The sequence below is a fragment of the Portunus trituberculatus genome, chromosome 38 (genome assembly GCF_017591435.1).
Source record: "Portunus trituberculatus isolate SZX2019 chromosome 38, ASM1759143v1, whole genome shotgun sequence".
Classification (NCBI taxonomy): Eukaryota; Metazoa; Arthropoda; class Malacostraca; order Decapoda; family Portunidae; genus Portunus; species Portunus trituberculatus.
In genome coordinates, this window is record NC_059292.1 from 7,060,402 (window position 1) to 7,120,401 (window position 60,000).

The 60,000-nt window shown below is 39.1% G+C and overlaps 2 protein-coding genes across 13 annotated transcripts in view; both read right to left on the reverse strand.

Moving 5' to 3' along the window:
* Positions 1-3,150: 3,150 nt before the first annotated feature.
* Positions 3,151-25,059, reverse strand: LOC123515018. 4 transcript variants are annotated; one of them, XM_045273375.1, is made up of 13 exons: positions 24,947-25,059; positions 22,307-22,464; positions 21,994-22,105; positions 14,882-14,940; positions 12,859-13,754; positions 12,006-12,038; positions 10,471-10,583; positions 9,411-9,563; positions 8,343-8,470; positions 5,721-7,457; positions 5,330-5,570; positions 3,715-3,810; positions 3,151-3,576 (listed from the first exon to the last, which is right to left on the reverse strand). In XM_045273375.1, the coding sequence occupies exons 1-13, from the start codon at positions 25,040-25,042 to the stop codon at positions 3,475-3,477; spliced, it is 3,924 nt and encodes a 1,307-aa protein (XP_045129310.1). In that variant the 5' UTR covers positions 25,043-25,059; the 3' UTR covers positions 3,151-3,474. The 4 variants fall into 4 exon arrangements, with proteins under 4 accessions (XP_045129310.1, XP_045129311.1, XP_045129312.1 ...); XM_045273376.1 differs by lacking the exon at positions 12,006-12,038; XM_045273377.1 differs by lacking the exons at positions 21,994-22,105; positions 22,307-22,464; positions 24,947-25,059 and adding an exon at positions 18,771-19,519.
* Positions 25,060-46,825: 21,766 nt separating this feature from the next.
* The window catches only part of LOC123515019 (importin subunit alpha-9-like), a 14,906-nt gene continuing 1,731 nt past the window's right edge, over positions 46,826-60,000 (reverse strand). Inside the window, exons 1-11 of one of the 9 annotated variants that reach the window (XM_045273381.1) lie at positions 53,972-54,258; positions 53,614-53,812; positions 52,696-52,814; positions 51,455-51,630; positions 49,733-49,898; positions 49,318-49,460; positions 48,939-49,120; positions 48,564-48,747; positions 48,343-48,423; positions 47,688-47,820; positions 46,826-47,327 (exon numbers count right to left, since the gene is read on the reverse strand). In XM_045273381.1, coding sequence (XP_045129316.1) covers positions 47,203-47,327; positions 47,688-47,820; positions 48,343-48,423; positions 48,564-48,747; positions 48,939-49,120; positions 49,318-49,460; positions 49,733-49,898; positions 51,455-51,595 — 1,155 coding nt within the window. In that variant the 5' untranslated portion in view covers positions 51,596-51,630; positions 52,696-52,814; positions 53,614-53,812; positions 53,972-54,258 and the 3' untranslated portion in view covers positions 46,826-47,202. The other 8 variants (XM_045273385.1, XM_045273382.1, XM_045273387.1 and 5 more) reach the window with 8 other exon arrangements.

Here is a 60,000-nt window from a genome sequence, read left to right on the forward strand (position 1 = left end):
TATGTAGATGACATATCAGACAAATTGAAAATAAGATAATGCATACTACACCTGACTTGTTACTTTCCAAGCAGCATTTCTATTACCTGAGGACAATGTAGAATATTGAATTTTCCAATGAAAGGGCCTAGTTTGCTCCATAGAAAAGTCAGTCAGTCAGTCAGAGTCTCTCTCTCTCTCTCTCTCTCTCTCTCTCTCTCTCTCTCTCTCTCTCTCTCTCTCTCTCTCTCTCAAAAGAAGAGGAAGAAGAAAAAAGTATGTATTATCTCTCTCTCTCTCTCTCTCTCTCTCTCTCTCTCTCTCTCTCTCTCTCTCCAACCAATTTGCCATTTCTAATTTCTTCCAGCATACCAGACGATGTCTCTTGGATTATGCTGATGAAAAGCACCAAACCTTCCTGGTTTTCCCCTTTATATGAAATATATATGTATATTATATACAAGATCTGGGGAAACGTGCAATGACATAATGTGATGAGGCTTTGTCTGGCCTCTGACATGTGTTTTTGTGTGGATTACAACTGACTTTCCCACTTCATGATGCTATTATGTAACCATGCCCATGAATTTGATCACTGATACAATTGTATAAGGTGTCTTACACTCCAAGGAATTTGTCTATTTTTTCCACATCATGTCAAAGAAGTGGAATGTAAAACCCTACCCAAAGAAAAACAGAAAAATTTCATGAGACAGAACTAGCAGCATTAGCTAATTTTCTCTAAATTAGTAGACAGTATGTAAGTCACTTGTCTTCCACTGTTTGGACTACAGGACAGACAACTTAGAGTGAGTCTTTTCACTGTGGTGCAATGGACCAGGTCCATTACTTTCCACACAGGCTGTAATGAATTCCCATCAGATATTCATTCATATTCTTACTCTATATGCAAACTTTGATAGAGATGCACTTCAATTCTGCAGCATTCATGAAACCATATCTACTCAAGCTACTCAAACATAAACACTGATTTACTGATTACATAATCAATATTTATGTTTAATTCAACATAAAAGTATGTACTTTGGCAACTGCAAGGATATCACATACAGAATATAATATATATATATATATATATATATATATATATATATATATATATATATATATATATATATATATATATATATATATATATACACACACACACACACACACACACATATATATATATATATATATATATATGTATATATATATATATATATATATATATATATATATATATATATATATATATATATATATATATATATATATATATATATATATATATATATATATATACACAGACATAAAGGAAGTAGTGAGTGAGGTGAAATGATATATAAAGAGTTCTATGCACAACTAGTACATAAGTAATATATGCTATAGCATGCCAATATTTAGTGTGCTTTCAAGTGATTTAAAATCAACTCCATGCTACCCATTCAACTTAAATTTAACAATGACTTTAGTTAAGTCTGGCACCAAGAGTAGCATGTCTTCAAGAGATACCATCACTAACACACTCAACTCTGTCAGCACAAGATGGCACCAAATAATAATGCCTTATATAAGGCCAAAGAATGGGCTACAACACTGATCCCTAAAAAAAATTAATAAATGATTAAAAAAATTATATATATATATATATATATATATATATATATATATATATATATATATATATATATATATATTATATATAATATACAAATAAATAAACAAATACAATAAATAAATAATAATGATAGATAAATAAATGAATAAATAATAATGAATTGAATAAAGAAATAAGATAAGTAAAAATTATAATATAATAATAATAATAATAATAATAATAATAATAATAATAATAATAACAATAATAACAACAATGAATATAAATAAATATATAAAATAAAAGATAAAATTAATCAATTAATGGGATCATCATATAACTGAATAAGTAAAAAAAAAAGAAATAAATAAATATAGATAAGAATGAAAAATAAACACACGAAAGTAACAAGTAAAAACTGCACATACGTATGTATACAGTACATATGAAGAGGTCTGACCATAATGAACATTCACCGATTCACAATATCAATGATGACACATTTCAGACATTTATGATCTAACCAAAATACCATTTAAACAATAAGTTCATCTCATTTACTTAATTTTCTATTTTGTTTTGATTCACATTGCCTGCACACCACCAGCCATGCCTGAAGACATTACACTGTACCAGTCTACACTTTAGCATCTCTCTCTCTCTCTCTCTCTCTCTCTCTCTCTCTCTCTCTCTCTCTTTTAATGATCACACCAAATTGAAGCAAAATCTTTCCCAACTATACATAAGTTGGGAGTTGTGAACAACCACGACTAGCAGCAGGATAACCTCAATATAACAAAAAAAATTAAGCTCAACAAACTCTTATTGATCTCTATATCATTTTGAGTGGGAAATTGAACTAATTCTAACGTACAGATGTTAAGATTCTTGTTAACTTCATAAGAAAGCACCTAATGGTTGCCACTGGTGGCACTTCAATACCAACACTTGTTTCATCCACACAAATTGTCTGTGATTAAAAATGATGAGGACTTAAGAAACATCTCCATTAGCTCAACCTATTCTATCTCTTAGTATTTAACGATACTCTTTAATGAATTACTTGCTTAACAAAGCAACCCAAATTACTTACAAAGTTTTGTTTTATGATGACTCCCATAAAGTGAATTACTTGATATAACAAACTGTCCTTCTCAGTTAGTTTGTTACATTGAGGTTGTACTGCATTTGTCTAACCTGCTGAAGAAGCTTACAAAATCTGTGGAAGGCAAGCAGTTGCTTTAATTGGTGATATGTCTGCTGGCATATTTTGAGCCTGTCAGAAAAAAATTTTAATAACAGCTGACCTTCCCACCCTCCAACTGTTCAAAGATATGTAAGACTCTGAGAAAGTTGTAATAGCACAGGATGCTACCCTTCCTTAGCTGACATATGCAGGATGATGAGAAAAAAAAAAATAGGGTTAAATCAAGTGGTTCCATATAGTATATCTATATACTATATATCTATCTATATACATCTAAATCATATATATATATATATATATATATATATATATATATATATATATATATATATATATATATATATATATATATATATATATGGCAAGGCATTATGCAGATACCTTGTCTCCAATATCACTTTTAGGAAAACTTTAATCTAATATACAGATACAATATATACATTCCTATATGTTTATTTGTGTATTTGTTCATCTATTTTCAAATTATAGAATAAAAAAATCACATAGTGAATACTGGATTCATTGCGTGAGGAGCACCAATATTGAAAATTTGCCAGATCCTGTGTCAGGTAATGTACTTAAAACATCTCTGTTAAGAACACACACTCACTCAGCCTCACAATGTTACCTATACTTGAGCATTATAGTTTAATCTTTGCATAGGGAGATTCATCATCCAAAGCAGTTAGTTGGCCCACTGGATACCAGTGAAAAAGGGATGATCCTTTACCTCCTGAACTCCTGCTCCACCTCCCCCAAGCCTCTCCGTGGGGTGAACACACAATAGCTGTGGGTGATTCAAGAGCTTATGGTAGATTTTCATATTCATCACAAAATCTTAGCAGAAATCAAGAAGTTTTTCAAAGTTTTCAATGGAAAATAAATAAATGAATTAATCAGAAATTAAAATGGCAAGTTTTCATACCTGAGAGAGGAGAAAAATTGCTTCAGGAGTGAGGTGCGGCGGCATCAGGAGCTCAGTGTGGGAGCTGATTCCAGAAGGATGTGCTTGGGAAAGGCTCTGTGAAATACAGAAGAAATATCTCAAGTATCTGCTCAATAAAATTTGTCAGATCTTAATAATAACACTCATTTCTATTTCCTCAAAATGTTTTCAGATTCTAAAGTGATAAAATAAACACGGAATACTACAATTATGTATAACATTAATAAACATTACAGTTTAGAGCAAATAAAATATTGTGCATTATCATTCATAGAATATGGATGTATAACTTTCCGAGTTTCAGTTAGTATGTACAGAACAGCCTCAGAGCCAATTACAGGACTGTTTTAAGAACATAAGAAAATAAGGAAAGCTGCAAGAAGCCATCAGGCCTACATGTGGCAATCCCTGTGAAAGCAACTGCATCATTATGTGTTATTCCTAGTATAGGCCTCTACTGGGTACATTTCATTCCTACTGATACCCTATCCATAACTTTGTAAGATAATGAAAAAAAATTATCACAGTAACTGATTAATCAATAATGTGAACCTTATCAGCAATTACCAATAATGAATAAGTATAATTGGCGGTAAATATATTGCCCAATAAATCCAAAATTCTGATACTACCAATACTGTAATGATACTGATATTTCAAATATAGAAATTGATACATCCAAATCTTTTATTTTCATACTTACCTTAGAAAGATTAGAAAAATCAGTGTTTATCTTGTTTCTTCATTAATTAAAAGTACTGCATTAAGTAAAATAACTAAATTTAATTTTGAAAGTTCATAACTTCAATCTGCTCATGTTCCCCAAAAAAAAGATGTACTTATTGAATATCAGTAGTTTGGAACCAAAAGTATCAACAATACTGATAAATTGATGACACGGGGAAAATAATTAATGATATGTAGTGTGTGCCCTAAACATTCTCTTTTTTCTCTTCACACTTAATTTTTTCTCTATAACTGTCAACTACACATTTTCTTTAATTATGTTCTCTATTTTTCAAGGACACATTTCTCTATTCTTTTGCTTCTGTAAGTTTCATTCAATTTTTACAGACTTGCATGCATATATCTCAAAAATACACATCATGCATCTTTTTTCCTTTCACTTCCTTCTTTCACTTGTCATTTTATTATTACAAAAAAAAACATAAATGCATACAATTGTGTACATTTTGAAATAATTAGTGCCACTACATGCAAATATTTAGTCAGAAATGTATAATCTCTCCTGAATTTTCTAATAAAAATAAGGTGAGCATCTTTGAGTTGGTTTCCCTTAAGAGAATTCAATATCGCCAAGTCTAACTCTAGGTTTGGGCACTGCACAGCCATGAAAAAGAGGAAGCTGACAAAAAGCTCTTAATGGACTCATATGGCAGAAAACAAATCTTGTTTGAGGATCAAGACGACCAGCTCTCCTCTGAGAAACATGGTTACAGATAACTGATAACCCAATATCATTATAGTGATAGAGCCTGACTATGGTCCTATCTGACGTTGATCTTTCTTTAACTTCTTTATTACAAACTGCAAAGAAAAGGATAGACCACGATTTGATCAAACAAAGCATTACCTGTCCAGCGAGCAAATGGTACATTAGTGCTCCTATAGACCACCAGTCAGAAGCAGGTGTTGGATGAGCCACAGGTGATATTAGCTCTGGGGCCAAATAGCCTCTCTGCATCCAGATCTTTGACGTGCTGGACACACCACGGGTTTTCCACACTCCCTGCTGCACTGAAGACCAACGACTCACATGAGTTATTAAGATGCTTCCCCCTTCATCCAATAGAATATCATCTGGATTCAGATCCCTGAGAATGAAAAGAGAAAAACATTTCAATCTTATACTATCTGTATAATCATAAATACTGTATCATTATTGCAATTAACTGGTTTACTAAGATATCCATATTCCAACATCAGCTGAAATATTTTTGTCAACAAAGACAGCTGACTCTTACCCCAAGACTATGCCCTGGTGATGTAGAGATGAGACAGCTGAGATTACTTGGGACAACCATACTTTCACGATGCCTTCTGGTAACCTTGGTTGGGAGTCCTGTCCTCTATTAGCAGAATACTTTTCAAGGAGAGCTGCCAAGGAATTTTCAGAAGGTGGATCACATTTAGCAGGAGATAGGCTTTCTTTTGATTCTGAACTCCACTTTTCTACATAGTCTTTTGACTGTGCAGAATGTTGTGACACAGCATGATCAGTGACATTCAGTGACATGTCTATAATTTTCTTTACAACTCCTGTTTCAAAATCCATTTCCTTATTTTCTGTCACAGATGTAGCATGTCTCTGTGGTGTTGACAAGTTATTTTCACTTCTAGTAAACTTCAAACTAATCTTTTTAGTTTTGTGACCCTCTTGATTTAATCCAAGTCGACGGGCCATCAATGGTGATACTTGCACTGTTGTATTACTTTTTGAGAGTTTGATGCCTAGTGATTTTTTCTCATGAAAAGTCTGGGAAGCTAAGCCTCCCTTTTCCTCAAGTTGATCCTGGTTTATACTACCATTATCATAAGGTAGTTCAGACTGGTCACATGAGCTATTTTCACCAGAAATAGGAAAAATTACACTCTGACTCCTGCTTTGTAACAGTGTGTGGTCAACATTTTGCAATAACTGACGAGAATTCCTTATAAGATCCTCGATATCAAGGGAGGCCACTTCAGACTCTTCCTGCTTAGTCCAGGAAAAAGATGGGAGAGTGATGCTGGCAAATGAGGTATCGGTTATACTATTTTCATCGTCAGGCTCAAGATGATCAGTAGCTAGGGAAACAGCAGTTGTAGGAGATACAGTCTCTTTTCCTCCATTATCAGTACGAGAACCTTTCAACTGTCTAGTAGCCTGGATTTCCTTTCCATCTTCTGGTGTCACTTCCTTTGTAACTATATTATTAGTTTTACTGTTTCTTTGTGAATCACCCTTTAAGGAACCATCAATATTATCTTCTCTACTTTTCTTACCTTCTGCTGTCTGAGGTAATTCATTACATAAGCCAATTACAGAACTATCTGCAGTGATTCTCACTTCTGGAAGTGGTACTGTATCTGGTAACAGATCAGGGACTCCAACAGGTAAAGAACAACTAAAATCTTCACTAACCCCTGACAGTGTATCACTTCCTACACTCACTTTGTCTTCCTCAACCATAATGTCACCATTTGGCGATGGAATGTGGTCTTTTGTGGCTTTATTCTCTGCCACTGACTTCCCACCACTGTTATGTGGGCCACCACAGCCAGGGTCTGGATACACTGATGTTCCTGATAAAGCACCTGTGCTGAGAGATTTTGGTACAGAATCCACTGTAGTATGATTGTTGTGTGTGTTATGAGGAAGAATCAACATGGAGGATGAAGATGGGAGGCTTGGATCATATTCTGAGTAGATCTGTAGGTATCCATCAGGAAGGCATGTAGAAGAAACATCTGAACACTCAGAATTTGCTCCTGTTGTTGTACAAGTTGGTATGTTCAACAAGCTTGTGGATGACAAATGGGACACATGAGAATTATGAGAAGGTGTTTGAGGTACAGCTGATGACCTATCATATTCCATGGACTCTTGAAGCAGGCGGCGTCCAGAGTACATGGTGGTTGTCGTACTGCCATGGAGAGTGTGATACACATTTTCTTCAACTTCAACATACTTTTTGATATGGCTCCACAACTTTCCTCCACTGAAATAAAACATTTAAATATAAATTTTCAAAAAATATATACAAAACTGAAGGAAACACTTTGGAAGATCGCACATCACAGATGGCAAATTCAGAGAGGATGGGTGTCGAGTGTATTAGCGCAATAAGAAGACAGAATGATGTGGTTTGGGCATATTGGAAGGGTGGCATAAAACAATCTGATGAAAGAAGTAAGCAATAATAAAGTAGTTAACTAAAGTTACAGAGGAAGACTAAGAAAAAACTTGAAAAGTGGTACAGATAGACTACTTTTATAGTTGAAGGGAGGATGCAAGAGTGTAGTCTGCAACACTGCTATTAAATGAACAAGGTCTACATATTGTTTTTTTCCAAATAAATGGTGGCATAGCTATCAAAACTGATAAGTTTATAGTGACAATGATGTCTATGATAATATCCATTACACTGCACTGCTACGGCCAGGGTGTCTTTTCATTACATTTTTCTGACCAATATTTGAGGTAAAATTTGTTTACAAAGTAACCACAAAGTATTCTGATCACATAAGTAATTTCTTGTATAGGGACAGCTTGTACAGCAAGATCCTCCAGTGTACAAATGGTATATTATAAGCAATCCAACAAGTTGCTTCATCTCACACTCTTCTCCAGATCAATGCCCACCATTATGCATAATTTGCTACTTTTCTTTCTTTCTTTCTTTTAAGCTTTACATCCCACTCTTACTATTATTAATTTATATCCTTGGTGTTTTATATTCTGAATTCCTCATGTACCTAATATATTTTTACTTCTGATATATTCCAACAATTTGGTAAATCTTCAAAATACATATATTTTTTAAACAAAACTAAATTACATAAAATTTGAAGCAGGCAACTCAGAAGGTTGACAGTCAATTTACCTTATATATTTGAGAATCAAGTAGATGGCAGTGTCAGTCTCATGGTATCGCATCACAGGCACCATGAATGGCACTTCTCTTGGAATCACAGTCTTTTCTCCACTCCCTATCCCACTCTTTACATGCACCTGTAACAGTGGCTTTTTAGCATCATAAGAGTTCCAGAAGAAAAAATTCACAAAGCATTTACTTAATTTCTAAAATGAAGTAAAATATTTTACAGCAAAAATAAATGTATAATTCCTGGCAACAAAAAGCAGTCATTAAATTATAGGAAACTTTGTAGGTGATACACATATCTCTAACTCTATTTATATCAGATTGACATCTTTAACAAAACTTTATAAATTGCCTAACGATCTGACTGATAATGATAAGTTTTTATGACACTTGCTTGGAGAAACATATACTCTTTTTTGTAAATGTATACTAAGGAAATATGACAGCAAACTGGAATAAATGTAATTATGATACACTGCTTGGTCTTCATGTTTGAGCCTTCTATAGAGTGAGATACCATCCCACAAACATGGTGATAAGGTTTTCCCAGACTTTTTTGGCTAACACAAGAGAGATGAAGGAACAGAATCCCATACCTCTCCAGGACATCAGTATTTGTGGTATGGTACTTCACTTTAAGCTTTAAACATAGAGACCAAGAAGCACATTATGATTACATCTACGAGTATTCCAGTTTGGTGTTACATTTTCTTAGTACTGGGCCTTAATTTGTAGCATGCTATCATGCTCATCATATTAGCCTTTGTTGTGTGTCTCAGACATCAAGGGAAACTTGCACTTGGAAATATGTGTGCATAACTCATAGCTGTGGAGGAGATGACAGCGTAGTAATTTGATAAGAAAGAACATACATGTTTCTCAAAGGAAGTGTAATTAAAACTAACTGTTGTCAATCAAAGCATTGGACATGAATTCTGAGTGTTATTGTATAGTAGTGATGTTTCCTGCACAGTATATACATGGTGGATACAGAGGCTAAATAATATGTGTCCAGTTTTGTGACATGATCAGGCCAAGTGGCACTGACTACATTACACTATAGCTCACCTTAATGGCCACAGTATCTCCATTTGAGAAGTCAGTGGCAATGATGACAGATCCAGTCCAGCCTATGACCTTGTACCTTGCGAGATCAGTGGCACTGCATTTCAAGTCTCCCTCTCCTCCACTGCACACCTCAGCTTCAGGACCATCCAAAAACTGAGCACAGTGAAACATTTAGTTTGCATGTTCAAAATTTTCTTTCATATATCTGCTAAATATTTCTGTTTCATTATTGCTATCTCAACTTAAATAAAGAGCTAATAAAAAAAAAAAAAAAAAAAAATATATATATATATATATATATATATATATATATATATATATATATATATATATATATATATAATGTTAGTGTAAAAGGAGAGATTGAGATAGTTGAGTAAGGAACAGGCTGTTTCAAGTATCTAGGATCTCAAGTTAATGAGGATGGAGAAACAGTTATAGAGATGAATGAATCAGTGTTTGGTGTAGGTCCCTTGGAATAAATACAAATAAAAGATTGCTAGAATGTAGTGATATTGACAGATCAATAAGGAAGTGAAATATGGAACATGGATGCAGAAGTGAAGACTATCCTGTCTTGGCTAACTCCCTAAGAAGGGGATCTGATTTTGAAAGATACACAGAGATGCATGTAAATTTGAAATATCTGATTAGAATATTGATTTTCTTTTTTTTTTCTCTTTTTAAATGTTGTGGCCTATAGCTCCTGTAGGCATACTTGAAGAGTATATGTGGGAAGCGCTGTTAAGCTTCCACCCATTAGTGGCGCAAGCAATTTAATTTATAGTGGTACCCATATTAGGGTCCGTATCACCACCCAACTACATCTTTAGTGTAACCACCTAAAGCCTGAGTATCATTGTGACATGTAGGTAACTTTACACCACTCAACAAATGGCATAGCTTCAAAGTGGTATGTGGTGAGATTTTAACTTATGCGTGGACGTCTGCCCAATCCAACGCTCACCACCTTATCCACTATGCCACTGTCTCCCTCAACTTTACTTGTAGTAAACAGCTTAAGGTTTCTAAAAGATAGCAAAGAATAATGTACAATTACCTGCTCTCTTTTTTTGTCCCTACGTGTAAGTCTGGCCACCAGCTGCTCTGCTCGCTGCAAATACTGGGCTGTTTTTCTCTTCACTGCATCCCTCCGATCCCCGTCATTATCACCTGTATGCATACATTGCAATCTTACTGTCTCTTATTTCTTATTGAAAATATCATTTATCATGGATCAACCACATGCCTTTTTCATTCTTCCTTTTTATCTAGCTTTTTTTTTTTTTCATTCCATTACACCCAATATACCGAATACATACATATACCATACAAGCAATATCTTACTTTTCTCCATCACAATTGAGATCATTCTTCAATTCATTCTACATGCATTCTCTATTTTCCTGGTCAGTACCCTCACTGGAAATCTTTAAAATATGAGAATTGTATCCCTTCCATTCATGAATTCTTAGAACAGCTTATACAAGAAAGAATTTGATTATCCCACTCATACAGTTTTCTTGATTAACCGAAGTGTAATACCTCTAACATATAGCAAACCTGAAGAAAGTCAAACTTAATGAGATGTATGTGGTGTCTGTAAACACCACTCAGTTGTCTGATCAAGAGGATGGAGCCATGCACATACATTGGCTATGATAGTCAGTTCACTATGTGTGAATTGAAAAGTCATGTACACTGAGCTTCCTGTTGCAGAGTTAATCTTTGGTTGTTTCATGGCATGAGTTCTTGGGTAAAATTCTTAGTACATATCAAAAACAAAATATGCTGGCTGGAGTCAATTGTATGTTCAATGTTATACATGTATCTATGAGAAAGTTTCAGTTAAATTAAACAAAATCAAAATTAATTCTATACGTATGTCACTCCATCTAATCCTTGTGGTAATTTGGATGTCTATACATACAACTGCTATTTTTGGGAAGCCAACTAAATTAATATTACTTGTCTAAGAGCCATCTCTTAACATGCCAACAGTCATGCTGGTGTGAAAATGTGGCCAATTCTTCCCCAATGGAAAACTATACTGCTCGAGTTTACTCCATCTTCATGCATCATACCACTACAATACAGCTTACAGCAACACCACTCCAATCTAGCGACACACAATGATAACATATCACTTCAAATGACCTAAACTGACAGTGTGGCACTCTATGCCACAACTATGACATTCTATCCCTGGGCAATGTGCAGTATTATCATCCCAACCATTGAGAATGTAACACCTGGATCAGTGATTGCTATAACACATTCTGACAGGTCTGCCTTATCCCACTTTGAATCACAACTCAACTATTAACCCGTTTTCTTTTTAAATATAAAGGAAATAGTTAAAGGATTGCAAAATAAAGTAAGAATAAGAAGTTATATCAAACTCTAGCTAACTATGGCACAGTCCTATTGCCACATCACCATGGTGAATGGACAAGTTGTGACCAATGCTTGGGAAACCATGGAATTTGCCACATCTACAAATTTGTCTTCGGTTCCAAACTTTCTCATTATAGTACAGTACCTGCACTGCACACAGATTACTGAGGTACAACCAAATAGAGAAAACTTTATTACCTTGTTTCCTAGAATGGTCCACAGAAGTACCAGCTGCATGCAAACGTAAAAATAATCTTAATGTTCAACTTTCCAATAATCAAGACTATGCAGCAATAAACCAAGACTGATATGATATACAGAGCATATCTATGTAAAAAAAAATTCTGATCTGGGGATATGGGAACCAAGTGATATTAACAGTGACAGCACTACAAAAAGTCAATTCAAATCTTCTCCCTTCATGCAAAATACAAACATAATAATGTGTCCCCAGATGGCAAAATACCAATTTATAACTTTGTATATGTTTTCTGCAGTGTGAATATGACAGTATCAATCATGGAAGCTCTGACCTCTCACAAGAATACATGGCATAAATAGGTAGCAAAAGCCTTTTACTTTACACCTTGCAGGTCATATACATTTTTTGCAACCCAAGCTACCCCAACCTCTTTCTGTCATACTTTGTGGAGTATTGACAAGACAGTCAAATTTGTGACCTGACTGGCACTGAGTTGTGTAGCTTGGGTGTCCTGTCAGAGGTTCAAACTTGGATGCTGCTATTACAGATGCCTCTTCTGATGTACTCGTATTTTCTAGTTTTAAAACATCAGGCATCACAGTGATACTATGAAAATGATGCTTATTATTATGTCTTCACACCACTATTCCAACTTTCTGGATTCCTTTTCATACATATTCAATACCCAATGTGTTATCCCAATACTTCTATATATACAGGAAAGGAACTAATACATACATATTATTATAAATAATATAATTGTGGTTGCAACTTCCATGACCTTTAAAGTATAACCAGAAGCCCCATTTTGATAAACATGCTTACAAATTTCAGCAAGCCTATACTAACCTTGAACACCTTGTAGTAGGGTACCCACCCCTTCCCGATACATGTTCAGTGCTTTCTTGTAATCTTTCTGCTGTTCATGCTGCTGTGCTTCACTTATCTGTTGTGCTGCGATGAATATGTACTGACTGTTGGCCACTTCCTTAGGAGTGGGGACCTTGTGTGTTGGAACGTATGGAGTGACTGTGGTTGTGAGTGGCGTCAGAGGTGTGAGAGGCACAGAACTCTTCCTTTCAGGAATGCTGACTGACTTGGTGGTATTAACAGGTGGCACTGGATGGGTGGTTGTGGGCATGATGTCTTCAGGCTGCTTTAGGTCCTTGTAGTACTCTTGATGTAAAGGAGAGTCATGCACTGGGTTTTCATAAACACAGTAAGAAAGAGATGATGTGCTGGATACTGATGAGGTAATGGTACGTTTTTCACTGAGGTCAGATGGATCTACAATATGACTATTCAGGTCCCCTTGAGGGAACTCAAACACACTGTCATCCATACTACTATTATGCGAAAGCAATGCATTCCAGTCATGAATTACTTTTTCTTTAACTGTTTGTCCTTCAGTTGTTCTCTGTAGAGCATGGTGATTTTCTTGCAAATTTTTACTTAAAATTTTTCTCTGAGATTCCTCTGAAACTCCAAGAGTTCCAACACTGCCATTCTTCATTCTGGATACTGATTGTGTAGTACTACTTCTATGGGGATCACCAGAAAAATCAAAACCTATAGAGCTACTAGCCTCAGCTAAGTCAGGGGCAGAGGGTGTTGGAATCACAGGAAAAGGGTACTCAGGAGTGGAGCACAAACTTAAGTCATCTTCCGATTCATTCAGCTGGGAATAAAGAGAGGCACTGTCCTGGATGCCCAAAGTTGTGGCCAGTTGCTCTGCCTCCTTTGATCTGCAAGCAAGACAATGACAAATTGGTCCCCTACAAGCTAAACTGTACATTTCTTTTTATGCAAGACAGCTAAAGTAAAAGTTACTCACTAATCTTCTGACAAGCAGTGTTATGTCAGTCTTATGGTGTTCCAATCCTTAGTCAAATTCTCCATATCATCACTACACTGGATGGCTGGAGAAACTTCAATAGTTCCTCCATCTGCTCATTATCTTTAAAACAATTATATTTTGTCATTTTCTATGGATTTATCAAATATACATGCTCATAAACACAGTTCCACAATATGCACACCCTTAGATAGCATAACATATGAAGCAGCAGAACATGGGCCCCACTTTTTTTTTTCCAAGAAGCATTCTGCACTGACTTGCAGTAACACTTGTGCTTGTGCTTGCTCCACTTAAACAAGTGGTAAAGGTGTCATCCAGGGAGATTTGGATGAACTGATATTGGCAACATGGCCTAGAGGGAGAGAACAGTTCCTCTGATGCTGAAGATTTTTCTCTCTTATTCTTCCATCACACCATGTGATTTATCAAGTTTTGTCTCCTTGACATTACTAAGAATCCTTAGTTTTTCTTATACCCTCATTGTTCTACTTAATCTAAAGGCACTTATGAGTTTGTGAAACTTAGGTGTGGCCAAGCCTTGTACAGGGCTGAGTGGTCAATAGTGATGGCTCAACTGTGTGGCAGACAAGTAGTGATGGAGGTGCTTAAATACTATAAGGAGTGTGCTCTGGCTAAGCAAGCTGTAGCAATTAAGTGTTTGGTCTGAACAGCTGAATAGCAGCAGCTATGTGCTTTAATTTCTTAAATTCAAATATGAGAATGCCTCAACTGCTTATTACCTGCCATCTGCATTCTCATGTCATGCTATTCATTCCTGAAACCTGTTTTTATTGTCATGGATAATTTCTGCTCTTCCAGACAGGTAATATAAGCATTACAAAAACTTGGTCAGCACCCTCTGCATTATAAGACAGTGTGATGTTATATAAACGTCTGTGGATCTTACAAAGCTGCAAAAAGTTTCATCAATCCTTAGAATGATGCCATAATGGGAAAGGATTAAATAAACTAAGACAACACTTAATCAATAAGATAACTACATTTTTGTCTTACCTTCCCTTGGTCCTTTTCTTCCTTTCCCCAAAATGTCCTGCAGTCTTCTTTTCATTACTCTGTGGAGAATATTGAAGTGAGAACATACAGCTAATTTCTTCCTAGACCACACAGAAATGCTCTTTGTGCTATCCATCTATGCATTCATAAACTGAAGAGAAAATAAATCAATATGAAATTTTGTATCAGTGTATTAAGTTATGCCAAATTACATAAAGTTTTCGTAACTCTTACGATTAATCCAGCTAAATAACTACTCTGAAAATAAAGACTTCAAAAGTGAAAAAGAAAACTACATATATCACAACAGATTCCAACACACACACACACACACACACACACTTAATGTCAAAGACCTACTAAAAAATCTAAACGACGAAGATAGGCAGAACTTAGAAGAGGAAGCAGAAGAAACAAACAGAATGGGACCATATCAAGAAGGAACAACAAGACCAATTAAGATACTACTAAAATCACAAGCAGCAATAGAAGAAATATTATATAAAACAACTAAACTCAGAGAAACAGAAGGTTGCAAGGATATATATATATATATATATATATATATATATATATATATATATATATATATATATATATATATATATATATATATATATATATATATATATATAAAGAAAAATAGAAATGAGGAGGAAAGGAAGAGATACAATGAACTGGCGGCAGCAGTAAGGGAAAAAATAATGAAAGGTCAGAAGAGGAAAAAAGGCATTTTTTTTGGAGAATTCTAGGAGACAGGATAAGGAAATGGTATATAAAAGAGAAGGAAGAGGAAAAGTGGAACAAGTTTAACTAAAAGTGATAAAGGCAAGAGACTAAAAATGATGTATACGAACATAGACGGGATTTTATCAAGTAAATTAGAATTAAGAGATTACATAAAGAAAGAAGAACCGGATATTGTATGCCTGGCTGAAATAAAACTAAATGAGGAAATCAAAATAGACTTGGATAATAGGTATAATGTATGGAAAAGAGACAGAGGGGGTAAAAGAGGAGGAGAAGTAATGATAATGTTAAGGAAGGAGATGGTGATAAACCAAGTGGAATGTGGGGAAGGAAAAGCAGAAGTACTGTATGTTAAGATGCATATTAATATAATGATAATGTTAAGGAAGGAGATGGTGATAAACCAAGTGGAAAAGCAGAAGTACTGTATGTTAATATGCATATTAATAAAAAAGAGTTAATAATCATTGTAACAAATGTGCCACCAAAAACAAATTCATCGACCAATCAAGAATATAAAGACATGATAGTTGACACAATAAGGAGTCTAACGAGAATCATTAAAGAAAGGAGAAAAGTGATAATAGTAGATTTCAACTGTAAAGAAGTGGACTGGGAAAATTATGAGAGTGGTATGGGGGAAGAAGCCTGGGGAGAAAGATTCCTGAACCTAATGATAGATAATATGATGGACCAAAGAGTAAAGGAAAACACAAGATTCAGAGGAAATGACAAACCGACGAGATTGGACCTAGTTTTTACAAGGAATATACAAATGAACGATGATATAAGATATAAGTGCCCACTGGGAAAGAATGACCATGTAATATTAGAAATGGATATAGAAGAGGGAAAGGAAGATAGAGATGATTCATACAAAGGAGACCGATTAAATTACAGAAAGGCTGATATTGAGAATCTCAAGAACTACTTCAAATACATTAACTGGGAGGAGATGGAAAACTCAGAGACAGTGCAAGAGAAGTATAACTTATTTTTGGAAATATACAAAACAGGAGTCAGGGAATATGTCCCAAAATATAGACCTAAAGAAGAAGGAAAGAAAGATTGGTTTAATGCAAGGTGTGCTAGGGCAAAGGAGAAAAGAGATGGAGCATGGAAAAGGTGGAGGAGAAATAGAAATCCAGTAAATAAGGAAAACTTCAAGGCAGTGAGAAATGAATATGTTAAGGTGAGGAAGGAAGAGGAAAGGAACTATGAAAAGGACATTGTCGAAAAATGTAAGGAGCAACCAAAATTGTTCTACAGATTCATAAATGGAAAAATTAGGCAAAAAGAAACAATAGAAAGGTTAAAAGGAGAGAACGGGATGGTGGAAGACCCAAAAGTATGGCAGAACTATTAAATAATAAATTCTAGGAGGTCTTTACTAAGGAATCCAAATTTGAAAGGCCACAGGGTAATAGAGAGACCGTCTATATGAAAGAGATTAAAGTAACCAAGCTTGAAATAAAAGAGTTAATGAAGGAATTGGATGAAGAGAAGGCAATGGGACCGGATGAAGTCTCAGGCAGAATACTGAAAGAATGTAGGGAAGAACTAGCAAGTCCTATATACAACATCATAAAATGCTCAATAGAAAATGGAACAGTACCAGTAGAATGGAAAAGAGCTGAGGTGGTTCCCATATATAAGAGCGGAAGGAAGGAAGAACCTTTAAATTACAGACCGGTATCACTAACTAGTGTAATATGCAAGATGTGTGAAAGAATAATAAAGAAACAATGGATCGAGTTCCTTGAAGACAACAAATTAATATCAAATAGCCAATTTGGTTTTAGAAAAAGACAGTCATGTGTAACTAATTTACTGAGTTTCTACTCTAGAATAGTTGATAGAGTACAAGAGAGAGAGGATGGGTTGACTGTATTTATTTGGATTTAAAAAAGGCGTTTGACAAAGTGCCACATGCAAGATTACTGTGGAAGTTAGAGGAGAAGGGTGGCTTAAAAGGAAGCACATTGAGATGGATGGAAAATTATTTGAGGGGGAGAGAAATAAGGACGGTAGTTAAAGATATGAAGTCCAAGTGGAGAGCAGTAGAAAGCGGAGTGCCGCAGGGATCAGTATTGGCACCAATACTTTTCCTCATATATATAAACGACATGCCAGAAGGAGTGAACAGCTACATAAATCTGTTTGCGGATGATACGAAACTGTGCAGAGTTATAAAGCAAAAAGAGGATTGTGAAATACTGCAGGAAGACCTAAATAAGATCTGGGAATGGAGTAAAAAGTGGGAAATGGAATTCAATGTGGACAAAAGCCATGTCATGGAAATGGGAAAGAGTGAAAGACGACCCGTGGGAATCTATAAGATGGGAGATGGAGTAGAACTGGAGAAAGTAAAAAAGGAAAAGGACTTAGGAGTGACGATGGAAGAAAACAATCAACCGGTAAGCCATATTGATAGAATTTTCAGAGACATATAATTTGCTAAGGAATATTGGAGTAGCATTTCACTACATGGACAAAGAAATGATGAAGAAATTGATAAGTACTATAATAAGACCCAGATTGGAATATGCAGGAGTAGTGTGGACCCCTCATAAAAGGAAACACATAAGGAAGTTGGAGAGACTACAAAAAATGGCTACAAGAATGGTTCCAGAATTTGAAGGGATGACATATGAGGAGAGACTAAAGGCTATGGATCTACCAACCCTGGAACAGAGAAGGGAGAGAGGGGATCTGATACAAGTTTATAAATTGATCAACGGAATGGACCAAGTGGATAATGAGAAACTGATCCTGAGAGAAGAATATGACATTCAAAGCACAAGATCGCATAGTAAAAAGCTGAGAAAGGGAAGATGTCTGAGAGATGTTAAAAAATATAGTTTCCCACAAAGATGTGTTGAGACGTGGAACAGTTTGAGTGAAGAAGTGGTGTCAGCAACGAGTGTGCATAGTTTTAAAGAAAAATTGGATAAGTGTAGATATGGAGATGGGGCCACACGAGCATAAAGCCCAAGCCCTGTAAAACTACAACTAGGTAAATACAATTAGGTAAATACACACACACACACAAACACACACACACACACACACACACACACACACACACACACACACACACACACACACACACACACACACACACTGTTATGTATTTTACATTGTATGTATTGATTTGAATCATCATTTCCTCTCTACTAGTTGAGAGGCCAACGACCGTTTGCTTAGCTTGTCTGTATGAAGCACTGATTTGTTCCCGCGACTCGTATCATTCGGCCAGGCGTCGTGGCGTCCTGCTCACTCGGGGAAAGGCAGACACTGTTGGATTCATGAGCAGAGCAGACGTTGGCCTGGTGGCTTGTTGAGGGAGTGCTTATTTGTGAAGTGTATGGTGTATATAATCCACCTGGGGTATCATATGTTGTGTTCTCTTGTATCTCCCTCATATAGACTTGCTGTATTCACTTTTCATTCATAGCTGAAGTATTTGAGTTAAGACAAAAGTACGTGGTTCGGTTCAGTTGAAACATAAGTGAGTGAGATTCTTACCTTGTAACTTGTGTGTTAATGGTGACTTATTTATTACACTATTTGCATGTGTTGTGTTTTTGTGCATTGGTATTGTCTTTGTGTAAGTGAACTAATTGAAAGGGAATCTTGGAATTATTTATCTTTCGTGTGGTCAGCACTTGCCTCATTAAACCCTTGTTTAAGTTAACATGTGTTTGGTTTACACTCTCTTTTTCAGAATCTGGAATAATATGTTCGTATGGGTGGGTTTAAGTGAATCTTTTGACTATTGGGTCACTTGTGTGTTACTTGTCCCTGAATAGGTCATCATTGTGGGTTTACCACTACCATTTTATACCACCTCATACGTAACAACACACACACACACACACACACACACACACACACACACACACACACACACATTAAGAGTGACTTATACAAACACACCACATAGTGTAGTGGTTAGCACGTTCGACTCAATCAAGAGGGCCAGGTTCGAGTCCCGGGGCAGCGAGGCAAATGAGCAAGCTTCTTAATGTGTGGCCCCTGTTCACCTAGCAGTAAATAGGTACGGGATGTAACTCGAGCGATTGTGGCCTTGCTTTCCCGGTGTGCAGAGTGTGCTGTGGTCTCAGTCCTACCCAAAGATCGGTCTATGAGCTCTGAGCTTGCTCTGTAATGGGGAAGACTGGCTGGGTGACCAGCAGGCAACTGAGGTGAATTACATTAAGAGTGACTTATACAAATATAGATGGGTTGTTATCCAGAGTGTTGGAGGTTAGGGATTATTTGAAAGAGAAAAAGCTGGATGTAATGTACATTGTGGAAACAAAATTAAAAGTAGAAATCCATGTTAACTTTAGAGAAGAGGGATATAATAGCTGGAGAAGAGACAGGAAGGGTAATACAAAGAAATATGAAATATTCATACAGAAATATAACAAAGGAGTAAAGAAATACATACCTTTTCATAGAGTTGAGAAAAAAATACACGCTTGGTACAATGCTAGATGCACAGAAGCTAAAAAAGGCAAAAGATAAAGCTTTCATAAAACAGAGAAATGACAATAACAGACAGCAGTATAAGGATGCAAGAAATTAATATATTAGAGTAAGGAGAGAGGAAGAAACTTTGAGAAAGATGTGGTGCATAAAAGTGAAGACGAACCCAAGCTTTTCTACAAATTTATAAATAGTAAGATGAAGAACAAGGAAACATTAGAAAAACTAATTAAAAGAGGGAAGACATACCAAACAGAGAAGGAAATGTGTGAAATAATGAATGAGAGCTTCAAAACTGTTCACTGTAGAAGAGGATTTTACAGAAACAAATTGGACATTGCATTGCCAAGGATTACACGAAATCACAGTGCACAAAGAGGATATTGGAAGATTATTAGATGATTTGGATGTCAGAAAAAGCAATGGGGAAAGATGGTATATCAGGCTGGGTGCTAAAAGAATGTAAAGAGCAACTGTTGGATCCAATTTTGGAAATAATTACAAGTTCACTAAATGAAGGGAAAGTTCCACTAGAATGGAAGAGAGCCAACATAATACCAATATTTAAAGGAGGAAAGGCAACTAAGCCATTAAATTACAGACCAGCGTCACTTACAAGTGTTATGGGGAAGTTGTGTGAAATAATTATTAAAGAAAAATGGGTTAAATATCTGGAAGAACAAGAAGTCATATCAAACAGACAATTTGGGTTCAGGACAGGATGGTTATGTATGTTGAACTTATCAAGCTTCTACTTGAGAGTAATAGAAAGACTGGAAAACAGAGATAGATGGGTGGACACAGTATACCTGGACATTAAAAAGGCTTTTCATAAAGTCCCTCATGGAAGACTACTTTGGAAACTAGAGAGTAGGAACCTTGTTAGAATGGACAAGGGATTATTTGAAGGACAGGGAGATGAGAACTGTGATCTGAGATACATACTTATCTTCAGATAAAATAACAAGAGGAGTGCCACAAGGGTCAGTGTTAGCCCCCATTATGTTTCAGATTTATGTAATTGATATTCACAATGGGGTAAACAGTTATATTAATCTATTTGCTGATGATGCAAAGATGCTAAGAGATATCAAAACCCAGGAGGACTGTTTGCTTTTACAGGAAGATATAAATAAAATCTATCTGTGGAGTAAGAAGTGAAAATTGGAGTTCATTGCCAAGAAATGTCACATAATGGAACTAAGAAAGAGCAAGACAAGACCGGTATGGAACTATCTGATAGGAGAGGAACAAATAATGAAGACTAAAGAGGAAAAAGATCTGGGAGTGATTATACAGGAAAATCTGCATCCTGAAAAACACATAAGCAAGATATTTGGATTAATATATAAGAGTGGCATTTCAATTCACAAAGATATGATGAAAAAAATTACCACAAGCATGATACATCCAAAACTAGGATAACCAGCTCTAAAAAAAGATGATGCCAGAACTAAAGGACATAACATATGAAGAATGGCTGAAGGAAATGGGACTGCCAACATTACAAGAAAGAAGAGAATGAGGAGACCTAATAACAATGTACAAGATAGTCATTAGCATTGAAAACATAGACAAGAAAGACCTGATGCTGGTGACAGAAGAATATAGAAGGACAAGAGGACATGTAAAGAAGATCAGGATGAGGCAGTGTGTGAAGGATATTTGAAAATACATTTTCCACATAGAACGGTGGAAAAGTGGATTGCATTGAATAAGGAAGTTGTTACAGCACATAATATGCATAACTTTAAGGAAAAATTGGATAAATGGAGACAAGGCACCATGAGCCCTGCTTGAACCCTGTACAATACAACTAGGTAAATACACACACACACATACACACACACACACACACACACACACACCTGGAAAAAACTTGTGAACGGCTCTGAGGTAAATAAGGGACTGTGTTGGCCGATGAATTTCAGGAGGTTGAGAGTTGCCTCTCGACGTGCTTCCACTACATCCGCCTCAAACCTGCCAACAACACACTGTTCATTTCCACTCACCCCACCCATCACAAACATTAAGTAAGCATTGATAAACTTAGCAACAAGTCATATTTTTTACTTCTAACTGACTGTTCACATTTCAAAGAAAAATATTAGCCAGAAGAGAAAATATGTATAAGCATTTATGGATTTAAAGAACCATTTCACTGACAAAACACTAACACACCTGTTGAGGATGGTGGCTCGAGGGAAAGGTGGCAGATTTCCGAAGAGGCCGAGCTTCTCATGTAACTCTGAAATGTCCCGGTGAAGTCTGCTGATCTCTGAATATCGCCGCCACACAACCACTGAGGTAGAGGCTTCAGGACTAGTTCTAGGAAACACCTGCAAGATTTTGGGATCTAAAGAATTGATAGACGTTACAATGGTACATATGCTATGTGAAATGTGTAATGAGAGTGGAGGGTCTGTGTAGTACTGTATATATATATATATATATATATATATATATATATATATATATATATATATATATATATATATATATATATATATACAGTCAACCCTCGGCTATCGCGACTTCAGCTATCGCGTTTTATTGCTATCACACACCCATGAAAAGCTGCAAAAATTTCATTATCGCGACCTCAGATGCCTGCTATCACACACCCACCCATGACGTCATGAGGTATCTGAGCGCTCATTGGCCAAAACCGATACCAGAATTTTGGCCGATTCCGATACCGATACCAATACCACCTAATTGGGCAGATACCGATACTACTATTGATACCGATACCACCGATAACGATACTACAACTTATAGTGATTACTGCACTGGACACCAGGATTAGTTGGTGGACGGCGATCGTTATTAGATGGGAGGCTTTGTTTTGGGGGATGCTGTAAGTCCTTCTGAGAACGTTTGTGAAATAGGAGCAATTCTAGAAGCTTTTTGAAGCCATTTGCAAAGGTAAATTACTCAGTAATCAATATCTTATATCGAATATATCACTAAGTAGTAAATTCCTTTTAGGTATCGTAAGTAACGGCATAAAATAAGCCGATACCGATACCCATAAAATGGGCCGATACCGCCGATTCCGATGCATCGGTACATCTCTAGTAAATACAATGAGCTGATGTAATTTTTTTTTTTATGTTATAACCTTGACATGTTTTAATTGGTACCAATGGATTATACAGTAATTTAAAAAGAAGTAAAAATGAGGGATATTAGGAGTAAAATTTGTGGTTGCAGTACCAATAACAATTTCTTATTGTCTCTCTCCATGAGACCCCACTGTCCCATCAAATTCCCAAGTTTTTCGTGTGTTGGGAAAGAAAACTGAAACATTTTATATGAAAGAAAAAGAAATACAAATTGAAAATTCCATTAAATAAAAAACATAAAAAACTGAAAAAAAATAATACTAATAAATAAAGAAAGAAGCATATATCAAAAATTAATAATAACCAGCAGTGAATATCAACAAGAGTGAACTATTGCCTCTACGAAAAAACCAATGATGAAATTAACAAGTTTTACAAGGGACAAAATATTACCATCACTTTGACAAACTAGGGTGTGAATCTCAGCCAATATTTGAATTCTCAACACTAAAGGGAGGATGGCATCTATAGTTGATGCTACGTAGGTGGGCAGCATCTATAGTTAATCTTGGTTTCCAAGCTTAATTTTGGATTCCCACAAGAATGTTTTGGCCTGCGGACATCCTTCCCTCATAACAATGTCTCCCTCAGCACCTCAGTGTCCTACAAACCATGGTAATGGCCACAGGGGATAATAATTATTCCTCTTCCTCTCAATCCTCAGACAAGGGGTAAGTGGCCAGTAACTTCCATTCCACATAAGGACAAATATGGTCCAAAATAGCCTCTTATTGAGAATACTACTGGGAGAAAGTTAGAAGTTAATCTCTTAATTTTCATAAGTTATTTCATTGGAGAAAAAATAAAACACTAGTGACAATTATATTTCTCTCTTGTATTATAAGTGACAGACAGCAATACCTGTGTCTGTAGGATGATAAATCTAGGCATTTATGTGAGTGAATGAATGACAGATAATGGTGAGAGATGCAGATAAAGGAGGCTTTATGTGGCATAGCATTATTCAAATAATATTGAAATAATATTAGTATTTTCATCCAAATTAGGTTAGGATTAGATTTGTGGCCATTCAATCTTAAGGTTGATTCCTTCAGTGTGTAGATTAAAACATCAAAAGACATGAACAACAGTCAGTCCTAAGATTAATAGGTCAAGGTTACTTCCACAATTCCTCATTATTCAAAGATCAGCTTTGCCGTGAGTCTGAATATAATACCTGATCTAACACCTTGAGTGTTTACTTCATCAGCAAGGAAAAGAGTGGATAGATCAGACAAAAGCATAATCATTATATACTTACAGGCACACGACCAGGATTATTTCTAGCAAAAAAACTACCACAGTATCTGGAAACACTTATTACATCATCTTAGAAATTAGTTTTGCCGCGGGATCAGGGTGTACATAACTTAATAATTTAGGCATCTATTTCGCAACTCTTGAATAAAAGAAGAAGAAAAAAAAAAGTCAGTTTTATCTTACGGAAGTATCCTTTGCATGAAGCTCTGCAGTGACTGGAGTTTGTTGTCACTCAGCCAAGGATTATTCCTAGGAAGCTTTGCCACGGCGCTCGGACGTAGGTGAATAGACAAGACTGGAGTTTGTTTCAACTCTTGGTCGGAAAAAGTGGGAGGATCAGATTGTGTCTTTCTGAAGTTGTCTATACATAAAACTGCGCGGTGGTTGGAATATGATGTTATCATTCTGAGGCAGAAGATAAGGAGATACTTACCGTTGACTTCACCTGATAAATAGTATATCCCTTGGGATGGCGTTTTGTTTCGTTGACCTCAAAAATCCGAACCCAGTGCTGTGTTTTGGCGGCCATGTTTGTTTACATTTTAGGGAGATCTATGTTATTTCTCATGGCATCCCAAAACATTAGCGGATAATAATACGTATCAATTAATAATAACAATAATAATAGTAATAATAATAATAACAATAATGGTAATAATAATACTAATAATGATAATAATAATAATAAATAATAATGATAGTAATAATAATAATAATAATAATAATAATAATAATAATAATAATAATAATAACATTAATAATAATGATAAATTAATGAATAAGTGAGGGATAAAGGCAGAGTTCCTTCCCAAGGAGGTTGAATAAAATATCCCGCATGATTTTTATATAGATTTTTTTTTTTATTTAAGCACGGTTCCCGGTATGATCGGTACATTTCCGATACTCATTTAATTCAATCAATCAATCAATCATGGGGGCATACACCAAGGGGCGCGTCGCCTCGCCTACCCCATGGCGCCACTAGTGATGGGCAAAGTACGAGTATTCAAGTAATCGCGGGTACGGGTACCAGACTTGGCCTACACGAGATACCCGGGACCACTACCCGGGTGATACCCTGTATGCAACAGACACCGCGCGGTGAACCCGGGGGCCGGGACCAAATTTGAAACGATGACCGGGAGGCGAGAGGGAGTATCGGAGTGTATGAGTACTGACCGGCCGGGACTAAAGTAAACAGAATACGTACGGTCGTACGCACTTCGCCTTGACCGTGATACTCTCTCTCTCTCTCTCTCTCTCTCTCTCTCTCTCTCTCTCTCTACTTTCTTGTTATTCATCTACTTTTCTCGTTTGCTGTTATTTCATCTCTCTCTCTCTCTCTCTCTCTCTCTCTCTCTCTCTCTCTCTCTCTCTCTCTCTCTCTCTCTCTCTCTCTCTCTCTCTCTCTCTATATATATATATATATATATATATATATATATATATATATGTGTGTGTGTGTGTGTGTGTGTGTGTGTGTGTGTGTGTGTGTGTGTGTGTTACAGTAAAATCTTCAAAACAGTAAATTTATACATGCCACTAGTGATGGGCAAAGTACGAGTATTCAAGTAATCGCGGGTACGGGTACCAGACTTGGCCTACCCGAGATACCCGGGACCACTACCCGGGTGATACCCTGTATGCAACAGACACCGCGCGGTGAACCCGGGGGCCGGGACCAAATTTGAAACGATGACCGGGAGGCGAGAGGGAGTATCGGAGTGTATGAGTACTGACCGGCCGGGACTAAAGTAAACAGAATACGTACGGTCGTACGCACTTCGCCTTGACCGTGATACTCTCTCTCTCTCTCTCTCTCTCTCTCTCTCTCTCTCTCTCTCTCTCTCTACTTTCTTGTTATTCATCTACTTTTCTCGGTTGCTGTTATTTCATCTCTCTCTCTCTCTCTCTCTCTCTCTCTCTCTCTCTCTCTCTCTCTCTCTCTCTCTCTCTCTCTCTCTCTATATATATATATATATATATATATATATATATATATATATATATATATATATATATATATATATATATATATATATATATATGTGTGTGTGTGTGTGTGTGTGTGTGTGTGTGTGTGTGTGTGTGTGTGTGTTACAGTAAAATCTTCAAAACAGTAAATTTATACATTTCCTAGAATTTTCAGGAATTTTACAGAGTTTCAATCAGTAAATTTACAAAGTTACTAAAAAAATTGTCAAATTATCTAAATTATAAAACAGGATTAAAAAAAAACCAGGATTTAAAAAAAAAAAACTTAATGATCTACTTATTTGGACATGTCAGACTGGAGTGACATCTGGAGTTACACTTGAGGTTGTCTCTGAAACAAGAACATATTATTTGTTCCGCATTTCTTGGCCCCACGCGCACAATTACATTTTGTGAAACCTTGCCCGCCTGATGCTGATTCTGCTATGATGGCGGAACGCAAAGAAATAACTTTGTCAAGACAGATATCCTCCAGTTTTGGACGCTTGCGACACAGCTGCATTTTTCACTTCTTCAAGCAGTTTTGAGTATTCCTCCTTGTTAAAAAAGCTGTAGCATTTTCCTGCATTTTTTATCTTCAGAAGTTCCTCTTTGAAACGATCTTCAATACAGCTTCCCATCTCGACTCTATCAACAGCTTTGCTCTGACTGACAGTTCCTCTTTGACACGATCTTGGTTGGTACAGGCAATGAACAAAATGGCACAGGAAACAAGTGAAATGAAACAGGAAACAAGTCAAATGAAACAGTAAATAAGTGAAATGAATCAGGAAATAAGTGAAATGAAACGGGAAACAAGTGAAATTAAACAGAAAAACAAATGCAGTGGTTGTGCAAATGGACAAAATGGCACAGGAAACAAGTGAAATTAAACAGGACATAAGTGCAGTGGTGGTGCAAATGGACCTGTTGCGAGAAAAGATACGAGCAGCAGTCGGGGAAGCAAAACAGTTCACCTAGGAACAAGACAAGAGGCTGTGGCAGGACCTGTCGGAAGAGTTTAAGGAAGAACTGGTGGCAGTGAGACAACAGTGTGAGGGACACACTAAAGTCATTGAGAGCAATTAAGGTGGACGGCTGCCCGTGTCCCCTGGTGGTGGACAGTGGTGCAGCAAAGACCGTAGTCAGGGAAGAAGTGGTGGCAGCTCAAGATCTCCCTGCCTCAGACCGGCAGCTGTGTGGCATGACTGGCCACTGTACGACGCTATGAGGCCCTGTGAAGCCTACGATCACAGTGGGTGGCATTGAGGGAGATGCTACCAGTCTTCGTGGCCAACATGGAGGAACCCTGTCTGCTGGGGCTGGATTTCCTGGTTCAGAGTGCAGCGTGTGTGAACCTCGATAGGATGCAGATGCAGGTACGTGGAGAAACCGTACCACTGATCCTTGAGGATGCTGCTGAACAGGTGAAGAGCCCCGTGACGAGTTCAGATGTCGAGGACGAGAGGCTGGAGCTGAACTGCTGAGTCGTGAGGGAAGGTGAGGTTGGCCACTGTGATAGCCCACGGATGCCAGGCAGCGGCAAGTAGCTGCGGTGGTAAGGTCGATGGAGATGCGGGTGAGATGAGCTCCACGCTACCTCCACACATGGTGGACTTGGAGGTACGTAGCTCCACCAAGCTGACTCCTGAGCAGGTGGTGAAGTTGGAGAAGCTGCTGATGGAGCACGAGGACGTCTTCAGCCGAGATGCCCAAGACCTTGGTTGCACGTCGCTGGTTCAGCACTTTATCAACACCACAGACAGTCAGCCGATAAAGCAGCCACATCGCCGTGTCCCGTTGGCCAAGAGAGAAGATATGCAGCTGCCTCTGGACCTGGCTACTGGACGACCACCTGGCGAAGAGCTACCAAAAACGGCGCCCGAGTTTGTAGTGGCGTTGCAGCAGCGAATGGAGGCCACGCCGCGACAGGTGTCGGGAAATCTTTGCCTCGAGGGGCAAGCCATGACCCACTGGTACCAGCTGCACAACAGGGACGCCCAGCATGCGGTGGGGGACCGCATCTGGCTGTACAACCCCTGCAAGAAGTGGGTCCTCACTCTGAAGCTGCAAAGCTACTGGGAACGTGGGAAGGTCCATACACCATTCTGCAACGACTCTTCTGCCGTCAACTACAAGCTGGGCGATGGCACAAGTAGGCGGCTGCACATTGTCCATGTCGACCGCCTATGGGCTGCCATGGAGGAAGGCCACTTCATGTGGGCCCAGCAGGGACCCCCTCGTCGGTATAACTACAAGCGTGGCTTCGGTTTCATCAGCGACTCCAGCACAAAAACTGATGTTTTTGTACACTACTCCGGACTAAAACGGTCCCTACAAAGACGTCTCCCTCGCGAAGGTGATAACGTACAGTTCACCGTCTGCGTGGGAGACAAAGGACCGGAGGTCCGAGAAGTCGCGAGGACCAGCCAGACACCAAAAGCGAGTAGTCCAAGCCCGAAACCGCTTCGCAGGACATGGGATATGGAAGCGAAGATAACTGCCTGCATCTGCACGGCAAAAGCCCTTGCTGGCAGCAACCCCAGACGCCTGCAAGTCCTTATCCCTGTCCTGCTTAAGCATAACGGTCTACCTGTTATACGGATCCCACAGCAAGCCTTCGGAACCGCCAACCCCCACACACCTAGACCGCGAAGAAGGCACCAGCTGCTTCGCCAAGACGACGAGCAACCTTGCAACGACGACCCGGCAGATGAGGCTCCGATCGTCGAGGAAGAGGAGGGGGAAGGAGAAGACGAGATCGTCGATGTGGAAGGCAGCGACACGGAACAGCCACCTCCAGTTGTCGAGGACCCTCCAAAAGAAGAAGAAGGCTGGACAACATCGAAGAACAAGAAGAGGAAGAAGAAACCCACCGCGCCCGAAGCTGAACCAACTCCCCGTCCAAGCCCACGGAGGGAGACAGTAGACGAGTACGGCGAAGAAGAACCACACACCACCTACTACCAGCTGAGAAGCAAAAACCCGGGCACCAGACACGAAGAGCCAGGGCAATCCCTCTCAGACTTGATAAGTGGTTTCAACAAATTCAAGCAAGACTTGCTGAGAGAGAAACACAACCAGCAGAAGTAAAACATCACCACTCCTGACGCCAACAACAACGACGCTGCGGCTCTCCTTGACAGGGCCCTGCCTCCCCGCCACCGCCCATCTACCCAAAGACGCTGCTCAACAACACTCAACATCACCTTGCACCTGGGTTAAGCCCCAGCGACTTTACTCTCCTACTAAAGCTCACTTCTTATCACCCACCTATTCTTTCTCTGTCCCCGCTTACCCCCTCCGCCTTTTCTATCTATATTCTATTCTGTTCTGTTCTTCTCCAGCCAGTTCTTCCTGAGGACAAGACGTTGCTGGGACTAGAGTACGCGAGGAGACACTGTCTTGTCTCCTGTACCTGCTAGGCTGCGAGATGAGTCCCTCCACTCGCCACTGCCCACCACTGTCATTTCACTGCACTTATATATATATCTGTGTAATGTAAGTACTCTGTGTGCCACCTTGTACTATATTGCTTTCTGTGCCAGTAAACTAAAGGAATAGTGCCAAGTGTTTCCTGTTACCCTGCCTCTCTGAGTAAGTCTGTGAGTCTGGGTGTGTGTTTGTTCCTCGCTTCCCCTTGCTATCCACGAATCCTCGCCTAGAAGTATCCCTGTGTCTGTTGCCGTCCCGTCCTGTCCTTTCCTGAGCTGCCGCTGTGGTAAGTGAGTCCTGTCGTGGCTGTGGAAGCTGTGAGGACGTAGGGGCGGCGTACAGTATTACCTTTGAAAGTGAAGTTGACTTTTCAGATGACATTTTTCTTGTAGCATCCTCAAAAATCTCCAAAACATCTATGGAACTTTGGAGAAGTGCAAGCTCTTCATCGTTGAGACACATTGCTTTTACCAAGCAAGCACAAGGTTGTGGTGACGAGTTCATTTTGCTCCAAAAATCTTTCCATCTTATAAAATGTAGAGTTCCACCTGGTCCCCCACATCTTGAATGAGTCTTTTTGATGGTTGATTTTGCTGCTCTTGCATCTGAGTAAGTTTGTCTGCAGCCTTTACACTGTAATGGGAGAAGGGTACAATCTAATTTATATTCTCTCTTACTTCTGGTGTACCGGAAGAGTCAGCAGACAAGAAAATACCTGTGGATACGTCCCTAGCTAAGTAGTAGGAAATGTCTACCACATTCTAAATTAGCCTACATTTCTTATAAGAAAACTGTTAAGGGGACCGTCCGGTGAGGTTTTTGAAAAATATAAAATAAAGAGGGACGTGAGTAATTTTTTTTTTTTTTCGCTGATAGATGTTTATTACATGATGTTAGTTTAGTAGTTGCAAGCGAATCGATCCATAAATAATTGCATGAAAAATAAAAACTCAAGTTTTTGAAAAAAAAAAAAAATTTCCTATAAACTTTGTCACCAGAGGACATATTTCAATTTTGCCAGTATGGATATGAAGTATGTAGTATACCAAAACTTTTAACCTCATAGAATTTTGATTTTTTTTTATATAAAATTATATTGCGGTACTTAAAAAAAATCCAAATTCTATGAGGAGGAAATGTAGCAGCTTCATTTAGCTTCAAAATGATATCTCAAAATTGAAAATCCGTTGAGAAATGTGGGAGAAGATACAATTTGAATGATAAAAAGTGGAAACTGAGAAAAAGGCAAAACCCCAGATGTCATTTTGGTCCTCAATGATCCTGTACATTTATTTAAGTTGGATATTTTGTGCTCATACAACACCATGTGCATCATGTATGCTTTTTAGGCATATTTAGATTATTCTGTAAGACTCATATGGCACCTGGCCGCCCCTACAATGATTGTAGTTATTAGTCGCTCGAAGGCGAGGGTAACTCCCATCCATGCATGGTCGGTACAACTTGTAATTTCCACTTGCACTGTTTGTTTAGACATTGTAAGCCAAAAAAGGCAGGTAAAATAGGCTGGATTGTGGCTTGCAAGGTGTGAAATAACGGGCGAGATACTCAATAAGTCCTCCTCCCATCACAATCACATGAACACTGAAATCAGTGCTGCCAGATGCAATGACTCACATTTCCCCAAATCCGAGTGCCAAAATTCCCCATTTTGGAGAAAATTTCCCCATTTCAAAAAGTTTGGTTTTAATTGAGTTTTATTTGAGTTATAGCTAAAAAAAAAAATACCAATTTCTTTCTACTTGTAGTATGGACAATAGGATACTGGCATAGTTAACTAAAAGATCCAATTATATTTATGCTGAACACACTTTTAATCTGAAAACTTAAGTACAATAATGAAAAACATAGGTAGTACACTTCTCAAAACTTTAAACTAAAATGTTGCATTGATTAGTTAACCTTAATCCTATATCATATACATGAATCACTCTGAATCATACATATCAGAGGTCATGCGTTGAAGAAGGGTGCTGCTTACAGGAAAACTAAAACAAAAATCCTCTTTCAAGTATCGCCTAGTATGGAGCAATCCAACCAATGTTTTAGTGGAAAGTGCATTTCTCTGCTTGGTCTTCATGTTGTTAACTAGTGAAAATATTCTCTCAGCAGCTGCACTTGAATGTGGAAGGCAATATACAGAAGAAACGAAATAAGACAACTGAGGGAACATTTGTAATCCATCTCCTTTTTTCATCTCCGCAATGGTTTGCCAGAGTCTTTCTGTGTCAATACTTGCATCTACTTCAAGATCTGTATTCCTAAGTAGTCTCCATTCATTATCTGTCTCATTCAACTTATTTTCTTCAATGATTCCTGGAAGTAAGCTGACTAGTGGGGCAATGGATGGTTCACTTTTTTTCAGCACTACTTTGGAATCAATGAGCCTCAGGTGTTTAAACGCTGCATTTCTGAAGGGAAACCTTTTAAAAATTTGACTCACACTCTCAACCAGAAAGTTTAAACAATGTTTTTGAAACTCCTCTAGATTTGGGCGAGACAAGCCATGAGTGTTTTGTGCAATAGCTGCTGTTACTTTACCTCCCAAGTAAATCTCATTTAGAGGTAGAAAGTGTGAGGGGTTTCTGTACTGAACATTTTGAACTGCAGTGTTCTGTAGATGATCCCTTTTTATGTAACAATCCATAATGGTCCTACACACAACAGACACTGAGTCATACATCAAGTGAATCTTTGGCCTCTCAGACTGCATCATCTTGTTTAGGTCAGTAAAAAAAGGCAAAATGAATTCTAGAAACTGAAGATACAACTTATTTGTAGGGTCTTTCAAGTAATGCAAGATCTTTTCTGCTGCCATAATTCTCTCTGAGAATGCAGCATCAGTGAAATAAAGTATTAATGCAGCATACTGTTCTAGAACCCGACACACTACAGCCTGAAGGGACAGCCAGCGAGTCTGACTGGGATGCAACAATTTGTGCGGCTTAACCTTCACAAAATCTTGGAATTCCTTCAGCTCTGATAACCTCTTAGGGCTTGACATAAAATAATTATATACATCTCTTGTCAGCTGCTCAATTGCCCTTGGAAGACTCATGCAAGCATATGAGGCACACAAATGGAATGAGTGACAGATGCATTTCATAATGAACAGATTAGGGACATCAGTCACAAGGCGAGAAGACAGGGAATTAATTATGAGCACCCATCATAGCGTTAGCACCATCTGATGCAAAACCTATCATATTCTCTTTGTAGGGAATCCCATTATCTACAAATACTTTAACAATGCTGTCATACAAGCTTTGAGCACTTCCTTCCTGTACAGGGACTAAATCAAGAAAAACATCATTAGCTTCACCGCCATGTATCAGACGTGCAAGTAGGCACAGATGTTTAGTGCAACCTTTGTCGGTTGACTCATCAACTATATAATTGAAAACTTTTGAGTCTTTACATTGTTGATCAGCTCTTCCTTGCTAGTTGCACCAATTACATTCTTGAGTATTGCAGTAGTCTTCGTCCTACTGCATGCAATATGTTTAGCAATCTGAGAGTCACTACATACACATTTTATTAGTTGGGGTAAATGTGTCATGATACTCATAGGTAGGTAATGTTCTGCAACAAAAGCTGCTTGTCTTATTTCACCTTCTTTACCTCCTTATCCAGTGATGAATGTCCTCTAGCAAATGACATTGACAATAGGGTAGGTTGTTTGGCAGCACTACTGGCATTAGTTTTGTGTTTTTGTCCACCTGCATGTTTCTCTAGCTCGGATTTCTTTGCATTAAGTTCACAATCACAGGCTTTGCAATAAGCTCTATTTTTACTCTTTACACTCGGTTGCAGCCATCCCTTGAACAACGGAAGTGATTCCCAGTTAGGTGGATATTTCTGAGAATATTTCACTTTCTTTACTGCCCTTGGGGAAGTGCCTGGATCATCGCATCCATCATCGCCCTCATCCGCCATGACTCGACTCGGGTAAACCTCGACTCACTCTCACACAACTGTACCAAATGGAAAAAAAAAAAAAAAAAAATGTTAGGCTGATTTTACCGAAGCTCTTTCGTAAGTTAATAATTTGTCTCAAGGAATATTTCTTCCAAATAACACTGATTTACGACACATTTCGTTAGTACTCTCTCTTCTACTCCATAGGACAATATTTTCACTTCACGACATTTAACTGACGTCACCACGGTAGCCAATGAGATGTCAGCACCAGTGACCCCCCGTCAGTCGGTTGCCAGACCTCGTCGAGTTCATCCTCTGCTCTCTCTCACTTTCTGCTCAGTCGGTTGCTGGACTGCTTCGTGTCGGCTGTTTGGCTGCTTCGTGTCTTCTTTCTTCTGTTGTGGATTATTCATTTAATTGGTGAGTTTCTTGTTTTCAGTGTTTAAATTTTCGTGTTTATGATGTTTGGAAATAGTGTGGCATAGAACAGCTAAGGCGTTCTTTTTTCTATTTTCGGCCACTTTTTGTGCAGGTCTAGCCATGGCGGACCAGGATGCACATGAAGAACAGCCACGGCGTTCTTCTAGTTTGGAAAGGAAACGGCCCAGTGTTGACGATGTCAAGAGGGATAAAAAGAGGAGCAAAGTAGTTACTGCTAACCAGGCCGGCTCTCCTCGTGACTCGCCAGCGCCGGCTGGTGGCGACGATGTGGGTTGTGCCGGCAGTGTGTACAACAACCCCGTGCCTGGACCTTCATCTTCTGATAAATTAGACACACTTACTTCGCTCTTGAGTGGCCTGATTGACAAGCTTGATAAGGGTCACGGTTCCTCTATGAATAATGATTCCCCTGTTGCTGGTGGTTTTCATGATATGTCCTCCTCTGATGAGGATTGTGTTGGGGCTGAGAATGATAACTACTGCTCAGACCCTCTCGATAGTTTGGACACTTTCGACTCTGCCGTTCCTACAGTACAGTCAGCTGTTGACGATGCTTCCTTTCTCAGAGCTCTGGATGATTTCTCTGATTGTTTTCATGGTGATGAGCCTAAAGGTGACCCTATTTCTGATCGTTTGGCCTCTATTTTAAGTGTCAGTCTCAGGCGACGTCCAAATAGTGATACTGTGAAATCTACTTGTAATCGTTTGAAAGTGCCAAGCAACGTACCGAACATGACAGTACCTGAAACAAACTCGGCTATCACTAAGGCTATGAACATTGGAGGTAAACTACTTGATACAAGACTGGCTCATACTAACAGCTTACTTTTGAGGGCTTTAGTCCCCTTAACTCACTGCATCAGTAATATTGGTGATAAAACCAGCAAACCATTAAACACCTACTTGGATGGTTTTAATGATAGTCTTAGACTTATTGTCTCGGCTTTTAATTATATCAATCAGTTAAGAAAGGAAGTGATTCGTTTCCATGTTAATGATACGGCTCTTTCAGAGTTATGTAAATGGGACTGTGAAGTAGGAAAGGATGAACTTTTTCCTTTCGATGTCGTTAAAAAATGTGATGAATTACACAGATCTAAGAAACTTGGAAGGCCGTCTTTTCGGCCATACAGATTTGATAGGACGAAGCCTGGTCATCAGTCCAGGGTAGGAACGAGGAGACCGTTCTATAACCGGTCCAGGTTTTCCTCCTTTTCTAGGCCTTTTTTAGGCCAAAGGCAGACCGGAGGGAAACGCCCTCACACCAGATATCCTCAGTAAACCAGCCTCACGTGAGTTCAGTTTTTGTTGGTCTTTTGTGTAACACGGCAGACAATTTTGTCGGGGGAAAAATTTTCCTACACAGGTCTCAGTGGCAATGTTTAACTAATGACAAGTGGATATTGGATGTAGTGTTGGGTAATTTTATTGAATTTGAGAGGTTGCCTGTGCAGAACTCCATCCCGAAACCTCTTCATTTTTCTGCTGCACACCAGTTTGCCTTAGATGTTGCTTTACAAGCTTTTCTGAAAAAGAAAATAATTGAGAGGTGTCAGGATGGGAATTCTCCAGGTTTCTTCTCTAATGTTTTTCCTACTTTTAAGAAGGATGGCTCGGCCAGGGTTATTTTGAATTTGAGAGATTTCAATATCTTTGTTAAGTATTTTCACTTCAAACTGGACTCTATTCACAATGTTATTCAGCTGGTCCATCCTAACTGTTTTTTCATGACTGTAGATCTGAAAGATGCTTATTTCTCTGTACCGGTGAGACCCAAGGATAGGAAATGGTTAAGGTTTATTTGGCAAAATGAGACCTTCCAGTTCACTTGTTTACCACAGGGACTGACTTCCGCCCCTCGTATCTTCACTAAACTCTTAAAACCAGTTTTGTCTCATTTGAGGAAGCTTGGGATTACAGTCTCCTGTTATATAGATGATTGCATTTTCATTGCCGAGTCAGAGAAAGTACTTATTGACAATGTGAGGTATGCTATACAGTTATTTGAGTCTGTGGGTTTAACAATTAACGTCAACAAGTCTGTTCTGGTTCCCTCACAGAAGGTTGATTTTCTTGGAATTACTTTAAACTCCTCTAATATGACTGCTACTTTGCCTTCATGAAGGAGAGACCGCATTAAGCAACAAGGTAGTTCTTTGCTTAAAGGAGGCACCAGTTTGCATGCCTTAGCGGTGTTTATTGGCTTTGCCGTTGCCTCTGATCCTGCAGTGACTTTAGCTCCCCTGAGATACAAATATCTAGAGATTGTCAGAAACAATGAATTGGTCAAACATAAAGGCAATTATGGTGCAATAATTACATTAGATGATCATGCCAAGGATTTGGTTCGATGGTGGGTGGACAATATAGATTCCCAATCAAAATCTTTGTTATGGTCTCCCCCTCATGTTGAATTGAAAACGGATGCTTGTTTGACTGGTTGGGGTGCAATATGTGGTAATGTGAGTACTGGAGGTCAGTGGAGCCAAGATGAATTAGACCACATTAATTCTCTGGAACTTAAGGCCATTTTACTAGGTCTGCAATCATTATGTAAGGATTATAGCCAAGTGGGAATTTCCATACGATCGGATAATACTACAGCTGTTGCTTGTCTAGATCGGGGTGGTAGTACTAAGTCCAGCCTCAATAAGCTGACAGAAGAGATCTTTGCCTGGGCTTTGGCTAGAGGTATTACTTTGTCAGCAAAGCACATCAAAGGACTTGATAATGTGGAGGCAGACAAAGAATCTAGGATTAAGAATTTGGATACCGAGTGGATGTTGACACCTCATATTTTCAGAATGCTTTGTGGGAAGTTTTTTACACCAGATACTGATCTTTTTGCATCCAGAATTAATGCTCAAGTTTCTATGTATGTTTCTTGGAAACCAGATCCCTTTGCTGCACATACAAATGCATTTACAATTTGTTGGCGTAATAGGAACTTATATGCCTTTCCGCCTTTCAGTGTAATTGGAAGGGTGTTGAGGAAAATTCGGGAGGACGAGGCAACTGTGATGTCAATCCTGCCTCTTTGGCCAACTCAGGGTTGGTTTCCGTTTGCACTGATGTTGTTGGCAGAATCACCGGTCCTGCTCCCTCGAGAGTGCCTGGTGTTGCCTCAAGATCCGAGCCTCACACACCCACAGGCACCCAAGTTGAGAATGGCTTCAATGATCCTCTCGGGCAATCCTTTGAAAACCGAGGTCTTTCGAAGGAAGTTGCCGAATTTCTCCTTAGATCATGGAGACACGGTACAAAATTGCAATATGGGTCTCATATCAAGAAGTGGGTGTCAGTTTGTGTCAGCAGGGAAATTGATCCATTTTTACCACCTTTGAAATTTCTGCTAGAGTATCTGTTAATTGAGTTTAACAAAGTCAATGGACGGAGCTATAGTACCATGAATTCCATTCGATGTGCCATTTCAGCTATTGCCACTATTGACGACAAACCTTCAGGCCAACATCCTTTAGTTAGAAGATTCATGAAAGCAGTTTTTCAGGTTAGACCTTCTTTCCCGAGGTGTACTTCTATCTGGGATCCAGAGATAGTCCTGAACCACATTCGAAGTTTAGGAATGAATGATTCTCTATCCTTACTTCATTTGTCTAAAAAAATTGATAATGTTGATGCTTTTGGTGTCTGGCCAAAGGGGCCAGACCCTTCACCTGCTTGACACCAGAAACATGACCATTTCCGCAGATAGGATTTCGTTTACTATAGGTGATCTACTCAAAACTTCCCGACCAGGTAACCATCTCTCAGAAATTGTTTTTACGGCTTTCACACCAGACAAACATTTATGTGTTTATACTGCCATGTTGTGTTATTTGAAAAGGACTGATAGTATCAGGGGTAGTTTTACTAGGTTTTTCCTTACTTCCAAACCCCCCTATTAGAGTTGCCTCTAGGGACACGTTACGTCGGTGGACGAGAGCCATTATGAAAGATGCTGGTATTGATCTTTCTGTGTTTGTTCCTCATTCCACCAGAAGTGCTTCCACAAGCAAAGCATCAATGTCTCTTCCTCTGTCTGTTATTTTGGAAACTGTGGGATGGTCTCGGGGAATCCACCTTTGCCTTACATTATAAAAAACCTCTGTGTAAGCAGGGACGGTTTGGAGAAGCAGTGTTATCTTGATTGGGCAGCATTGTACAGATGAAGCTCGTTATGTGTTTTGTTTTATGCACATTGTTTAAGTTTCTTTTTAGTATTACTTTTGTTTGAAGAAAATTTTTTCTCTGTGTACTCAGGTACATAGTTCACTTGGAAAGGATGTACAGAAATAAATTATTATATTTGGTTGCAATTCTTGAGGTTTCTATCCCTTCCTGTTGTCAATGTTTTGGTCTTGGAAAAGTTTCTAGGTTTTGAGGATTCTCTCTAAAGCTCTCATTGGCTACCGTGGTGACGTCAGTTAAATGTCGTGAAGTGAAATTATAAGATTAACCGAGTACTTACCAAGTCGAAGGTTGATCGTAGTTTCACGAACATTTAACTGCGTCACTTAGGTAGAAAATGCCCTCCCTTCCCTTCTCCCTTGGTTATCCTTTTCTGCCTAATTGCTGGTCTTATCCTCAAAACTCTAGACTCTAAAGAACTGACGGGGGGTCACTGGTGCTGACATCTCATTTTCTACCTAAGTGACGCAGTTAAATGTTCGTGAAACTACGATCAACCTTCGACTTGGTAAGTACTCGGTTAATCTTATAAATATCCAAACTCTATCGCAAATATCAGACTATTAGAAAGAAATAAACATACCACTGTAAGGAGTTAAAGTCGGTGTGTCGTGTGGCCCGTGGCGTAGATGGCAGGGAGTAACTCACAGTCACAGGCACAGCTGTCAGCCTATCACTACGTAATACGTATGTGTCGCGGACGCGAACTGGACGCGTCCACACACTTCCACTCTGTTATCACTTGTCCGTTTCCTACTAGTGACTACCTCTTCATCTTGAAATTATTATATTTCCGTAGATACATCCGTTAAAGTTATTATGTATTATATTATTTATATTGATGTTGAAGAATTACCAAATTAAGAGAAAATGCTGCTCCACAATGAAAAATCCCTATTTTTTCTAGTAAATCCGAAGTCGCATATGAAAATTCCCCAAAAATGGGCATGAATTCCCCATTTCCCCATCAACATCATGATTTCCCCAAAACTAGGGAAAATTCCCTCAATCAGGCAGCACTGACTGAAATGGAAGGGGAGAGGGTGTGTTCCTGTGTACGCCAAAGTGCTGAGTTGCCAGTGCCCACCTTTCCTTACCAAAGAAACCACTTTCCATAGCTTTTTCCGTGCTTATTATCATCATTATTATCAGATCGAGAGTGGGGAGGGGGGATGCCCCGGGCTGCGGTGGGCGTGGCAGGGGCCCCTTAAAGTTTAAATACCCCACGTATTTTAGCGTATTTCCCCAAAATACTCCATCACTATGTTGCCATACCGGGTAGTCCGGTACCGTGCTTGCGGACCTCGAAATTGCAGGTAGTTCGTACCTGTACTTCCGCACCTAAAAATTTTTCCCTCAGTCTGGTACCGTTCCTCCGCACCTCCGGTACCGTACCCAAAACTATTAACACGCACCTGAAGAATCTTGTCCGGACCTAAAAAAAAAAAAAAAAAAAAAAAAAAAAAAAAAAAAGGCAATAATACATCAGAGCTATATATATATATATATATATATATATATATATATATATATATATATATATATATATATATATATATATATATATATATATACAGTAATACTCCGCTTAACGAACGTGCATTTAACGAATTTCCGGTTTAACGTACTATATGAAGCTAGACCAAAAAGTCCGCATAACGTACAACCACATCCGTTTTAGCGAATTTTCTGGGTTTGAATTTGCCGGGTGAGGGACCGAACGCGGTAGTTTCGCTGTGATTGGCTGGCTCCCTGCCTCTGTCTCTAGCGCTCCTGGAGCTGGATCCAAGATTCTTTAACATCGTCAGAGCAACCTCTTGCAGCGCAATGGCATCCATGAACGCTTGGAGCGACGGTGACAAGGTTGCTATCAGGTTGCTCTGAGGTTGCTGGAAACACCACCTCTGGAGGTGGTGTTACTGTCTTATATATGCATTTATGTTCACAAAATAACATTTCTATTATCTTTTTACAAACCTTACCCCCAAGAAAGGATTGTTTTGTAATGCATAAAGTGAAATCTTACATGGAATACCAAAAAATAAAGCAGAGATAAGATGAGACACAGACGAAGCGGCTTCTTCTTCTTCTTGTGACCCTTATGCTTGCGTGTTACTTTCATCATGATGTTTATGTTATCACTCTTCTATTGCCTGCTATAATCGATATCATATCTTAGTATTCATATGCGCTCATGCCACGAGGATAACCTGGACTCCGTGTCACTGAGTGATAGTGAATTACTAATTAAATCATTAGTAATTCACTATCACTCAGTGCCACGGAGTCAAGGTTATCCTCATGGCATGAGCGTATATGAATACTAAGATATGATATCCATTATAGCAGGCAATAGAAGAGTGGAAACAAATATCATGGGGAAAGACAACACATAGGTTAAAAGGGTTACAAGAAGAAGCGACCGAGTCGCCGCGAGTCTCCCGCTTCGTCTGTGGCTCATCTCATCTCTGCTTTATTTATTGGTATTCCATGTAAGATTGTCACTTTATGCATTACAAAACAATCCTTTCTTTGGGGCAAGGTTTGTAAAAAGATAATAGAAATGTTGTTTTGTGAACATAAATGCGATAATGTGAGAGAATTTGTACTACGCTCCTCTAACTTCCAGTGACTCATATGACATCATAAAAGTAGTGGTACACCGGTGGCCCAATATGCTGCCAAACGTGTGTGTGTGTGTGTATATATATATATATATATATATATATATATATATATATATATATATATATATATATATATATATATATATATATATATATATATATATATATATATATATATATATATATATATATATATATATATATATATATATATATATATATATATATATATACGTTTGGCAGCATATTGGGCCACCGGTGTACCACTACTTTTATGATGTCATATGAGTCACTGGAAGTTAGAGGTGCTTAGTACAAATTCTCTCACATTATATATATATATATATATATATATATATATATATATATATATATATATATATATATATATATATATATATATATATACTGTTACGTACGCCACACGGCTGCGGTTAACTGCTACAGCTCACTAAAGTGTTATTCTAGCAAAATCACCAACTTTTGTTACGGTCAGTACAGTGGGGATTATAAAAACACTCCACAGAGTCCCAACTACTATAACTCACAGCCGCCGTAACCCTCAGGTTCTTTCAAGGTCGCCAACAGTGTATAATTTCCCCCACTGTAAGGGAATCTCCTCAGCAACTCCTTCTCCTCCTGTACCCAACCAAGTAGAATTTATAAATGGTAGATGTTATGTGTAACAGGGCGAGGCCTTAATACCCCCTAGAGAAACCGCCCACAAGGATAATTCCACCCACTTCTCTATGAAGTATTAATGCCTCTCCACCTGCCTTGTCCACAGACTGTGATAACTCAGACTGTGACAACACGCGCGGTATATTACTATACTATCCTACTACAACAAGTGCTTCCTAACACCTGTCAGACTGACATCCCTAGCCTACTACTACTGCAATATATGATGTGTACAGCACATCCGGTGATGTACACACAAGCCCAGACACCACCTACGGGTGACAACCACTATACACTGAGTCCAAATACTCGTCGCAGACAAGTCTGGCGGACGACAACTACGCACCACTGGCCGACATGAAGCCTCTCAGCATTCAATAGTGTGCATGGCTACTACCACTACAATACAGTATACTACTGAAACTATACAAAAGATGGTGGGGGCACACAGCCGCCCACCAAACCACACTGGTGACTACAACCACCAACAGCAAAAACAGGACGAAACAATAACACGTCCCTCCGCGTCGCTCCACCCCGAGTGAATGAACGCACGAGAAATGCAGCCAAACTTACTACACCTCTCCCAGAGCAACAAGCCCGTTGCTCTAACAATCACGGTCTACCCAGTAGCAAGCCAGCTACTCAAGGGAGGGCACAACTCCCAGACCAATGACTAATGAGTACTTATAAAGCACAGTCCAGCCACACGTGTCTCTTCCTGTGCCGAGATCGTACGTGTTAACTCCGCTGAAGACTGGCCGGTACTGAGTCCCGCTCGCAACGAGAAGCAAGAAGAGGGAGGTGGGTTGTCTGCTCAGCAGAACAGCCCGAGGGGCCCGCGATGGGTGGCATAGGCTACACATATAATGAAATAATAAATTAAAGGGGATTAAGATGGTGCCCATCACAATACACATACAGTAATACTCCGCTTAACGAACAGGATAGGGGGTGTCAAAGCTGTTCGTAGAGCGAAAATTCATTAAGCGGACGTAATTTTCCCATAGGATATAATGGAAATAGGGGGCTGTTACCTTCTCAGCCTTGATTATCAGCTTTGACTGGCTGCATCAGCTTTGTTGTCTGGGTCCGGAGCACACAGGAGCACATCAACACGAGGCACACAATGGCGGATAATGGCGGGCACCGCCGGACAAAGAAACACCAGCTTACTCACGTCCTTTACTGAGTCCTCAGTTCACAGTACATCACAGGGTAGCCTCCACACACACACACACACATGGCACTCAGGCACTCACAGGCGTTCCCAGGGGCGGGCACAACAGACCACAACAACAGATAGCACGTCTTAATAACAGAGCGTGCGTCTCCCCAGTCTTGCCTTGCACGTGCTCTCTTGCAGACTCTCTCCCCCGCGCCAACACTCACAAAAGCCAGCCCGCGCAAAACACACATACGCACACAGACACACATTTGTAACAATATATATATATATATATTATATATATATATATATATATATATATATATATATATGTATATATGCAATTTTTATTTGTAGTACATACCGTAAGTGAAGGCTGCTGATGGATAACTTAGAAGAGGAGGGGAAAAGGAGGGAGGTCACCAGAGGATGAGTCACCATCTATGAAAACGTCTTTTTTTTTTTATACCATGTTGGCTTTTCACAGGAATTTATGGGTTAAAGGGGATACTTTTTGGGTACCCCCTATCTCAAAGCCCACCCGCTAGGAATTGTAAAGTTTCTCCTGGTGTGAGTCCTTTGAATCCATTAATGAAGGGCTGTGGCTCACTAACACTTGCACTCTCACCAGATTCTTTATTTTCACCACTAATAAGCCTCTTTGGTGCCACCGTAAGTTCTAAATGAAAAACTACCAACAGAACGCAGAAGAATACGTTGTTCCTCTCAAGATTGCGGCTGGATTAATGATGTGCACCGGCATCGGTATATCAGTAGTATTACGGTAATACCGGTATAACCAGTAATACGGTATCAGAATGGTACAGTAGCGGCTGCGAGAATGGATATGACAGCTTTGTATACGGCCAACTGTGCAGCCATTTGATTACTAGATATTTTCACCACTAATAAGCCTTTGGTCTTATGGAGAAAACTACAGATAGAATCATTATATCATGGAAAATCCTCTCATTGCAAAATTTAGGCTGCAATGTCAACATGACTTGTATAGTCTCATTGACCATCTCCTAGACTCTTAACCACTCTCAAGGATATTCTCAAGGAATATCCTGTTTGTTCCAAGACTGTAGGATATTTATACAATAAGGTGTGCAATATCTGTATTTATTTACTTAAGTACTTGTATTCTTGTTATGTATACTATTTATATATTTTTGATAGTTTAACCTCATGTCATTGCCCAGGGGGTGGGTGGCAAGGTCCATCCTCCTCCTTTGTTGTATTTTATTATTAATGTAACAATAAATGTATCAGTCAATCAATCATTCTGATGACAGCGGCAGCACAAGCTACAACTTGTGGAGGGGGAACGGGGATGCCAGGGAGTCTTTGTTTACAACCACATGTGTGGACGTTCAGCTATAAGATATTTTTTTTTAGTATTAAATCAAACTTTTGCGTCCAATTATTGAAAAGTTTGAGTATTTAGATGTTCGAGTATTGAGTCTCCCCTATACATGCACACAAAGATAAAGGATGAATAAACTGTATATCAAGTTAAAGTTGGCCTGAGGGTTGATTTTTCTTTGTATCTTGTACTTAACCAAGGAATATACAGAGAGGAAGTTGTGGTGTGGTTTGGAGGACAGCGACAGTGCTGCCATCTGTTAGAAGCGAGTAGTAGTAGTAGTAGTAGTAGTAGTAGTAGTGGTAGTGAAAGGTTTAATGCAAGTAATAATTATGAAGTTAAACATTTAGGCAGTTTAATTTAAGTCATTATAATGTACACCAATGTATGTATGTACGTAGCTTTATAATGTTGATGATCTTAAATTTATGAAGGGAGGGAGAGTGAAACAGGAAAGACACTAACCGGCAACCTGTGGAATGTAAACAAAGGGCGCACATTTCCACAAGGCTTTCCATTTTATCCATTGTAGAGTCACGAGTTCAGGTGGTTCTTTTATCTTGCAAGGAAGATATAATCTCACCAGCCTTCTTAATAGAGTCTGCTGACTTGAAAATAATAGACAGTAGATGGAGTCAAGATGGTGGCGAGCAATGCTATAGTTTTCTCACCTCTCTCGTGTCTGTAAATAATATTCAGCTTCACTTCGAGAGTAAGAGACTTCCTGGTCTTCATAGGAAAGCTAGGCCACATTGAAGGGTGTTTTGGTGGTAAGTTGAGCGAGGGAAGACGACGCTGTTATGTTTTGAATAGGGGGAGTGAGTGGTGCGTGTGTTGTCCACGAGAGGCTTGATCTTGATCTTGATTCTACAGGTGTCCCAGGATTTTATCCTGAGGCAGGCCTTAGTATCAGCAGCTTCTGGTGTATTCAAAAGCCTGTTGGCTTGCGTGATACGGCAGGGCTTTCAAACTTGGAAAAAATTACCTGGATGAAACTTCGTAAAAGTGAGTTTGGGGTTCGTTACACGATCAGATGGCAGTAAAATGAAACTTTCGTTGTAGCCAAATTTTTTTGTGTGAACCTTCATTAAACGGGGGGTGCCTGTACATTATAATGATTTAAATTAAAATGCCTAAATGTTTAATTTCATAATTTTTACTTTCATTAAACCTTTCACTGTACTATGATGCACTCTCGCTTTGTTTACTCTCAATGGAAGTTAAGTCGGGGGTTAAACTTGTTATAATCGGTTCGCTTAACGATGTTTCACTTAACGAAGGGTATTTTAGGAACGTAACCACTACGTTAAGCGGGGATTGCCTGTATGTATATTTGTGTTTTCTGCCTGCCTCTGCCTGGGCCACACCATACTCTCACTTGCACCACCTACGTCTGTCTCGTGACCCCTTCTGCCCTTGGTGTAGGACTACCCCTGATGCCATGGAACATTTCCTGCTTCAATGCCCACGCTTCCACTCTCAACATACTGCATTACGCTCCCGGCTCTCTGCCCTGGCCATCATAACACTGGACATGCCCATCCATCCTGGCAATCTGCTGTCCTTTGCCTTACTTGTGCCTTCTTGAGGAAGACCGGCCAGCTACCACACCTGTGATACCCACACAGGACTACCCCAGGGCTCATAAGGATCCATAGATCTTCGTGGCCCCTTTTGGATCCTTATGAGCCCTGGGGTAGTTCTGTGTGGGCATCACAGGCATGGTAGCTGGCCGGTCCTTCTCAAGAAGGCACAAGTAATGTGAAGGATAGCAGGTTGCCAGGAGGGGTGGACGCCTGAGGCCGCCAGGAGGGTGAGCAGGTCGAGTGTTGTGATGGCCAGGGCGGAGAGCCGGGAGCGTAGTGCAGTATGTCGAGTGAAAGTGTGGGCATTGAAGCAGGAAATGTTCCATGGCCTCAGGGGCAGTCCTACACCAAGGGCAGAAGGGGTCACGAGACAGACGTAGGTGATGCAAGTGAGCACTGAGTGTGGTGAGGCCCATGCAGAGGCAAGCGATGGCTGATGTGCCTTGCGCTCCTTCCCGTGACTGACTGACTGTTTGAATCTTGTAATGGCGCTCATTCTCCCCCACTAATGGACCCCCCATCCATCACCCCCTTACTACTTGTGACCCGCACGCCATCTGTTCGAAGCTAAGCTCCCTAATCAATTCCTCCAGCCCACTCATTGAACCCGTATATCCTTATACTGTAGAATCCTTGCACTTAACACAGATGATCTCAAATAATCTCTTTCTCTCTCTCTCTCCAGCATCTATTTAGAATATGTGATTTCATGTCACTGTGCATTGAAAAAGCATCTTATCACTGAAAATTTTCTTCAATGTTTGTTCCTTGTTATGCAATAATCAAGAAAATGCAATCTTTTTTACCATAATTTCTCCCAGAAATGTCTGGTGTATTCCTTTCAATGTTGTGGCTATTTGGCATTAACACCATTAATATGGGTCTACATGACATATTTAGGAAACTATAATGTAGTTTACTGAAGTCAAACAATCAGTTCTTACTTAGTTTTCATCTTGTATGGAAAAAGAAAAGTGGCAAATTCCCATTGCTTAACACAGCCTCATATGCTCTGCCCAATGGCTTCACCTTTTTTTGTATGACAGGATAGGCACTTGCTGTCTCCCTCAATCTAACCTTGCTCTAACTCCTGTTCACACACTTTCATACTTCTCAACTCACTGTCTCAACTTTTTTTTAATCAGTCCTCAATGCAGTATTATAGGTAAACAGCAGTGGACTCAGATTCCACCTCTTACCATCAAAGAATATCATATAGTATTTTTTTTTCTTTTATGATAGCAACATACATATAAAAATAGACAAGTGAGCAGGTCATCACAACACTCCAGAGAAAGAGACTTGTGGCTCAGGCTGGTGGAGTGTGAAATGCGCAGCTAGGGCTCGACGCAATGCAGGCTCCAGCCGTGGCCGCAAGCTCAAGTCCTCCACAACACACTGCCCTGATCAAGTGAAGGGAACATTATCTTACTCAATGCTATAGTCAAAGTATACCTTGTCAATGTATGAAAATCAGGATGGTAAGAATTTAGAACTAAGCACAAAATTCAGGAGAATAACGTATATATCTGTTGTGTTATTTCAAATGTAATAGTGCAAATGTGCTCTTTTTGAAGAGGATTTTTTTTTTTTCTTTTTTATAATACTTACTGGTTCCCTGGAACAAATCAATATTTTACCATAGGTTCTTCAGTCACCAAGATGCACATTTATCATAATAAACGCTACTTTGGAACATATGCTTATTGTCACCATTGTACATAGATTTTCTTATTGAGGATTTACTGTATCATTTTTCTTACCTGTCAGTGATTCAGCTGATGCAGCATTCAAAACATTTGCAAGAAAGTGTACAGTTTCTGTCTGTAGGTGAGGAGTGGAAGAATAAAGCAGAGCTCTTGTCACTTGTACAAACTGTTCATTGCGATAACATATCTGAAACGAGTTGTTTCATTATAAGGAATCACTTTGCTCATGGTGATGGAAGAACGATGAAAGATAAATGGATGATAAAAGTAGAAAGCATGGTTTTGAGAAACCAAAGAAGGCTAGATTTCAAGGCAAATAAATAGTAATATGTAGGCTAGATTTCAAGACAAATAAATAATATGTACGAGCATAAAAGAGAACAAGAACGCTGAGTCAGACACTACCAAATATTGGAAGTTATAAATCAAGTTTGGAGTAGTGTCACTGGTAGATGATTGAGTGTCATATCCTTCTTGGCTAGCATAACAGCAGCCAAGCAGCAGCTCATCCTTAACATCTAGAACAGCTATAAATTTTCTACCTGTATACATGTAATTTTTTAATAAAGAAAGATGCAAAGATACATGTGGGTACACACTGGCAGACTGAATAACACTAATTCAAAACCTCCTACTAGTCTAGTGTCCCAAGGATATGTTTCTTTGGGCATACATTTCCTTCAAAGCCTTTTAAAATCTGCCGTCTTACCTCAACAGCTGTTCCATGCACAGATGCAGCACAGTTCATTAATACCCTCATGATAGGTGTAACTGCAGCAACATTGAGGTTCTGAAAATAGTACAGACACAGGTATATCATTAAGTTAAATACATAATGACAGCATAAAAAAAAACCTATGTTCTTTGAATTATGACAACCTGCTTCCTACGATTATTTCAAGAAAATACACCATATATTCAATTACTTGCCTGTTCATTGACCAGTTTCTCCAGAATATTAAAAGCTGCTCCTATTATACCTTGATCCAACAGCAAATGACATACTTCCTGATCTGTTGAAAGCATAAACAAACACCAGCCAACTTCAGGCAGTCCTCCAGTAGTACTTAAAGCATCAACAAGATGTCGCACCAATGAGGCTCCTGACATTGGTCTGATGAAGAGAGGGATTAAAATCAATGCACAGGTTATGTTCCTCTTTCCCCTCACTTGATCACACCAAATGATGGAAACTCTCCTGCAAGGGTTTTCAAGGCCCTGTCACATTTGTGCATCCACAAGTGCTTTCCATTTGGCACTAATATAGCTAAGATGAAAAAATAATCAGCACACTCTCCATCGTACCTTATTCTTTCTTGGAGTGTAGCAAGGTACTGGGTAAGGGCATAGGCTGCAGACTGAATGACATGAGGTGCATGGGATGCAAGGGTCTTCACAAGGGCTTCCTCCATCCCTTGTGATGCCAGCAGCTTGCACACTTTAGCATTACCCCCACACAGGTTACCAATGCACCAAGCACAAGGGTCCTAAAATAAAGATCAGTTATCACTACTGCTAGATCATTCCATAAGTCAATTTAAACATCTGTAAGCACAGATGCATTTCATGGGATATTAAAAAAAATATTCTACAGGTCTACCGTAGTTTGGCCCATGGAATGTACTTTCCTTATCTAGGTTACAATATATTTCATGTAGATTGATGATGATGACAATTCACTCACCTGCAAGTCTGGATTACTGTTTGCTAAATGAAGGACCAAATAGACACCCACTTGCTTGCAAACCTCAACACAATGCTTTTCATTACCTAGAGCCAAGTTAACCAGGATGCATGCAGCTTCCCTCTGGAGAACACCATCCTGTCCTGAAAATTTAGATTTGACCTCTTTTGTTGCAAAGCAGTACATACTTACAATGATTCAAGGTTACATAAGGATAGCAACACCTATGGTGGCCCTGACCTTTAAAGATTCCACTGTAATAAGAATATACTGATAAACTGTTAACACAATGCAAAAATATATTGCTATAAAAAAGGATGTCTGGAGATGCCACATTTAAAGAGCAAGTTTTCACAGGAGGACAAGACTGGTGCATATAAATATTCAAAAGGTAGTTGCAGACAAAACCACTTACCTGTTAAACAGGTAACCAAGGAGTACAAGGCACCCTGGCAGTTAAGGAAAACAGTAATATTCTCCTCACTGCTGCTAAGAGCATGACGCAACTTTTGCAAGACATGTAGATCCTTGTGCTTCTTAAGATGGAGACATAATTGAGTAAACTCTTCTGTTGTGGGAGCCTAAAACAGAATGAAAGATTCTTACTAAGACAAATACTCAAAATAATAAAAAAGTAATAACCTATTCATTTAACTCCTAGTAAAGGTACACAGTTCTTATTTCCCGAAGTTTTATTTCCTCTGAGTGACAGTAAAAGATCTACTCAAGAAACACTACAAGCTCATAACACTAAACTATCCAAAGCTTTTGGGTACAGTGGAACCATGCGCTTTGGGGTCTGAGGGGTCTCTAAGCGCATGGGTTCGAATCCTGTCCACGGTCCGAGTGTAGGCTGGGCTTCCTCATTCGGGCGGGTGGGCTTTGAGATAGGAGGTACCCTAGACCATAAATTACCGTGAAAAGCCCACATAGTATATATATATATATATATATATATATATATATATATATATATATATATATATATATATATATATATATATATATAAAACTTTATCTTAACAAGCAGCAAAACATTCATACATTTCCTTGGCCTTTTGAGGTTTTGATGCCATGATAGGTAGATATCAAGTCCTAACATACATTATAAATTAAGATTCACTGATGAACAGTTTGCATACTGTTCTCATTTCTCCCATGTATCCTTGTAACAAATCCTCTTCTTAGGACAGAGTGAACAAATGGGTAGGTCACACAGTCTCTGCCATTTCTTCTCAAACTGAAGGTGGGGATTTAGAACTAGGAAAGCCAACCTACTGGGTGTGCCAGTGCTGGAGGCCCTATCTCTTTCATATAATTATGCAGTTGCTCCAGAAGTGGTCCTTAAACTATTAAAAGGATTTCTCAAAGTGTAATTCAACTAATATCTTCCAATGATGCTGTGTATTGAAAATACCATGCAAAGATCATCATGCTTTTTAAAAGTATCAAACTACTAAAAGTGTCAACAATTTAAAAAGAAAATTAAGGAAAATCATTGCTGAAGAAGGGATTGTTTAATTATTACTAAAGGGAAGGATAGAGAAAAAATGGCAACAAAAAAATATACTTAGTAAATGGAGGAAGAGGCAAAGGTTAATTAACAACAGTTAGCTTCCTGAGTCTGTTTTGTTTGGTGGATTTTGTACCTGATATAATAAAATTTCAATGGGGAAAAGAGATTTGGTTCCCAAATACTCCAATATCTTTATACAGAGAATGCCCAAAGAAAAATATTAAATACTTAAGAACATACTTTAATCTAGATTCTGAGATTAAAATGTACTTCACTGCAAGTTTCATAAGCAGACCTTCATGCAATCTAAGGAAGTGAATTTTATATATAACTAAAAAAAAAAAAAAAAAAAAAATTAGGCAATGGGGAAATTATACAACAAACCTATGACAATGAAAGAGTGAGCTGAAAGAAGAATTTTGAGTAACCCTCGGGAAAAATATTGGTGGAGAATGACTCGTCTCCTATGAATACATTCTTTTGAAAAAAAAAAAAAAAAAAAGGGAAGGGGATGGGCAGCTAACCTGTTTTCAAATCACCGATATTCGTACTTAGCTCCACCATTCACTTCCAATTCTTCACTCCATTACACATTCAAATTCAAATTGTGAACTTGCTTGCCTTCAGTTTTTTTACCACCTCCTCCAGTCGCTGTCGACGTACATTCACTGCCAAACTCCGCTTCTTTAGCCTCAATGCATGGCAGCTGTCCCTGGTCTTAAGGCGGATAAAGCTTACATTGCCTTCGTTGCGAAATTCCATTCTTTGTTCTACTCTTGATGCAAGGCTCACAACTCCTGAACAAAAGAAAGAAATACTGTACACATTAATAATGCATAAAATTCAAGGCAGTAACTCTATTATTAATTATGTAGCACCAGAATAGAAATAGATCTAAATAAGCTAAGCTGAGAAGTAAACAACAAAGTATGTACATTTCATGGGTGTTCAAACAAGGCTTCATTTAGATAGTGAAGGGCAGGTTTGAAAGCATCTTAATTTTAAAGTAACACAACAGATGCTGGTAAGAAATTTAAAAAAGGAACATATCTAAGGATAAAAAATTTTTTCCTTAACTCGTAACTGCATCAAGTATTGGGTATTCTGTAGTGGTGTTGTCTAGTCAATGGCATAGCTAAGGGGGGGTGAGGAGAGTCCAATCTAGATTCCATTTGATAGGGAACAAATTAAGATCTTCCATAACAATCACTTACTGTATTTGTTAGAATATAATTCATAAGAAAATTTTCAATGTTTTGTAGGAGGGGAACATTATATGCAATTTTTGTGTTGAGGAAAGCTCATGTCATTTGCTGGAACTACAGCAAATGACAGTATATAATTTATATACATGCTTGAAATGTGGAGCTTTCTGAACCACCACTCAACCCATTTGTCACGTTATATTTTATTATTTTTTGCATCATTATTTTTAGGCTGGTGAATCAGCAGTGTGTGGCTTCAGTGGATTCTTTCTCACTGTCTGGGTTTGGGATTGGGAAGCCCACCAGGCAAGGAAACCAGGTGAAGAAACCTCCTAACTGGGGTCTTTGCCTTCCTGGGTTTCCCACCAGCAAAAATATGCATTTTTTTTACTTATTTATTTTATTTTATTTTATCTATTTATTTATTTTATTTATTTATTCATTATTATTATCATTTTTTTTTTTTTTTGCATAAAGATTACTCATAAATTTGCTGGGCTAGTTCAGGCATGAAAGTAATCATAACCAAAAGGACTACACTATGAAAAAGATATTGCTTTAACATCTATATTATGTTACGTACCAAAATAATCTACAGACAGCCCATATATATTGTTTCACTATCTAATGAGACATAAAATGAACAGTTTCAATCACCTCAGTCCTGAAGACCAATGGATGAGCCAGTGACAACCTGCCCCCTTCCTGTCTCTCTTTCTAGTAGTAGGCACCCTGGCAAACACTTAACTTCACAGTTGCTGTCTCCTCTGACCAGGCTGAGTGTAAGTATTTACCTGGTTGTATATTACAAAGTTCAAGCGGGGTTCATAGTGATAGATCTCTATATCTAATTTTGTACAACTTTTTTCTTAAATTTATACACACTTTCTGAGAATCTTCCAGACACTGCCCACCCCCCAAACCCAAATCCACTGCTGAACCTCACCAACACAAAAACACAAGAATTTTATTATTTACATTATTTTATTACAAATAATATTAAATACAAAAAACTTAACAAGAAATAAAAAAATAATAAAATAGAAAAATTAAGTAGTATATAATATAAACACCAGTGTAAATTGCACAAATCCTTCATTACACAATTTTACAGGAAGATAAATAAGTGAAATATAGTGTGTAAACACCAGTGTAAATCACACAAGTCCTTCATCACACAAATACAAATTAATAAGAGGAAATTAATAAATACAAAATACTACTAATGATTAATAATCTGAATAAGTGCTCAGACTGTAGCCCCTCTCTCCCCCTTGCTATTCTTCTGAGAGTTAGACTGTGAGATTCACAGGCGCAAGTTGATCCCGTCACCCCCTCCCCTTTGCCTTTTCTTCTGACACACAACCTGTATACATGACTCTGCAGCAAGTTGACGTGATAGTAGGGACGTCCCAGCGACCACTCTAATTTGACGTGGAAATTAGCGGTATTAGTGTAGAAAAATGATGTTTTTATGGGGGGTGGTGCCCGTGCCCCTAAAATAGACTGAGCCCTGTACGGTCGTGCAAACCGTCCATAGCAAAAACCGTCCCTGGTGTGAAGTACCAGTCTTACCTAATGTCAATGATCTGTAATGCCCTCAGAGGCAGCCAGAGCTCACACAACGGCTGGTGGTTGCGGATCTGTTTGTGATCAGCCTTGGCGGGATGAAAAATTGGTGTTGACGTTCGGGGCAAGAAGCAGTCTGCACAGTAGGCCTCGATTAGAGTGGAAGCGTGAGCATTTTTGGAGCCAGTCTTACGATGGTCTTGTTCTTGGGGAATTTATAATATTTAAAATTACTAGACTTGGCAGGCGTACATCTATACACTGCACAAGGTCTAGCTTTGCCCATACTAACAATAAGAAATTAATATTAAGGCACATGAAACATACAATCCAAGATCAAATTCTGCCACACGTGTACACTCACTCGAAGATATAGAGTTGTTTACACGACCGGATGACGTCACTGAGTCAGCTGTGGTGGTTCCACACTGTAGCACAAAGTGATCTACGTTCTCCTCGATGTTCCTTCACCAGGGGAGTGAGACACGGGGAGTATTGAGAGGTCAAGGAACGGCGTGGTTGTCGTCGATCCTTGGTATATTCTCTGCAGTAGTCTCCTGGAAGTGCCTTTTTTCTTCCCCTCATTATTTGTCGTTTCACACTTACTTTACATTTCCTGTGTATTCTCCTGTTGGTCCAACTTGTGTAGCGATTCGCCTTTACAACGGTACATCTCTTGTGTTATGTTTACTTATCGTTTCCGGCTTTTCTATGGGGATTTTATGCTAATTATATTTAAGTTCTGAGCAAAATACGTCTTTTCAAATCGGGATATACACAATCGAGGTATTAAAAACCAAAATAGGTAATGAACTAAATTCATGTTATTCTAAGCTAATTCAACCTAACCTAACCATGTTTTTGATTGAAAAGTGGTACCGTGGTTCAAATGGTCCGGGCATCAGTAAATGTTAAAAACTACGGGCTTTGTTGAAGTAGACAAAAGAAAGCTTATATTTTATGAGTCATATATCAATCATTGTGTGTGTGTGTGTGTGTTTTTTTTCACGGTCATCTCGTATCTGCTGATCACCCAGCTCAGAGCTCATAGACCGATCTTCGGGTATGCAGTGTGTGATTCACCTCGGTCGTCTGCTGGTCACCCAGTCGGCTACCCCACTACGAAGCGAGCTCAGAGCTCATACAGACCGATCTTCGGGTAGGACTGAGACCATAACACACTCCACACACCGGGAAAGCGAGGCCACAACCCCTCGAGTTACATCCCGTACCTATTTACTGCTAGGTGAACAGGGGCCACACATTAAGAGACTTGCCCATTTGCCTCGCCGCTTACCGGGATTCGAACTCGGCCCTCTCGATTGTGAGTCGAGCGTGCTAACCACTACACTACGCGGTGTGTGTGTGTGTGTGTGTGTGTGAAAGAAAATATATTTATTGCTCAGACTTGTTTTTTTTTATGAAGTATGGAGCACAGCTCTTCCTTGATTAATATAGGTACCACCCAGCCAGTCTTTCCCATTACGGAGCGAGCTCAGAGCTCATAGACCGATCTTCGGGTAGGACTGAGACCACAACACACTCCACACACCGGGAAAGCGAGGCCACAACCCCTCGAGTTACATCCCATACCTATTTACTACTAGGTGAACAGGGGCTGCACATTAAGAGGCTTGCCCATTTGCCTCGCCGCTTTCCGGGACTCAAACCCGGACCCTCTCGATTGTGAGTCGAGCGTGCTAACTACTACACTACGCAGTGTGTATTTACATAGTTGTAGTTTTACAGGGCTTGGGCTTTATGCTCGTGTTGCCCCGTGTGTGTGTGTGTGTGTGTGTGCTTCACGGTCGTCTGCTGGTCACCCAGCCGGCCTTCTTCATTACAGAGCGAGCTCAGCAAAGTTCAAAGACCGATCTTTGGGTAGAACTTAGACCACTTAACACTCCATATACCGGGGAAGCAAGACCATAATCCCTCGAATTACATCTCTTACCTACTTGCTGTTACTGTTAGGTGAACAGGGACTACGTATTTTTATAGTTCATACGTGTCAATTTGCAACTGGAAAAAACAGTCGCAAAACAAGACCAACATGTTGGTCTTGTTCAGTCGATTTGTGACTTTGTTTACGTTGTGACGTCATTGAGAGTTTGAAAATGTACGTAAGTGGTGTTGATGTAGAGAACAAGATTTTGGAGTTGGTGAAGGAAAAAAGAGCACATCTGGAACCCTAAAATTGAATTCTACAGCAAAAAAGCATACGCAAATATACCTTCGATGAGATAGCAGCTACTCTCCGATGATTGCTTCCCTCTGAGCATGGTGTTGTTGGAGGTGAGGATGAATACTTGTGATGATATTAATTTGATCGCAATCGTCATCGTGCCCAGAAGACATTGTTGGGTAGCTGTTTGTTTACATGTACTTCCCGCCAACCAGCTGATACTTCCCAGTCGCTATGTTTGAACGTGTTCCGGCTAGGAGGACTCAGTCGATACTTCTAGCGACTTGCAATTTCAATTGCATATTGACACGTATGAACCCGTCTTAAAGTGGATAGCCCATTTACCTCGCCTTAAGTTTTTTTTTTTTTTTTTTTTTTTTTTTTTTTTAGGCCTATAGTGCCTGTAGGCTCACTTGAGTGTGTAACAAGCGTTGTTCAGCTTCCGCCCATTACTGGGGCAAGCAATTTTATAAATAGTGGATCCCACATTAGGGCCCATATAGTTGTAACCACCTAGAACCTGGGTATCATGGTGACAAGTAGGTAACTTTAAACCACTCGACAAATGGCATTGTTTAAGGCTGTACGTGGTGGGATTCGAACCTTCGCGTGGTCGTCATCCCGATCCCACGCTCACCACCTTATCCACTACGCCACCGCCTCCATGTGTGTTTTTACCTAGTTGCCTTGTTGTATACTGTGTCTACCCATCCACCTCTGTTTTCAAGTCTTGCAATTACTCTCGAGTAGAAGCTTAATAAGTTTGATACACATGACCGCCCTGTCCTGAACCCAAATTGTCTGTTTGATATGACTTGCTCCTCTTCTAAAAATTTAACCCATTTTTCCTTGATAATTATTTCACATAACTTTCCTACGACACTTGTAAATGACACTGGTCTGTAGTTTAGTGGTTGAGTTGCCCTTCCTCCTTTAAATATCGGTATTACGTTGGCTCTCTTCCACTCGAGTGGAACTTTCTCTTCATTTATTGAACTTGTAATTATTTCCCAAATTGGATCCAGTAATTGCTCTTTACATTCTTTTAACACCCAGCCTGATACACCATATGGTCCCATTGCTTTTCTGACTTCCAACTTATCTCTCTCCTTTATAATCCTCTCTGTAACTTATCTCATCTTCCTCCTGCATTTGCATCTATAATGTCACATGATCACTTTTCCCCATTGGACTAAGGTATTGTATGATTGGAGGGGATTCTGGTTTCTTTGTGAAAACTAGGTCAAGCAATGATGGTTCTTCTTCCCCCCTATACCTTGTTGCCTCCTCCACCCACTGGTCCATTGTATTAACCATAGTCAACTGTAACACTTTCTCTCTCCACTGCCCAGCATTATCCATTACTTCCATCTCTCTCCAGTTTATTTTTTTACAGTTAAAGTCTCCAACTAAGAGTATTCTTCTATCTCTTCTTATCATGTTATCTAGGCACTTTATTGTCTCTCTTTGCATATTTTTATGCTCTTCTGATCCCCATGTATTAGTCTTTGATGGAACATATGTAACTATAATTTTTTCTTTTCTTCAAATTTTCTGTTCTGATTGTTACTCCCATTACTTTCACTTTGTCCTCACCATATTGCACATCCTCCACACATACAGTATATTATCATGAACCATTATTAGCACTCCTCCTCCCCCTTTATCTTTCCTGTTCCTCTTCCAGGTATTATATCCCTCCTCTTTAAAGATGACATGTCCTTTTCTCTTTTTTTTCCTTAGCTTCACTTCCTAGCACTTTCTCCTTTTCCCTTTCCTCTAAGTTCATATCTCTTTTTATCCATATTTCCTTGTGATCAACATCATTGGCCAGCTTCCCTTTTCTAGCCATAATTTCCTCTACTTGAGATCTCATTCTCACCTTCATTGGTCTCCTACCTCCTTCACTGTATCCTCCCAGCCTAATCACTTCCTCCACCTCCTCGTCAAATACTTGTGTGCTGGCTTGTACTCGTTTGATAACAATTTTGATAATTTCCCTTTCTTCACGTTCTCTCGTGAATTTATTTGGATTTTTCTTTCCCCTCATCCCATAAATCACGAAACTTTTTTTCTTGTCCACTGCATCCTGTACCAAATCTTCCTTCTCCTTGACAACTTCTATAACAGCGACTTTCGTGTTCTCCTGAATTTGTCTCTTTACCACTTCTGAAAATTTGACTTTTTCCTCTTCTTGCTCTTGTTTCCATTCATTTCTTAGTTCTTTCAACTTGTTATCACCTAGACCACCTTCTGCCCTGTCTGTAATCCCGCCCTGCACTTTAGCCTGCAAGCTCTTTAAAGAACTTTCATAATTTTGGCATGTGGTTTTTAGAATGTCATTTTGCTTCCTTATTTCATGAATCTCTTCTTTCGATTCCTGGTTTATTGCACTGACTTTCTCATATTCAGCTACTCTCAATTTCAGGGCTGTGTTCTCCTTTATCAGTCGGTCTTGTTTGTTCATGAGACTGGACATCACCTCCTTCATATATCTTAATTCTCTTTCTACATATATTAGCTCGTTCATCCCTGAAACCCGAGAATTCCTTTCCCATAGTATCATCAGTCAGTTTCCTTAACCCAATAGAGGTTTCTATAAAGCGTTGGTTATTTATCTATGAGCGTGTGTTTTGATTCGACCATACGCCTGGCAGCGTTACTTGGTTCCATCTCTCTCTCTCTCTCTCTCTCTCTCTCTCTCTCTCTCTCTCTCTCTCTCTCTCTCTCGTTATTCATTCCTTACATGTGATTTAACACTTATTTAATTTGGAGATAGGAGGACCTATGGCTCCCTCTCTCCCTGTACATACGTCTAGGCCTGAGTCCAACTCCTTTTGTAGTAATCTCTGCGAGCTGCTCACATGCGTGTGTCCTGCTCGATTTTGTATGTGTGTGTGTGTGTGTGTGTGCTGTTATAATGCTGGGATCACGCTGTTTTTTTTTTTTTTTTTTTTATTACGACGCCCCCGACGGTCGTATAGGCCAATTTTCTGCGATTGCATACGACTGTCGTAACCATTGGGAGCATTTCGGTACAAGGACACGCAAAACGAAGGACGTACGATATCGGATCCTAGACGTACGATGACGTATATCCTTCGTACGATGACGTACCTCATCGTACGACACCCATGACGATGACGTACGACGTACCAAAGAAAATGGAAACCAAAAGTTTTTTCTTTTTTCTTTGGCTTGCGACAACGTATGCTACGCTAACGATGTCGAAATAGACGCCTTTGACAAACGTGCGATGACGCCCTGTATTCGCTTAACGACTCAAGGGTAGGCCCAGAATGAGCCCCTGGAGGGCTTGAGGTCCAAAGCATTTTCCCATGCAGTCAGTAGCAGAGCGCTTCCCGGAGGCGGTATATCTCACACGCAACTTGTTTGTGAGAGAGACTACGCTGGACAGAGCTAGGAACACCGCAACCAGCACTGATATCATCACGAGACTGAAATTCACTTGCGGGCCACCAATGAGGTAGCAAAGGTCCGCGTCACTCCCCCAGGGAGGATGATGAATCTAACAGACAGACAGACAGACAGACAGACAGTTTTCATGTCACATCATCCCCACAGCATCGACATCTACACACCTCACCATGAGTCTCCTAAAGTAGGTACATCCCTGTCCTCCCTGATACGGAGCCGCATCTCGCCAGGAACATCTTGAGGATGGAGTTTACATACTTCAAAGGGCTTTGTGAATACTAGATCATGATAATGCCACCGATAATGCTTGTTTCGCGTTAATTGTTCTCTCTCTCTCTCTCTCTCTCTCTCTCTCTCTCTCTCTCTCTCTCTCTCTCTCTCAAAGAATGGTGTATATCTTCACCACCTGCGGGTTTATTTATTTCAAGTACGTTAACGAAAGCCTTTCGCCATCACCACCACCAACGCCACCAATAACGAGAGACAGGTAGACGCAAGAGAGTCTTGAACTCACAGCCCTACTGGTAAATCTTCTGAATCGCTGTTTCTGTGACGTCATCCACTCGCGTAGCCAGCTCTGATCGCGATAGTCTGCTACTCAATAAATCATGAATAATTAATATAAAACTTTTTTCTTTTCATGATCCATTAGTTATGCAGTTGAAAATTAAATATGACACACATTAGTGATTGAATGTTGATGATATTTCATAGCGATAGACAAGATATTGTACGGATAAAGACATGTCAGATAGCCTAGTAGATGTGGC

What these genes read in the sequence shown, in the direction of transcription:
- LOC123515018 (XM_045273375.1), bottom strand. Translation starts at nt 25,042, where the DNA reads ATGGCCGCCAAAACACAGCACTGGGTTCGGATTTTTGAGGTCAACGAA. An exon ending in CCTACTACAAGGTGTTCAAG is followed by an intron (nt 12,039 to 12,858) that starts GTTAGTATAGGC and finishes GTTTGCATGCAG; the next exon opens with CTGGTACTTCTGTGGACCAT. An exon ending in ACCATTTGCTCGCTGGACAG is followed by an intron (nt 3,811 to 5,329) that starts GTAATGCTTTGT and finishes TGTATTTCACAG; the next exon opens with AGCCTTTCCCAAGCACATCC.